Here is a 72,089-nt window from a genome sequence, read left to right as displayed (position 1 = left end):
TTATAGACATTAGAACAAAAGATGTTTAAGGAACAAGAAGGAATGGGGAATGATGTATATTTAGTCAAATGGAAGAATAACAATGGTAACAAGAAAAAGAAAATAAGGAAAATAAGAAAATAAGTTTATTTTATCTAACAAATAAATTTTAAATAAGGAAAAGACAACCATTGGTGTCTGGTAAAAGAATATAAGCACTGAAATTTATTTTATGGACTGCTATTTCTCTATGAGAAAATATTCTAGGAAATTAACCGGCAAATCAAGAAAAGAAATATGTAAAAAAAATTAATTATGTAATATTATTGACTGATGGAATGATAGAATTCTTCATGTTCACATGAAGATACATCGATTACTCATTACTTCATAGAAAACATCATGACAGAATAACAGATAGTTGCCCAATTTTATTGTTTTGGTAGGGCTAATTGACAAATATCAGTCTGGGATAACGATTGTTTAAGCCAAAGTTATAAAAATAAAATAAAATAAATAAAATAATGGGATAGAAAGATTTTCATTAATTAAGATAAATAAATATGTTCTAAAAAAAGGTTTATAAATTTTCTCATTAACTAATGACAGAAGTAATTGTCTTCCAAAAATAAAAATAGAGAAATGCACCCAAAATGAACTTTTTAACTCAAAAGTCAATAAAACAATTCAATGTTTAATGTCACTTTCATGTTATTGAAATTCAGCAGTCACAGAATAATTCCCCAACATTTTTTGCTTCTTCATATTTTTTTATCAGGCATCTAATAAATAAATAACTTGTGTTCCTGTGTTAGGAAACACACTTCAATTATCCTTGTTGTAGCGGGTCGGATCTTGGGTCTCGGTCTTCTCGTTCCTATCCGGGTAGTCCGATGTGAGGGGGGTGTGCCTGCAAAGACACTCCAACGCTCAAGTAAGTGCTAGGCGTAATAAATGCGGTAGTTGAAAAGTTGGGTACGTACCTCGAAGGGGGTCTATTTATAGTGTTTCTTGTTGGGCCGTGATTAGGGACTGGGCCCCGGATAATTAGGGGGTTAAACCGAAATATTATGTAAATTAATCTCTCTGTAATCATCCTAGTGAAAATTTGTGTCTGGACCGAGAAAACCGACCTGTTCCCTTTCATGAGTAGTCAGCGTGCTCGGGGTTATCGGTTGGTTCGGTCTCGGGTGTACGCGCTCGGCCTATTCGGTCACATACTCGTACGTTCGGACTGTTCGGTCACCATACGGTATACAGCCCCCGTAGCGTCGAGGATATCAGGGACGAAGACGTTAAAAACGTGCAAAGCAGTGGTTCTTGATGTAGGAGATTAAGTATTGATGCCGACCGCTAATGATTGTGTGCGTATTTCGTGTGGTTGGTGTCGTGCTTCCTCGAGGGCAGTCAGGCTCTTCGGTTAGAGCTAATGCCGGTTTATGGAGATTCGCCGACTCGTCGACTGGGTGAGGCGTATGTGTGGACTTCCCCATAGATGGGGCAGAGGCTAAGATTTCAGCCGAAGGGGAACCAGAATAAGACTTTAAAGGGGTCCTCGAATAGGATCTTGGTTAGGCCGATTTTGGGTCGAGCGTTGGCCGAGTTGTTGAGTGGGAGTTTGGGCCGAGTGTTGGCCGAATGCTTGAGTGACTGGGCTTTGTGTTGAAGCCTGCGCTGAATTAAACCGAGACCCGGATTTTGCCGAGGCCTTGGATGAGTGGATCCTTTACCAATCTTGATTTGGCCGAGATTGGGTCGAGGCCTTGGATCGGTGGGTTTCGTGCCGAGGCCTGTGCTGGATTGAGCCCAGGCCCGGCTTTTTCTGAGGCCTTGGATGGGTAGACTCGAGGTCGAGATTCTTGGTAAATGAAACATATGCCGAGGCTGTATGCAAATAAAACTTAGGCCGATGCCTTAAGAGGTCGGTGCTTGTGGGGAGATGTTCTTGGGCGCGACCTGCCACGTTAGCCCTAACGGTTACCAATTCAACGGTCAGAAGATCTGGACCGTTGGATGATGTAGATCGAACGGTCGTGGCTCGGGGGCGTCTTTTCACCTCCCCCCATTTACCTTGCCTATAAATAGGGGGTTGGGTGTGAAAATTTACGCGCTGTAAATTTTCCGAGCTCTCTCGAGATCAGATTCTTCCGAACAAACCGAGCAAGGTAAAATTTTGTACTATTTTATTTTGGCAATAAATGGATAAAGGCTACGTTTCGACTAGGAGTTGGACGTCTTCAGAGGAGTCGGGCGCTTCGTCAAATAAAGAGGGGTCGGCTTCTAGTGAAATATCCAGGTTACCGCCACTGCAATGTGAGGTGGTCTTTCCTTCCGACCACCCTGAACCGGAGGACAGCGGGGATGATGTGATCGAGGTGTCGCCCCCGACCACATTGGCCGTGGCCTTGGCACGGGCAACCGAGGTGGATGACCGAGGTCTAGGTCGCCTCGGTCAGCCGACACCACAAGCTGTGTTGCAAATTGACGCGAGCGGGGACGAACTGGAAGTGGTCGATGATGCGTGAGGTAAGGACGTTGTCGGTCCAAGCACTCGGGCAAAGGCTCGGATCGACTACGGAACCGTGGAATTGCCTGGTTACGAATGGGTCGATGGGGAGGTAATGGAACTAGGTGAGGAGATTGATGTTCCTCCACTTTGCTCCATGCTTAGGACCGAATCTCTTGAGGTAGACCTTGGATCAAAGCTTGAAAACTCCTTGAAGAAATCTTCAATGGAGGTGATGCCTTAGAAGGAGGTTCGGTTACTTCCTTTGGATGAAGAAGCTTAAGGAACCTAAGCTAAGGTTTGAAGAACTTTGGAGAGAACTTAGGAGAGAAAGTTCCTCACGGTTTTGGACTCTTGAATTTGAGAGAAAAATCTGAAGATTGATTCTCATTTATGTCAAAAGTGTCTACAAAAGAGGTATTTACAAATATATAGAAAAGAGGTGGCTTCTAGGAGAAGCTAACCTTAACCATGGTTCACTAGGAACCATGGTAAGGTTTACTTAACTCCTATGGTTTTAGCAAGCTTGCAAGGGAAGCTAACCTTGACCATGGTTCACTTAGGAACCATGGTAAGGTAAGCTTACCTTACTTGAGTTTAGAAGCTTGCAAGGCAAGCTTCAAAAACTCAAGAAGGAACTACTAATGAATTCGGCCATGAAGAGAGCTAGGCGGCCTTGCACTTATTTTGCTCCTTGATTTAATTTGCAAAATCTTGATTTGGTGTAGTTAGGTTCATCATATGATGATGAGACCTAGCTACATCAAATCTATGAAAAATTAGGAGCAAAATGAGTCCAATATCAAAAATTTAGCCTAGGCCCAATTCTGGCCCAATTACTAGTCATACCTCAAGCTTTGCTAAATGTACCCCCTTTTCCCTACTGAAAAAATACAAAATGAATGTGTCAACTGGGGAGGTTAAATGGAGCTAAACTCTCCAAGTAACCTACCTTAAAAACAATATACATACAATAGGAAAAAGCAAATAAAGTGCCTCTCAAATACAAAGGCAAAAATAACCTACACAATAGACTATGTATAAACTGTACAATATGAACAAATAGAACTAGGCCTTCTCTTCATGATAGAGCATTCCAAGTGAAGATTATCTTGGGCCTAACAAGCCCATTAGTCTTCTCAAGATCCAGCTCTTCCTGTATCCTCCTAGCCATAGCTCTGGTCACTGGGCCCTTGGCCCATGGTCTATCAGGAGGTCGGCGTTTATTTTTCAAAACTAACCGACCAAGGATTGCTAGACACATTCGTGTCTTTGGAGGACTGCTTTGGGAGTGGGGAGGACCAGTTTCCACTACTTGCCGAGGCATGCGAGGATGACGGGCCGGAGACTGATTTTGTGTTTTTGGAGCCGGGGGACGAGGAGGACGACTACTTTTATGCCTATATGTGCTGGTTCACAGACCTCGGCATCCAATTACCCTTCGACGATTTTCAAATGGGGGTTCTTCGAGTGCTCAACGTGGCCCCGACTCAGTTGCATCCGAATGCATGGGCCGCGATGCAGGCATTTCGGAATTTATGTTTGTGCTTGGGTCTCACCCCCCGACCCCTGGCTTTCCTTTATTATTATACCTGTCGGCCGAGCAAGCCAGTGAAGTGGGTCTCATTGTCTCGGGTGCCAAAGCGAGGGTTTCTCCGGGCCTTCACCTCTTCTTACAAAGGGTTTAAGAGTGGGTTCTTCAAGGTCCATTGGGGGTCAGATATGAAGAATTGCTTCTACGACCGAGAAGACACTCCCCTATTTCCCTTTTATTGGACGAAGCACCCGACGCGTTACGAGGCGATGTCCGCATCCAAACTCCCTGCCGAAGACAAGGAGATCGTGGACCTATTAGACCAGTTACCGAAAGGCTTGCCAGTCCGAGGCCTTTTGGAAATTTTTGAAACATCTCATTTTGAGATGGCTTTGCTAGGTATGTGTTTTTAGGTTTCGGTAGTTTAACAGTTTTGAATTGATGTTAAAATTTGCTGTGTTGTAGGATTGATGGCCGGAGGCAAACTAGACGTGACCGCGATGCTCCCCAAGAGGGCGAAGGAGGCGAAGGAGAGCGGGCAGGTGCCGCCGGCAAGGTCGGCCCTCAAGGTGCAACGAGACAAACCTGCTCATGTGCTGATTCCTCTGGCCGACCCCAAGAAAAAGGGTAGCACGTCTCGTGTGCGGGCTGCCGAACAAAGTATGGAGTCGGAAAGGCCGAGCTCCTCCTCCAAGCGCCCGAAGCAATTATCCTTGGAGCAGACAGGGTGTGGGGCCTTCGCCGTTCCCGCTGTTGTCGCGGGGTCAAACTTCTTGGCCTCGGACGTGCAGGTCGAGAATTTGGTCAGTCTCGACCTTACCAACGGAGGAGGACTCCAATACTTGGAGGGGATGTCGACGGAGGCCGAGTACAAGCTTTTTTGTGAGCTTGATGCTCGGACCTCCCTTGTGGCGAAACATGTGATGATGAGGTCGGCAATCTCGGCCGAGAGGCTCCAAGCCTGCCTGAAGGATGCTGAGACTACGGTGAAGGATGCCTTGAGTGCTAACTCCAAGGCAACGAAATCGGCCGAGGAGCTAAAGAAAATGGCCGACGCCTATCACAGGGAGGCTGACGACTTAAAATTGGTCATGCAAAAGATGAAAACCGAAGTTGCCGCTACTGCTACTGAGATCAACCGACTGAAAGAGGCGGCCGTGAAGTTCGAGGCCGAGGCCACCGAGCAGATCCTCTCCCAGCACGACGCCGGCTTCCATCATGCCGTTCGGCAAGCTTATCAATTTTGTGATGTCCCGGCTGACTTTCAATTTGACGTTAGCCGGGACTTCCTGGGTGGTAAGTTTATTAGCTTTGCCGAGTTCCCTCAAGGGGCTCAACCTGATGCTGAAGCTCCCCGACAAGTTGCGTCTAGCCGGGTTCCTGTGCAGTTAACCGAGGAGGAGGACCCGGTTATAGATGTGGTCGGCGACGGGGGTCCAGTGGAGCAGACAGCCGAGTAGAGGTCGGCCTTTATGATTAGCTAGGGTTAGGAATATTATTTTTTGTAACCGGGCCGTTAGCGCCTTTTGTAAGCTCGGCCTTTGGTGTCGGTTTATAGACACTTGTTCCTTTTTGTAAGTAATCATTTTGTTCGGCCGCTATTAATGAAACATTTTAACGCGTTGTTATTAACAAATGTATATTTTAAAATAAATCTTGTATCCTACTGCCCTTCACGTTCGGATTGTGATGCTTTGGGCTAACGTCGAGTGGTCATGCGAGGATGATCGATATCCGAGTGTTCGTCCATCGCGTGCGTAGGGTTTAGCGGGTTGTGCGTTTGGTGTTCAGCCCGAGTACCTCCTTAGCCGAGGGAGGGTGCTTGGGAGGCAAAACTGGGGCTTCCGCGCGAGTTGGAGTGGTCGGCCGAGGATTGCTCGGTGTCGACACAAGCGTTTGGTGTTCGGCCTAGGTACATCCTTAACCGAGGAGGGTACTCAGGAGGGAAACCTAGGGTTCGGGTGCACGTGAATGGTTGGCCGAGGGTGGCTCGCCTTCGGTGTCGGGCTCATAAGCGCGTATGCTCGAGGGTTCGGCCAAGGGTTGCTTGGCTTCGGTACGCAAGCGTGTAGCACTCGACCTAGGTACATCCTTAGCCGAGGAGGGTACTCGGGAGGGAAACCTGTTAGGCTCACGCGCGTGAGTGGTCGGCCGAGTAGCAGCGTCGGTACGCAAGCGTGTAGCGCTCGGGTTAGGTACATCCTTAGCCGAGGAGGGTACTCGGGAGGGAAACCTGTTATGCTCACGCGCGCGTGTGAGTTATCGGCCAAGGATTGCTCGGCATCGGCGTCGATCCTGCAATTATGAACTACGCGTAGGCTCACAGTTATATAGGAAACAGAATAGTAATAAAACGTTTTCGTATTAACTTAAGTGCCTCGTTAAAAACCTTGCCGACCCAAAACCCTCCTTAGGGAAAAAAGAGTCGGTCAAGGAAAAGAGTGCACTATTACATCAACTGTAATACATCTTCAAGTGATGTGCTTCCACTTGGATGCACATGGATTCTTCACTCCTTCTCGGATTCCTTAGATGATTCTTCAAGGATTAGAGACGCCTCAAAGGAGCAAGGTGACCTAGGCTTGCATACAAGCTAAGTCCTAAGAAGGTAAGGTGTCCTAGCTCTACAAGGAGAAGCTCTCAAGGAGGGTAGAGGCTAGGAGCAAAGTGACTTCGGAGGAGAGATTTCTTTGAGAAGAATACTCATTCAATAATGTCCAAAGTGTCTACAAAACTCGGTCATAAGGAAATTTATAGGCTAAATTAGGTTAAGGGTTTAAGTTGGGTTTACCTAGAGTTAAGTAAAACCATGGTATGGTTATCTTAACTCTAGGCGCCAAAATTTGAATTCTAAAATTCAAATTTTGGTGCCAACCGGTCACCCTCCCATGTGCACACATTTGGCATGTAATTAGGAAGCCATTTGAGTTGCATTTCGGATCACACCATGTGCATGTGTTGCACATGGCCGAAATGCACACCAAATGTGCTACTAATTAAATGCTAATGTAATTCCACATGTAACTCTAATTAACCTAAATTCAAATGACCTTCAAATGAAACTCCTATGCTACTAGGCCGAAAATACAAGGCCCAAAAGAAATACATGGCACTAAGGCCCACTCCTATACTAGCCCTAATCTAATTGGGCTTGATTTAAGGCCCAACAAAATAAAGTGGTGGGCTTTCCTTGAGCTTGGGCCCACTCTTCATGCATCCTTCTTGCCATTGCTCTAGTAGTTGGGCCCTTAGCCCATGGGCCTCCTCCATCATCAAGTGTGAGGAGTTCCAAGTTCTTGGGATCGGTTCTCCTGATAAGTACTCCAACTTGTATGCTCCGTTGCTTAGGTTATGTCGGACGCGGTATGGTCCGTCCCAGTTTGGGGCGAGCTTTCCTTGTCTCGGATCCCTCCTCGCCTCACCTGTAGCTCTCCAGACGAGATCTCCTTCTCGGAATTCTCTGGGCTTTACCTTGCTATCGAATCTTCTTTTGTAACGTTGCTTGGTGGCCTCGGCCACGACCAGCGCTCGGTCACGGGTTTCTTCTACCGTGTCTAAGTTTGCTCGGAGCTCGGCTTCGTTGCTTGCTTCATCAAAGTGGGCTCGGTGGAATGATGGTTCTCCGATCTCCACTGGAATCATCGCGTCGGATCCATAGACTAGTCGGAAAGGCGTTTCTTGTGTGGTTGACTGGGGGGTGCATCGATATGCCCATAACACCTCGGGTAGCTGTTCGGCCCATGCTCCCTTCGCTTCACCTAGCTGTTTCTTCAGCTCTGAAAGGATGACCTTGTTGGCTGACTCGGCCTGACCATTCGTTTGCGGGTGTTCGATCGATGTGACCTTGTGCTGCACTCCTAAGCCGGCTAGGAATTCATTTAGTTTTCGGTCTGTAAATTGCAGGCCATTGTCGGTCAGAAGAGTGTGAGGGATACCAAAACGGGTGATAATATTCCTCCATAGAAACTTTTGGACTTGATGAGCCGAGATACACGCCAAGGGCTCGACTTCAATCCTTTTGGTGAACAGGTCAACGGTAACGATGAGAAATTTGCACTGGCCCTTGGCGACTGGGAAGGGTCCGCGTATATCGACACCCCAAGTGGCGAACGGCCAAGCTGGGGGGATGCAATGTAACTGCTCTGCCGGCTGATGGATCAAGTTGCCATGCTTTTGGCACGGCTGGCACTTCTTTATGAACATAGCGCAGTCAGAGTTTATGGTCGGCCAATAATATCCGGCTCGCAAGAGTTTGGATACTGTCGTCCTAGCTCCTGAATACATTTCGCAAATACCCTCATGTACTTCTATCATCACGTAATCAGCCTCGGAGGGGCTTAGGCATTTAAGCAAAGGGGTAGAGAAGCCACGTCTGTACAATTGGTCGGCGATGACGACGTATCTACTGGCTTGAGTTCTCAACCGCTTGGCCTCGGTTGGTTCGGTGGGTGTGATTCCGCTGGTGAGGTATGCCTTCAGTTCATCCCGCCAATCGAGGAGATCGTCATGATTGGTCAGTTCAGCGTCAACATTTGCTACCATTTCAGCCTCAACACTGGGGTGGTGGATCTCTTGCTGGATGATCATTCTCAAGTGGCCCGGTTTCTTGGTTGCGGCCAACCTAGCCAACTAGTCGGCCCGTGTATTGTCTTCGCGGGGGATGTGCTCGACCAACACCTCCTGGAAACTCGCCTTCAATTTTTGATAGGCATGATAGTACTTTATCATGTTGTGGTCCTTTACTTAAAAATTTCCGCCCACCTGCTCGGCCACTACTTTGGAATCGGTACGGCATTTGATTCTTGATGCGCCCATGTCCTCGGCCAGCCTCAATCCCGCCAATAGAGCTTCGTACTCGGCTTGGTTATTTGAAGCTTTGAACCGAAAGCGCAAAGATTACTCTAAAGTTATCCCTCTCGATCCTTTTAAGATTACTCATGCCCCGCTCCCCTGGCTGTTTGAGGATCCGTCTACATGGAGGGTCCACCAATGTTGTTCAAATTGGCCGTGCGGGTGAAGTTCGTTTATGAAGTCGGCCAAGCATTGGGCCTTGATCGGTCCCCTCGGCTTAAAGGTAATGTCAAATTGTGAGAGTTTCATTGACCAGGCCATCATTCTTCCGGCGAGTTCAGGTTTGCTTAGTACCTTAGCGATTAGGCAGTCGGTATGCACGATAACTCGGTGGCTTTGGAAGTAATGATGTAAGCGTCGGGAGACGTGTACTAAACCGAGTGTCACCTTTTCTATCAACTGGTACCGGGTTTCAGAATCCTGTAGTTATCAGCTGACAAAATATATAGGAGCTTGGGTGCCTTCTTTTTCTTGCACCAGAACTGAACTGATCGCTTCTTCGGACACGACCAAGTACACAAGTAGCGGACTCGGAGGATCAGGCTTCGTGAGGGTCGGCGGTGTCGCCAAGGTCGTCTTCAACGTTGCGAAGGCGGCTTTGCATTGTTCATTCCACGAGAAGGTCGAAGCCTTTCGCAAGAGTTTTGTCATCGGGCTAATTTTGTCACCTAGCCGTGGGAGGAATCGGGATAGGGCGACCAACTGTCCTGAAAGGCGCTGCAATTCCTTGAGGTTGTTCGGGCGTCGCATGTCTAACACGGCCTGACATTTGTCTCGGTTCGCTTCTATACCTCTCGCGGATAGAATGAAACCTAGGAATTTGCCTCCCTTGACCCCGAAGGTACACTTTTCAGGGTTGAGTCTCATGTTGTGCTTGCGGAGTTCACCGAAGATTTCGGCTAAGTCGGCTAGGTGTTCGGCCAGAGAGTTGGACTTGACCACCATATCGTCCACATAGATTTCGATGTTTCGGCCGATTTGACCCTGAAACACCTTGTCCATTAGCCTCTGGTAGGTCGCCCCGGCGTTCTTCAACCCAAACGGCATCACCTTATAACAAAAGTTGGCACTCTCGGTTATGAACGCCGTCTTCTCCTCGTCGCCCGGGTGCATCCTTATTTGATTGTAACCAGAATAAGCATCCAAGAAGCTGAAGATTGAATGTCCGTACGCTCCGTCGAATAGTCGGTCGATACAAGGGAGTGGGTAGGCATCCTTGGGGCAGGCCTTATTGAGGTCGGTGTAGTCGGTGCACATTCTCCATTTCCCATTGGCTTTTTTGACTAACACCACGTTGGCTAGCCAAGTCGTGTAAGTGAACTCTGATGAATTTTGCTTGCAACAATTTTTTCACCTTGGCATCGGCTGCCCTCCTCTTCTCGTCACCCATTTTTCTTTTCTTCTGTGCGACCGGCCGAGCGTCTCGACATACGTCTAGTTGGTGACATAGGAATCTAGGGTCTATCCCCGGCATATCCGACGCTTTCCATGCAAACAAGTCTCTGTTGTCTCGAACCGTTCGCTTCACCTGGTTCAAATCGTTTTCGTTCAGCTGAGATCCTACGTGTGTGACCTGCTCAGGTGTCTGTCCGAGTTGGAAAGAAACGAGGTCTTCGGCCGGCTCGATTCGATCCTCCTCACCCAGGCGTGGATCGAGGTCTACGCCCTCTGTCATCTGTCTTATTACATTTACGCCTGCCGACGTTGACAGGGGATCGGATATGGGACGGACCTTTAGGCTAGAGAGGTAACATTCTCTTACTGTCTTCTGCTCGGCGTGAACGGTTATTACTTGTCCATCTTTCGACGGGAACTTCATGCACAGATGAGGGGTCGAGACGATGGCTCGGAGTGCATTAATGGAGGGTCGGCCAAGTAGGACATTGTAGGATGTGTTCGCATGCACAACGATGTAACGGATTTTGATCTCTCGGGAAGACTTTTGGTCGAAACCGAAGCGAGTGTATAAGTCGATGCACCCCCTTGTCATTACTCTTTCCCCGGAAAACCCTACTAACGGTTCGTGATATGGTTCTAGGCTTTCTTCTGGGATTCCTAGTTGCACGAACGTGTTCCAATATAGGATGTCGGCCGAGCTCCCCTAGTCGACCAACGTTTTCTTCACGATGCAGTTGTGCATTTTGACCGAAATCACCATGGGATCGTCTTGTACAGGGTCAACGCCACGGAAATCTCGGTCAGAAAAAGTGATAGGTGGCATCTTTGGCATTCTCGGCTGGTTCACATTGTTCACTGATCGGACAGCTCGGAGGTGTCGCTTTCGTGCTGAGGAGGAGGAACCGCCTCCAGCAAAGCCCCCGGCTATTGTATTGATCACCTTCCGTGATCGGTCATTGTCCTCCCTGGGACGCTGTGATCGATCTTGGCGTTCAACCGAACGGGATCGGCGGCGTCGGTCCCTCGGTGGACGAGTTTCACGAGAATGGTCTCTTTCCCTTGACTGGTGGTCTTGGGAGGTGGTTGTAGACCCCTAAAATTGTCCGGGTCGGAAATAAGACTCGAAGACTCTCAAAGATCAAAGGAAAGTCAGCCAGAAGGACTCCCAGAAGACCATAGGATGACTATCTGTAGGTTTAGAGGTCTTAGAGTAGCCAAAAATAAGAAAGTGGGAGGTTTGGAGCTCAATACGGCCTCCTTGGAGTTCAGTACGGCCGTACTGCACATTTTGTACTACAATACGGCCGTACTGAAACCAATATGGCCGTATTGAAGTTTCTGTATTTCAATACGGCCGTACTGAACTCAATACGGCCGTATTGAAGTACAAAAACTCAATACGGGCCGTATTGACCCCAGGGGCCGTACTGCGCCTCATCCCTATATATAGGACGTCATTTGGACGTCATTGGACACTTTTACACACAGTTTTGACTCCCTTCTTGAGTATTCTGGGGTTTTTGAGCAGTGTTCTTCCCTAGAAATCTCTCTGGGAGCCGATCCGACGAAGTTCTTGAGTTCTGAGCATTTAGCTTGAGAATTCGAACTAGTCGAAGGGAAATCTTTTTGATTTCCATAGTAAAGATTAATTTTTAGGGAAGGAGCGAGCGAGCGTGTAGTGGGAGGGAGCACCAAAAAGCCTCCTAACATCTGTTTAGATATATAAAAGCACGCTTCAAGAGGTTTTCCTTAAAATCCCTTCTTTTATTGCTTTCTGATTGTCGCATATTTAATTTTGTCATCATGTAGATATTTAATTTATAATCGTTTATAATAAATAGGGGTAATTTAGTAATTTTGCACTGTTATTTATGAAATAATCCGTCATAGGGAACCCGAAAGGGGCGTTGTGGGGTGCTAACACCTTCCCCGCACGTAACCGACTCCCTTACCCGACTCTGGTTGTAATGACCAAGGTTGATTTATGAAATCAATTGCCTTATCCCTTTTTCCAATGTTTTGAGTAAAACATTGGTGGCGACTCCAAGAACCCTACCTTTTGCGAAAACCACTAATCCATGGAGGGTCCCGCTTGGGGTTAACATGGATTGGTGAACCATTTTAATAAAATTGTTAGTTCGACAAGGTCTCAGTTTGAGAATAAGTCGTTCTAACAATCCACCACTTTTCAAAACATTAAAAGGAGTCCAACCATCGTCGCGAATGCCAAGATCCGTTTCGGCGGGTGGCGACAGTGGTAAAGCTTTTGAGGTGACCCTGTTTGATGAGGTCCTCAATCTTGTCTTTCAATGCCGAGCATTCTACGATGGAGTGCCCCCTGTTTCGATGGAATCGGCATGCCTTAGCTTTGTCAACTCTAGGAGGGGTATTCTCCCTTTTCAGCATCGCAAGTATTTCTGATGCCAGGGCCTGTTCCATTACTTTGACTCTACTCGCATTGAGAGGAGTATATGCCGTGTAGCGGGGTCCTCTCGGTGGACGAGTATACGGGGGCTCGGCGTTCGTCTTTCTCGCCTGCTCTCGGCCAGACTCTTTTCGGTTATAATTTTCTTCGGCTCTGGTCTGATTCCGTGTCTCCGCAAGTTCCTCCATTTGCATATACTTCTCGGCTCGGCGCCGGAGATCATTCATATCAACCGGCGGCTTCTTACACAAGCTGTTCACGAAAGGTCCAGGCCTTAGAGCGATGGTCAATCGGTCCAATGCCACGGCCGGGTTAAGGTCGCCGATCTCCATAGCAATCCTGTTGAAGCGTTCCATAAAGCTTCTTAAGCTTTCCTTCTTTTCTTGACGGACCCCTGCTAGTGCCAACGAGGTCGTCCTGTACGGTTTACTCGTCGCGAACTGGAGAGTGAATTGAGATGACAGCTCACTAAATGAGTCGATGGAAGAGCTCGGCAACTTCGTGAACCAGCTCAGGGCTCGGCCTTTTAACGACGTAGGGAATATTCGGCACAAAGCCGAATCGTCTTGGGTGGAGAGAGTTGCTTGCGTCAAGAAGACGTTTAGGTGTTCATCAGGGTCGGCGGATCCGTCGTACTTTTCGATTGGAAGACTCTTCCAATGATCCAGTAGAGTTGCTTCCATTATCCTTCGCGAGAAAGGGTGTCTTAAGGAGTGAACGTTGGTGTTTGCCTTGTTGCCAATTAGAGAGGTAACTGGTGTTCGGGTCACATGGTCGGTTGGGGCATGGTATGCCGACTCTTCTTGGAGAGTAGGAGTTGACGGCATGCATGTTTGATTCAGACCCTTGAGCTCGGCATTTTGTCGACGCAGCTCGGCTAGCTCTCGGGCATCGGCCTCCCTTTGCCTTCGAATGGCTTCCATTTCTTCGCGGAGCGCGCGCATGTCATCCTGGAGGTCGGGCTGAGCTCGGTCAGTGTTCGACTGGGTCTCTCGTATCACAGGTTCCGACTGGGTCTGAGGCATTCCATACGGATATCGTTCTTGGTTGTTCATGGTGGGATTGCTCTCGAGATTAGGGATCCGTTGGGTTGTTGTTGATTGTCCTTTGCGCGTTACTACCATGCCTTAGTCTCAGTTGTAGAGTTTAAAAGGGATAAAAATATCTCTTCGGCCCCACGATGGGCGCCAAATGTTCCTGTGTTAGGAAACACACTTCAATTATCCTTGTTGTAGCGGGTCGAATCTTGGGTCTCGGTCTTCTCGTTCCTATCCGAGTAGTCCGATGTGAGAGGGGTGTGCCTGCAAAGACACTCCAACGCTCAAGTAAGTGCTCGGCGTAATAAATGCGATAGTTGAAAAGTTGGGTACGTACCTCGAAGGGGGTCTATTTATAGTGTTTCTTGTTGAGCCGTGATTAGGGACTGGGCCCCGGATAATTAGGGGGTTAAACCGAAATATTATGTAAATTAATCTCTCCGTAATCATCCTAGTGAAAATCTGTGTCTGGGCCGAGCAAACTGACCTATTCCCTTTCATGAGTAGTCGGCGTGCTCGGGGTTATCAGTTGGTTCAGTCTCGGGTGTACGCGCTCGGCCTATTCGGTCACATACTCGTACGTTCGGACTGTTCAGTCACCATACGGTATAACTTGTATATTAAATCGATACACAAGAAAAATGAGAAAGAGCATTAAGAACTAAAACACATTCATTTCACAATTATTTTGTCTAACAAGACAAAGACAACGTTTTATGTGGATACACTAGAAGATTGAAAAAAGACGAAAAGGATCAGATGGCTAACAATAAGTCCATTAGTGAAAGAGCAAAATGTTGGCAATTAAAATAAATTTAGTAGCAGAACATAAAAATAAGTACATCAAAGAAACTACACAATCAAATTGGCTCCAGAGACAGAAGCAAGTTTCACGATTTTAAAGCTCATGGATTCTCGCTGAATAAGAAATCAGTTACATGATCCAACGGGGTAGGCATCATATCCAATTTCTCCATCCAGCAACGTCAACTCATTCTGCTCCTGTATCATAGTCTTGCATTAAATTATGAAATAAATACAAAGGGTATTTTCTGTCACCACAAAAGTTGTTTATATATATATATATATATATATATATATAAATTCTTTGGGAGATAAATTTTACTAAGAAAGCAGAACATATCATTAGATCAATATCTAATCCGGTCAATCAAAGAAAACCTCTACCATAACCTCAATCAGTTTATTAGTCTGATACATTAGTGATGCTTCCAATTCAACACAACATATAAAACATGTGTAATTAAAAACACCTGATATCATCTCCTTAGGCACTAGTTTGTCTAAATTACATTTTCTTATTAAATCATCCAAGTTTTGGAAACACGCTTTTACATACAACCCTTCATTCAAGTGAAAATAAAAAGACAATAAAGGTCTCCATAACTTGAGAAAAGAGAGGGGTAACTATAATTTAGACAAATTGGTGGGAGTAATTCCGACCAATAATAAGTGTTGTCCTAGATTGTTTTCCATAGACCAATAAAAGGCAATAAATACATGAGAGAATAGTGATTTTACAAAAGTAACTTTGTGATTAATCTTCTTTACTATTATAGATGCAACATAATAACCACTTTCAAAAGAATATTTTGATGGATAGAAACGGCTAATAGGTAATCAATACTACATTGAAAACCTACATGACACTTGTTTTGCAACTTTGTTTTTTCAAATGTGACACTTATAATGGGATAGAGAGTTCTATTTTTAAAATAATCGATATTTATAACCACAGAATCTGTGTCTATAACTGCAGCATTTATAATGATTAATCCCTCAATTCGTCATGTACTGTTGTTAACTTAATTGATATTTTTTGCCTTAAATTTCCAAGATTTGCATAATTAATTCATTCCAATAGCAGTAACAGCTTAATTCAGAAATGAGTTGCACAGTTAAAATTCCTTTCTTTCTAATACAAGCCAGAGCAAAATAAGGAAGGGGTTAAACAAGACTCAACATAAAATCTTCTTTACTATTTATAAACTGCATAAACCTTCAGATTTTCCATTGCAAATGAAGAGGCACCAAGTGTATTAAAATAAGCTGCGAAATGGCATCACTTAGTAAAAAAATATATGGAATTTTTGAATTATTTCCGAAAGGTAGATTTTAGATAATACAATTAGGCTGAGAAACCAAAGCTACTCAAACATCAAAAAGCAACAGTCAAATTCAAATCTGTTACAATCAAATGCAATTCATTAGTTTCATGATATCATTCCAACCAGAAATGCATCTAAAAGAAAACAGGGGGGAGAAACATGTTGGTTTCTAAGATCTGAAAAAATGTTTCTTTCTAAGAACTGAACAAACAAAAGTAGGCTATTTAATCATACCCTTTTGACCATTGCACCCATTAGGTCATCCAAGGTACTAAAAGTGTTCTGCATAAATCCATCTTGGGACTTCATTTGCTCCAAAATGTAGGCCTCATTTGACTTCAGTCGAATGTCTGAAGACATCTTCTCAATTTCAGTGCACCGGGTGATTGACGGGGTTGCCCCATTCAGGTTGCCAACCAAAGATGCATCAATTCTATTGCTACAATTTGTATTATTCTGGTTTAAACCATGGCCCATGGAACTTGTCACTCCACTGGAAGAAGCATGTGAGTTCCCAGGGTTGAAGGGACGATTCATGCTTTGGTTATAGTCCAACCTTTCTTCCCATCTTTGTTGGGATGCATAGCTTGAAGGCTGTACAATATTCCCAATCAAGCCTTCTTGGCACCGCAGTTCATTTCTGGCATCGTCCAAAGAAACAGGAATTGTCATTCTGGAAGAAAAATCAGCCGAACTGTTACCGATATGAGTAGTTGAGTTGGAAACATTTATGCTAGTGGGGGGCAGTTGGTCATTGCCAAAAGCATCACACAGTGGCAAAGAATTGGCAGGAAATTTAGACAAATGAGCTGCACTCTGCCAGTTTTCATTACACCGATTATAATCCAACAAATTAGAAGAGCCACACACGCCCATGTCAAAAGGTTCTGCACTTAAAGAAGCCGCTCTAACAGAAGGCTGATTTTTAAATGCTCCTGGGCTATGTGTTTGCTGTGGATTTCCTTGTAGCATTATACGATTATTTGAGACGCATGGTAGAGAATTGTTTGAACCATTAACAGTAGCCCTGCTATCTGGGAAGCTGGAAGCAACTGTAAATCCACTTGAATCAACTTGGTTTAACGGCGATATTCCAGTTGCACAGTTGCTTTGCTTGGATTGGTTAAGCTCAATTGATGTTGGAATGCCCTGTAATAAACCTGAGCTTTGGTTTGCAGGAAACATGGACGGCGGAATATTCCCTAGCGTGTTTAAGGAGCTGTTAATGTTTTGAGACTGAACAGGCCGGATAAGCGCAGAAGAACTAATTCCTCTCATGTTCAAGCCAGCTGGGGAATTCAGCCTACTAAAAATACCACTAGATGCATATGACGGTAATGTTGAGTTCGAGATCCTTCCAGTTCCAGATGAGGTGCAAAAATCTCCATATCCATCTATTGAACCCATACGTAGGTAAGAATCGCTACCACCCAATGCAGCAACCATGTTAGCTTGCTGAGCTGCCTTCTTCAGATAGAGTCGATACTTCTGCAATACATAATGACAGCAAGCTTAGGGATATGATACAAATGCAAATAAAATGTAAAAAAAACTACTGAACATCTCTGCTTAAATAATAGTCAGAAACTAAAGTTGATACAGCAACAAACCTACGCTCAGTGTTTGAAATTTTGGTTTGAAGTCTTAAAAAGTTTCATTAGTCATTAGTAACAAGCCATTTTTTAATTTAATCTATCCTATTTTATTGAGAGAAATTTTTACAAAATATCTAATATATTATACTAGGCACATTATTCAAGTGTATGTCAAGTTCTTAACACTTTGATAGCTGACATTGCTATACACTTTCCCAGAGTTATTAATTCAATTTACAAACTCTTTTCATAATATTCCATCAAAAAAATAATCATTTGCTCACAAGATTTTCATTCCATGGTTTGTCAAAGACCGAATAGAATAATTACGATAACTAGAAAACCAAGTATTTGTACCTGAAGATGGCTTGCCACATTTTCCCTTGTAAGCCCTTCAACATTCATCAGGTCAAGTATTTTCTTAGGAACAGCCTCTGCAATAAAAGGTGGATAAACATGGGATTAGGAATAATAGTACTCATTTCAAAAAAATAAAATTACATTGCACCGATAAAAAAAATTAAGAGCGTTATATTTTAAAAACTGCAAACTCACTATCTAGGCCCAGTTGATTAACTGCAGCAACAAATTTCCTATGCAGCTCAACAGACCAAACTACACGAGGTTTCTTCTGTGCTGAGGGGTCCTCCTCATCTCCATTCCCTTCCCCATCTTCTTCTTCATCCTCACTTTGGTCCTTTCTTCTTTTACCGAGCCTTTTATTTTGGTCAGCACTGTTTTCTGATCTCAGGCCTTGACTACCTTCCCCAGCAATATTAGGAGCTTTCTCCTCATTGGAACTCTTATTCTGATCCTTGCCATCAGAATTCTTTCTTCGGATTACATGTTGCCATATGTTCTTTAACTCTTCCATTCGAACAGGTTTCAGCAAATAGTCACACGCCCCATGTGTAACACCCTTCATCACCAGCTTTGTATCACTGTGTGCTGACAACACTTGAACATCATAAATAGTAATTTAAGTCAGCAAACCAACTCAACACAATACTGGGAGATTAAATCAACTAATTTTAGTCAAGTTCAGTTTTTGTACAACAATAATTAATTCTTGCAAAGACTAAATCACTCCTTAATTTTGGAGAAAAAATGAACATTATTCACACAAATTGAATTTTTATTGAGATTACCCTGATCAATTATACAACAAAAATTTAGATTATGGATAAGTAAAGCTCAGGTCAAATGCATGTCAAGACAAAAAGTATATGAACTTACTTATGACAGGTAGGTCCATTTCAAGTCCCACCAACTCAAGAAGCTTAAATCCATCCATGTCAGGCATGTTCACATCACTGATAACAAGGTCAAACTTATTTCTGTTTTCCCTCAACATCTTCAGAGCCTCAGCTGCCTGATTAGTTGTAGTAACTGCAACAACAACCACAAATCAGATATGAGATTTGGCAAAGTAAGAGGCATCCTAAACAATGAAAATAGATCAATTTACCCCATAACCAAAGCCAACCAAATCATAAAACAAATTATAATTTGTACCAAAGGCTTCAACTTTAGAAGAAGCAAGAATTTGCAAATCTTGCCCAAAAAACCAATTTTTGAATTGAAATTAGAAGGTAAGATCAATAAATACAACCCCCAAACACAGTATCCATGCACAATGCATCTAAAACATTAAAGTAACTGGAATTATACGGTCAATTCACCACAAGTATAATCTTTTACAAGCCATGCCTACCAACATGGTCCAAAGTTTAGCACAGGCGATTTTTTACTGAAACAAAAGAAATAAAAAGAAACGAACCCTGATACTGGCATTTGCGAAGGAGATTCTCCAACACCTTGAGGCAAATTGGATCGTCATCCACAGCAAGAACACGCATACCCACGGGAAAAGGATCGTTACCCCCATCTTCATTCCCCAAATGGCCCCTTTGGTTCTCCACAGCCATATCGAGCCAGCAAAGCAGAACCAACACACCCAGATTAGAAAACAAGGCTCTTGCTCAGAGATCAAACATCAAACACCAAAAAGCTCCAATTTTGAAAGCGAGAACTTTGTTCTCAAGGCCTCTCTTTCACCAAAGCAAAAAGGGCAAGCGAGAAAGGGGAAAAAATACGAACTAGAACAAGGTTATGAAACCTGTACAAAATAGACAGTGATGGATTTGAAGCCAGCAAAACAAAAACATAAATCTTTTAGTATAATTTAGTGAAATCTCTCTCTCCTTCTCTCTCTCTCTCTGTCTGCTCTGTTATTTGTCCTTCACTTTTTCTACCAAAGAAACAGGGAAAAAAGCCTTTGACTTTAATTATTTGTTAATCGCTGATGCAAAATACAATACAATAATGCAGCTTGCTTCCACCCTCTCTAGTTTTTTATATATCACATTCGCTAATTTCTCTCTCCTCTTCACGCCAATGCCAGTGTGACATGTTTCCAATTACACCCTTTTGGGCACTGATATGGTAACGCTCATGTGCCCAACTGATCAATGTGATGCCTCCACCAAAGTCCCTATGCCCCACTCAACCAAAAACTAGCGACATGATTTTCTCAGATGATTTCAAAATCATGCCTATGATCAATGTGTCCTATTATTGAGAAAAATATGTTTCAATTCCTTTTGTAATTAATGAGGTTTAATGGAGTTTAAATTTAAGATTAATTACCCAAAATAAGTAATTATAGTCAACTCAGGAAACTACGCTGTCAAGAACTTTAGAAAATCTCAAGAAGAATCTGGATATTATGGTAATGTGCCATTATTGCTTCTCATTAAATGTATATACCATTCAAGTTTTCTGTACACGGAATATGAGGAATAATTTCTTTTAAAATGAATTTTTTTTGAATCATGTAATTTTAGACTATTTATTTATTTCTCTTTTTTTTTTTTCAATTAGAAGGATGAGTTTTCGTGGTTCAATTAGATAATTAGTTAATGTGGTTTGTCAGCTAGGATGGGGTGCTGGCACGGTTGTGTCTCCTGAAGTGCAAGTTAGTGGCTAGACCCACACAGGTGGAAAGTTCTTGGTCAGTCACATATTTATTCTTTTGGCATATGCTCTTTCAGAAATTATTAAACAAATACTAATGATGATGATGAATGTGTAATTACACCCATTTATTATTAATAATTAGTATTTTTTAATTACCTATTAAAGTAAAAGTAAAACTCATGCCCTTGTCGGTTGTTATGCAATATTCCAATTTCAAAGTGCTGATCACAGAGTTAATGACTCAGCAATTACCAATTTGTTAATTCATAGAGCTCTTAAATCTTACTCCCTCAGTTCCAGGAGTTTTATTTATAGAATAAGAAGTTTTATAGAACTAGAGCCTTCACTATACAATTTGGTTCAATTTTAGCTTAAAATTCATTTCAATCAAATAAAAAGTTAAGTATGATTTAAATATATTATAAACAAATTCAAAAAAAGATAAAAATTTTGTAGTTTAATTTGATTTGAATTGATTTTCCTGAGTTTAAAACAATGCTATTTAAAAATTAACTAAATATTTGTTTAAAATTTTGTTTAAAAATAAAATAAAAAATATACAAAATTTTACTTTTTTGCTCACTCAATAAATATAACACCAACTTTTATCTTATTATTTGAGTGGAAATAATTTTTTAATATAATTTTAGTTGTCTTATTAAATATATTTTTTTGTCGCTCAAAAAAATTAAATGTAATTTAATTTGATTCAATTTAAATGTATTATGAAATCAAGCAAATATATAATATTATATTATTTATTCAAACCCATGCTCATTCATTCTCTATGAGAAGCAAATGTTGTGGCACATATTTTGACCGGTTGGAGCTCGCATTTTTTTGAATTAGGATCAGACATGGTTCGCTCCTCCTAATGATATTCTAGTCGTATATAAGGGAAATTTTCTCACTATTTCTTAAGTTTTGTTGTTTTTTCTTTGCCTTTTATTTTTGTGTGTACCAAAAAAATCGTACGTTGAAAATAAAATTAAAAGTATATAAACTCTAGAACTTTTCGGTCACTCAATAAATTTAGTACTTACTCTTATTATATTAATTTAGTGAAAACATTTTTTAATATAATTTTAATTATTCTATTAAATATGTTTTCACATATATATGGTTTGTTATTTAAACTAAAATTATTTGATTCATAATTTTTCATCCTAAAATTTAGTTTAGTAATTTTTAATTTCATAAAACACCTCAAATATATTACAATGTTTATACTCTAATCAATTCTTATATATTAAATATAAATATTTTTCTTGAATGAGAATGTTTTTAAGATTTTTCTTCATAAAAAGAGTTTTTAGGAATTTTTTGAATTTCTTATCTAATAAATTTTTTATTTATCATAATTATTTATTATTAAATATACAAGTAGATATGATTTATTCTTTTATAAATAGGGAAACTTGAATATTAGGTAATAATGAATAGAATCCTTAATTTTTGTAATTCAAGTTTTCCCTACTTATAAAGCAAAAAAATACATCAAATCATATATTTAGCACTCCCTCAACTTTGAACATATATGTTATATGAGTTGAATTTGTTACAAAAGTCATTAATTCGGGAAACCTCAAGGAATTTAGTAAACATATCTGTCAATTGAATAGGTTGGAGAAGGTCATTGTACTCAACAACAAAAACACATGTTTGTGTCATGGCTGTTCTTAGAATTATATATATATATATATATATATATATATATATATATATATATCAAATAATATATTTAATTAAAATTTATAAATTAAATTTTAATATTTTAAAATAAATTATCAATACATAAAAAATATTATGTTGCATTATAAATTATTTATCATAAATATGCAATATAATTTATTTGTTTAAAACTATCTAGTTATATAAATTTTAAATATAATTTATATATTTAAATATAATATTTATTTGTATATATAATTTATTATAAATTTTGTTATATATAATAAATATTTAACATGTGCATTGGGCACATACTAAAATACTAATTTATAAAGTTTCGATTATAAATTCTCTAGTATTATTAGAGTCATCATATTTAAGGTAAAAAGTGATATAAGTTAGGTCCTCCTTCTAATGTTAATGTTCCAACCCTAAGTCTGGTGACATTATTAAAGTCGACACACTCAAAGGTCACAATGACCAAGGTAAAGAGTAATTTAGGCTAAGCTCTCTTGTCAATGTTCTGATCATAAGTTTGCTAACATTATTTGAGTCAGCCTGTCCAAGTTATTATCCGTAGTCAACATGTCCAAAGTATTATTTGCTTTGACATACATTAGAGGTTTTATCCTTGAAAATTGAAAAGACGTCTTGATGAATTAAAGAGAGAAGGTATTTATAAACTACCTTTGATCTCAATTCCTAAAAAATGTAAAACTTTTACACATATTGAAACAAAAGTAATCTAAAAAAAAACACTCTAAAATGAAACATATATACACAAAAAACTTTTATAACATTACTTAAATCAAGTCACAGAACAAATCAAACTATTCTTATATATGAGTAACGATTCAAGTTAGATTTGTTTCATATTTTCAAATTGCAAACTAAGTTGAGCAGCATGTTTTAAGAATAAATAAATAAATAAAATTGCAAAAAAGATTATCAATTTTCTATTTTTAGAGTCACTTTTTATATTTTGTTTGGGTTTATTTGATTTTGAAAACCTCTTAACTAAATAGTTATTTTAGTCTTGCTATTACATTAGTTTTTGAAACTAAAAAAAAATCATATAAATCTCTACAAGTATAAATTAATAATTATATTAATCCAAACTTTTAAAAGAAATTGTATGACTAAAATAATAATAATGATAATAATAATATATACTTAAAAACAAAATAGTAGTAAGTAATAAATTTAGAGATTTATTTGACTATCTTTTTCTTCGTCAACTCTCATAAGAACTAAAATGACTTTTTACTGATTTTTATTATTTGTAGTTTTCAAAATTTATGACTCCTAATTCTTTATCAATTACAATTTTACTTATTATTTAAATTTTAAATTTTTTAATATTTATGGTTAATATGTATTTAGTATTCAGTAAGAATAAAAGGAGTATCATAAAAAAATTTAAAACTATTTTATGTAAAAAAAAATTATAACTTTTTTTATAAAAAAAATCTTTAAGGAGTTTAAGAAAGGATAATAGGTAATAATTTTCTTCCATTTCTTCTGTGTTAAAAATTAAGGATTTTAAATTGGGTACTTACAAAAGAGACTCTAAAGATTAGGTTAGTTTGTGAATGTCTCAATCTAATGTATATAAAAGTACCTTGTATTTTGGTAATCGTCTTTTGATAATCGTTATCTACATGATTTCATATGTGCATTTATATTGGTTAAAGTTATTTTATTTAATTTCATAGATTGGTTGATTGCTCTCTTTCATTTTATAGATTGACTAATTCGACCTTATAAGTTGACTGATCCAACCACATAGATTGACAATCTTAACCTTATAAGTTCACATTTCCGATCTTAAAAATTTGTCAATCCAACCTTATAGATGGATCACTATAGTATTCATTTATTAAATTTGTCAAGAATAACTAAGTTAATTTGTCATAAGTCATTCTTCCAATCTTGTCAATCTATATAAGATTGACTAATAATATTCGTATATTAGTTGATTATATTATTCAACCTTATATGTTGATTATATTCTTCAACCTTATATTGATTAGTACAAAAACTAACTTATAATTTTTAATGTTATAACCTTTTAGACTTAATTTACTTAGATTTATTGACTAGTAAAATTTTAAAATAAAAGATAAGACTTATATGTCAAGAATGGTTGGAATATCTCAATTTGTAGAGTAGAAGACTAAAAATCCTCGCATCACGATTTCAAATCTGAGTCTTGACACATAATTTAGTTAGTTGGCATAATGTTGAGAACGGTCTATTAATCAAGAAATCTCATATTCAATTATTGTAATGCGAAAATGAGCTATGACAATGCAGAACTATGGACATAATTAGTTTATGGTTCAATGAGCTAGAAATACCCTTGGTAGAAAAAATAAAATAAAATGCTTTAGCTGAGCCACACTCAACTCCATATCACCCATGCTCCTTGTAGGGGGGAAAAAATAAATCTCAAATTATATTTTTAGCCTATTTATTCATTATTAGGATTTAATTTAGTCTCATTATTTTAAATTGCTCAATATAGTTTTCTAATTAATAAAAATGTGCAATTTATTTTATATAAAAAATTTATTATTTCTTTTTTCAAAATAAGTTTGAATTTTCACTTATTAGGTAACTTTTTCTTCATTTTGTGATATTTTTTTCTATTAATTTTCCGTCTTTCATGATCTTACTAAGACAATTAAATTTGTTTTCATTAATCTTATTAAATTTTAATAACCAATGAAGTGATTGATCCATTAATTCAAAAAAAAAAAAAAAAAAAAAAGAGGAAGTTGGCTCATGTAAAAAATTAGTAAGAAAATTTCAAACCAATCTAAAACCGATAAAAGAATATAGGATTATTTTTAGAAAAATTAATTATTATTTACCTATAGTTTTAGTTTAATTTAAAATGATTTTGAGATAAATAAAAATGGTTATTTTAACATTATACAAATTTATATAAAAAAATATATTGATCGATTATTATTCAATTTGGTTATTTTAATTTAGTCTCAATATTTTTAAAATATTCAATTTGATATTCAAATCAACGTATAAATTAATTTTATAATTATCCGTCATTTTAAATTAATGAAATAAAGTATCAAATAATTTTCAAAATTTTTAAAAATTTGCAGATTTGATTTATGTATTAAGAATTTTTATTTCAATAATTAGGTTGTTAAAATTTGATGTAAAAAAATAAGTTATTAAATGAAATAAATTTAAGTAGACTTGTTATTAGTGTTAATAAATTCCTACTCATATATATATATATATATATATATATATATATATATATATATATATAAAGTTCATCTACATCGACTTAATTGATTAGTTGTAATTAGATTTTGAAACCATGAAATTAATCCATCTTGAGAAATAAAATATTGGGGTCGGATTTTTTAGACCGCAAGGCATACATCGACAACACACTCAAAGGCACAAGATGCTTAGTGTCAATTTTAGATTATTTTGTATAACATTATTATTATTGATTTAAAATTGTCGTACTTCTTAAGATGAAGTATAATGTTATGATAATTTTAATAATGTTTGCCGTAATAAACTAAACAAAATATTCACATAATTTTATTCCACATGCGCCTTCAATGAAACTCAATCCATAAAGTTTGCTGCATTTAGCTTAATTTGCAAACAAAACTTTATAGTCAACTTGTATTAATTGAGAGGGACAAACAACAATAAAGTTTTAGCATTGATCACAGGGCATGCACATAGACAATTCTTCCACAAGAACAAAAAAGCAAACACCTGTCTTGGACATGATATTTATTTAACGTGGTTGGTTATATGTATTGAATCTTGTTTCCTTTTGGGGAAGGACAAGATAGGCAATAATTTGGTTTAGATGAATCAGCACTGAGCAATCAAGTAACACAAATGATGCTTTCTAGATACAAAGATGATAACGAAAGGACAAACAAACAATCGCTAGACGTTTACCAACCACGCCACTAAACTGATGATAGATGGAGTGAAGAACCAAAGGCAAAACCTAGAGAGTAGCCACTCAAGTGTGCTCCAATCAATGGTGCATGATTAATGTGAGTACGTGACTTAGATTCAAAATAAAAAGAAAAAGTAAACGTACGTTCCATTCATTACTTTGGCTATTCGAAGAATTTAATATTCATTTCTATATGAGATCAAATATGTGTCTATAGGACCTATGATGGCGTGGATATATCAATTGATTTGCGGTCATTTCAGTTTGTTTGATTAATATTATTGAATTTGATATTAGATATGTAATTGTGTTAAATATTTAAAGAAAGAGAATTTTATTATTATAATAATTATTTTTAGTTTAAATAATAAGATTCTTTATAATTAAAGATATTATAAGTATTTTTATAGAATTATAATCGTTAAATCTTTCTTTCTTTTCTCTCTCTTTTGGCACATGTTCAAATCAAGCATATAATGAATGGTCCAAATTTATCCAGAACAACAATAATCATTATTCATTAAAGTGGGTGGATAATCGTCACATATATGTGTGAGATATCAACAACTAACTTAACCTGTAAACAACTCTTAACACACTTGTAATTCCTTCACTCTTACGAAGCCGAGAATTAGGGAGTTATTTATCCTTGACTCAGACGTACTGAACCGTGTTGAGTTTACGACGAACCTAGATTAACTGAACAACCTAATTAGCTCACCACACTAGATCCAAAACTCATCTAGGAAGAATCCCATTTCATGTTTCTTAGAATCTTGGACAATATGTCAATAATTTATTGAATATCACACACAATCACATGAGTGTATCAACAAGTATCAAGCAAAATTATCTCCTAAAATCAAGCAATGCTATAAATCACTTATATAGGAAGTATTAGGTATCATTCAAACATAATCTCATTTTTAACTTAAACTTTTTTTAACTTAAGTGTCATAGTGTTTTTACAAGTATTTCTACCGTTGCGAACATCAAAACAATTAGGATGTTATCCTAATGTTGAAAAACTTGTAAAATTTGGTAAAAACATAGATTCATTTTTTGTAAAAAAATATGTAAGACATGTAAATTTTATTATATAAAACAAAATTTATATAAGAACTAAAGAAATGATCATATTTTTGTCAAAATTATAGAAAAATTTGTAAAAAGAAAATAAAAGAATAATCACAAAATAAATAAAATAAATTTGCATGAAAAAACTCATAAGAAAAGAACTTAGGCAGTAACACATAAAGTCACATGTTACTTGAGTGAGGCTTGATAAAAACTGAGATGTTACATAGTCACACATATCAACCATAGCCGGTTAAATTCTGAGATATACATATTATGGTCAGTCCAATTGTTTCCTAACTTGTTTAATATGTTTTGGTGTAACGGACAGTGTAACCTATATAGTAAACAATGGAAGGTCGAAATTTAAAGCTACTGTTAGAATAATGCTAATAGTGACTCAATATGAATGTTTAAACATTATGAATCAAGAAACGAGGATACTGTAAAAATTGTTGACGATGCTAGTGGAAAAGAAGATGGATGAGGCAAACATGAAAGTATCAATATTACTTATGTGGTGGCACTATATTTCTCACTTATATTTTTATATTTTTATGTATTTATACTATGTTCCAGTATGTTTAAAAGTCTCACATCGCTTAGGAGTTGAGACTAAAGATAGTTTATAAACACCCCCTCTCCTTAACCTACCAATGCGCCTTTTAAAGGACAAAACTATGATGGCTCAACAAGTGTCATAGCGGACAATACTTCAGATGCGGTCATTCTAACGATGACAACGAACTTACGGTAGGAACATACTATATACTAATTTCGTTTCTATTTATAAGATTTAACTTTAAATACTTGTTTATTTATTTATATAAGACCCAATTTATATTGTCTCACGTATACTAACGTTTATTAATCCAATTCGTATTATAGTTGGTCCTTAAGCGCTCTTAGGAGGAATAACCTTAATATAGTTAAGGTCTTGAAGGAGACTAGTTTTCAATTAAGTTAGTAAATATTCTCTAGTTAATACCATGGTGTCAAAAAAAAAAAATTTAAATATTAGTTATTTTTAGACTAAAATACTCCTATTTAAAGTGTGTTATCGTAATTTGATAAAATGTATTAATTATAAACTTTTTAAAGAACATATACCCTAATTGGTTAGGAGAAATATGAGTATTAATTAGGAGAGAAAAATAGTATAGGATATGCACTTTAATTAATTAGAATATATATGAATATTGATTAGGAAAGAGAAATAATATAAAGGTAATTCTAGAGAAAAAAATATAAGTAGAATAAATTTATTATTATCAACTAAATTAACTATTATTTTTAATCTTGCTAAATTAGGAAATTAGGACATCTCCAATGGAAACAACTCATTTGAGTTGCTTCATGCATTGAAAAATAAAAAAAGTGGTCCTTAGTGTGCCATGTCAGCATTAAGCAACTCAAACACAAATTTACTTCAATGGTAAGAAACTTTAAGAAATTCAACTTTTAGAATTTTTTTTCTAATCATTTATGAACCAAATTTAATTTTTTAAAAAAAAAGATAATTGCACTACAATGAAAGAAAATAAATTATGAGAAAAAATACACAATAAGTAAAATTTAAAAATAAAATAAAACAATAGTAAATATATAAATATTATACAAAATTAATTTTCATCATTATTATTTCTGAAACATTCCCAAATATGTTCAATAAGATATGCTTGAAATCTGGTAAGGAACGGTTACTTGAGGAAACAACTCTCTCTCTTCTTCAAGCAATTCACGTTGCCACGTCAGAGTTCTCCAATGACAAGAAATCGAGACTTGAGTTGCTTCATGGGACAAACAACTCTCATTAGAATTGCTCTTATGTCTTATATAGGAAAAAAGATAATAGTTTGGTTTGAAATGAAGAATCTCATATTGCCACTTCTCTCTAAGTGAATGCCATGGTACCAAAAACAAATATTGTCTCATATATTAATTTTTTTGAACTAAAATATTTTTAATTAAAAAGTATTATCTTAATTTAATAAAATGCATTAATTATAAACTCTTTAAAGAATATATGCTCTATTTGTTTAGGAGATATATGAGATTTAGTTAGGAAAAAATAATATAAAATATACACTCAAATTGGTTAAAAGATATATGAGCATCAATTAAGAAAAAAATAATATAAAAATAATATTTAAAAAATATATAACAATAAGATAAATTTATTATTATCAATTAAATTAATTATATTTTTAATTATAATAAATTAGATAATTAGATATTAGATAATACGTAATATCAGATGTAATAATTTGGTTTGAAACGAAGAATCTCGGATTACCACTTCACTCCAGGTGAATGCTTATTCCATTATAATGGTTAACTCTCATTACTTCTGACTTTTATGGGGAAGTGAACATGGAACAAGCTACTATTAGTTTAAATTCTGCGGTTTGCATTGAATCATTAATGGTTTCAACATAAAAAGGCCGTTATCCCCTGAATTAGAGGCAAACCTACGGTGCTTGATTAGTATTAGTACAATACTTGCCTATCACAATAAGACTAGTTGATCTTTCAATAGAAGGAAAGTACCCTAGGTGCATTCATTATCTACATATGCACTCAAGGGGGAATTGGGGATCCATAGAACTGTTAAAAAGAAATTTCTTTTTCTCATAATGATGAGGGCCTATACATAAACTCAAGTTTGCTAGATAACATCAAGTACATCACGATTACCCCAGGCAAACAACACTTGCGAGTTCTTCATCCAAAAAATGGCCATTTTAACAGGATTTGGATCAACGACTTTGGCTTCCAAATCTTGAGTCTATGAGTGAAAATAGTGCTGATCAAAACCTTCAATCAAACCACCGTTCTGATTTCCTAAGTGCAAAACCTCAAATATCAAATAGATCCAGCTATCTTTTACCAAATCTTAAACATTTGTTACTTTTGAAATCAGAATCGTTGTTGTGTTTGTTATTACTAGGATTTTGAGTGAATTGTTTGTTTGTTTCTCCAGTGATTGTGAGTTTTTCCATGGCATTTAGGAACTTGCGCATGTGCTTGATGTACTCAGGGAAAGCCTCAAGATTGCAATGACCCCCACCCTTAACCCACAAAGGCTCATATTTTTCCTTGGAAAGTTCCCACAATCGTTTTCCATGGGAAATGTCAACGGTTTCATCATTAGTTCCCTGCCCATAAAACACAAGCAGACAAACAAAACTACTATTAGCATGGGAAGTATATTGTTTCATTAAAGACAAGGTGTTTGTATAGAGTACTTAAACCATGAATAGTGACACGACAAAGACCCTAACATCTAATTTTGTTTCAATTACAGTGATGGCTAAAATGCTGGATCTAGTTGGCCTTATCCAATAATATAGTACTTTTGTACAATGGGCTACAGTGATGAAAAAATGTGTTGATATTCCAAAATTTATGTATTGATTTATGCTGTTGGCTTTTAAGCTTTTAAGATATAGAAATAAAAGCACGAACAGCAATAGAATCCCATTAAAGATTCTATTAACTGTTTTCCTTCTAGCGTAACTTAGTATTAAAGAGTTAAATATTAGGTAAACATATTCTACCCACTGCAAATTCTTCTTTCTTAGGAATTAGGACAAAATCTGTAGTAAGGCTCCATCCTGTTTCAAGACAAGAAGAATAGAATCCACACAGGAAAACATGATTAGAGAAGCCTCTCAAATTTACATTGATTTAAAGTTGCAGACTGACATTAGGTATAAGTGTAATAAATCTGTACAGTAGCCTGTAGTATTATCTCTTCATATTCAACATTCTACATATGTTTTAATTTTTTATTTGAATCATAGGTTGCTTTATAACTTGAGCTTAGCATGGAAAATTTGAGTAATACCCTGAATGCAGAACCTAAAAATGATAGTGTATGATACCAAGCGCTGTATCCAGTGTTGGTTATTCAGTTTCAATTCCAGAACTAAAATCTATTGTTGGCACTTTGTGGAGATATTCAAGAAGTATTGTTGGTGTTTACATTCAAGAAGTACTGTTCTGGTAAATTAGAAGAAAACATGTGTTTCCATTGTCCTTTTGTTTATTCAGCTAATGAATTGTTTTTAAGAATATGAACCGATTGACTAAATGTCTTGTAACAAGATCTGAAGACTTTCTGAAAACTGGTGAGAAGTATAAGGTGAAAATAATACTAGTCAAATAAACTACTGTATTATAATTATTTATTTACTGATTAAAGGACAAAGATCAACACTTCTTGAATCGAAACACAAACAGATTCCTAAACACCCACAATTATGTATTCAGATGACATCCTTCTAAGAAAACAAAATTAATGGTGCAACAGTCCAAACCAAATCAGCCTAATATTGTTTGTGAGTGTGCTTTGTCACTTTCCATTACAAGATATTGCAATTTCTTCTGATAATGAGGGTGTTTTAAAGTCAACACAAATCCATCAAAATAACTTCTTTTATTCTTTTCTATTCTTGGTCAGACTCAACCAAGCTTCCATATAAAATACCTTGTTGATAAAGATAGCAAAATTAGAATGGTCAAATACTCTAATTTTATTTAGTAAGGTCATTGATCATGTAAACTTTTTTAATTGAGTCCCTAGGATTTTTCAAACTGTCACAAATTGTCAATTTCTCACTGTTTTAAGTCGCCAAAATATACCTACTTTTTTAGTTCAGGGACCCAGTAATTTTAATTTTCTTTTTAGTTTAGGACCTATTTGAAAATTTCCAAATAGTTCAGGTACTCGACAATTCAACCAATAAGGAATTCTATAACAATCTCTCCATATGCTCCAAAAAGTAAAAGGAACACTCTTTTCATGATAGAAGCTTGAACAAAGAAACTAATGAGCATTTGGAACACCAAAAGAGGCATAATGTAAAAACTAAATAGAGAAATCGATGAGAAGATAACCGTACATGTATAATTAAGACTGGACAGTCAACATGCCTCATTTTCTCTAAGTTCTGAAATTAATAAAGAGATATTTGTTAATACAAAACTGAGCGATAAACATTGCAAGTTTGCTACAGATTAAGAAGTATGAAGAACACTGAGGCAAAACTTACTTTGAATATGTCAAACCAAAATGTCACCTTGACAGGGTACAAGACCCTTATCCCTGAAAGGATGCCACTGTGAATAACAACACCTCTCAAATTCTGTAACTTAGTAGCCAAGTGTACGGTGGGGCCACTACCAACTGATTGACCATACAAAATCAAATCTTCTTGCTTAATTTCGTATTCACTCTTCAAACAATCATACACAGCCTCTATGTCATGATACGTGTTGATCTCAGATGGCTATAAAAGTTAGAGAAATAATCACACATAAGAAATCCAGTTAGATTAGTGGATAGAATGGTTTGAAGAAAAATACAAAATTCAAATGGAATTGATAGTCCATAGTACAGCTTCTTATGTGCAATTAATGTTTTTTCCAATCATAATAGGAGTTTTAACCAGGTAATATGCACTTTCATTTAATGATTTCATTAATAGATATTTTTGCATATCATATAATTTCTGCATATTATCGAGGTAAAACTTTTATTTTGATTAGAGAACAACAACAACACGTAACTGAAACAAAGTTTTGTTTTGTTGTAGTGTATGTTTGTTGTAGTGTGTGTTTGGGAATCCATTCAACACCAATTGAACGGACTTTTTTCACTTTTCAATGCAAAAAAATCAAAGCAAGTAGTGTAGTGTGTTGCTTTTGGGTTGTACCGAAAAACAAACACACCCATTTTTATCTTGTTTCTTTATATCAATCATATTTGAAGATACATACTTACCTTACCAGTAGATGCTCCATATCCTGAATAGTCATAGCTGCATAGTAAGAACAAAAAGTTAGAAGAAAATACGGGTAAAGGAATTAAGATGCAAGGAGAGGAACCTCATGATATTGACGCGGAGGTGAGCCCTGAGTTCAAGGAAGAGGTCATGCATCTGACCGAGGTCAGCGGCATTGCCATGGGAGTAGAGCAAGGTGAACCTCGCATAAGGGTGCTTCCAGAACGTGGCCACGATCTTGTTCCCAACCTTTGTGTCCAACACGTGTGCGACCAGGTTCTTGTCCCCGCTCACCCCCGACAGCGCCACCCTCCCGTCCTCCTCCCGACATACCTCGTACGTCGCCGGCTCCGGCGGGAAAAACGCGAGTTTCGCGGCCACGCTCCCCGTAACATTGCCCATTCAACTCTCCTTCCCAATGCTGTTGTTGCTGTTGCTTCCCCACAATGGCATGCCCATTTTTTTTCTTCTTGTTCTTGTGTGGAGAAATGTGTTTTGCTTTTTTTGAGAGTTTTGTTTGTTTGGGTTGGAATGGTGGGAAGTGGATTTGTGTGGTCAGACGAAAGCGTAGGCGGGAAGTGTGAAGAGTGGTGGGAAATAAATCCGACCCTGGCGGATGAGCTGGAGCTGCTGCTCTTCTATGCCTGGGTTGGACCATTCCTTCTCTTTCCTCCTGATTGTAACTAACTTTTCTCGTTAAAAATTTAAATTAAGTATTGTCAAAGGGTAAATTACTCTTTTAATTTCTTATTTTATTTAATTTAGGTAGTTCTTTAATTTAAAAAAAAAAACAAACAATGTATTTTTTTAATTTAACTTTTTCATATATGAAAAAAAATAAGAAAATGACACTACTCGTATAAAAATTTAACGATGTTATTCTTAATTAGACGAAAAATATTATCGTGACATTATTTAAGAAAGAAAATTTAGAATAAGGATGATAATATGGGTTGGTTTGGGCTGTTTTAACCCGTCTTGCCACCAACATGCCAAAATCAGAATGAGACATTCTGAAAATCTAGATTTGTTCTATCAAGGGATGAATTAGTGGGACGACGAGTCAATTTGTGAAAAGTAAAAGTAAATATTTTATTTGACTTTTTTTTTAATATACCATTATTTTATTTTATTTTCCTAAATAATCTCACCCCCAATTTTATTTATCAAACTAACTCAGCTACTATTTAAGGTGAGAAATGAAAACCGATTTCTCACCCTCTCTTCTTATTTTATATATAACACAGAAATTGGTTGTTAAGAAACCGATTTCTCAACTGGGTTTTTTATTTTTATTTTTTTGTTTTTCAATTTTTGTTAAATTTTTTAATTTTAAAATTATTTTAATAAATTTATAATTAAAATTTAATAAAATAATTAATCTTTTTTGGTTATATATAGAGAGATTAATAAACTAATTAACTCCAAGCGTGTGATTCAGCGATAGGGGGTTGATCCATGCTTAAGCAAGGTCAGGAATTCTGCCTTGTGTATGCAACTGCGTTAAATCTTGGGACCAGCTATCCCACCCTTTTAGGTGTCTCCAATATAGCGAGGAGATTAGTCACTGTTATCGGCGGTGGATACTCCAGGGACGAACAAAAAAAAGATTAATAAACTAATTTATTTTAAATTGAAAAATTAAATATTAATGTTTTTATTAATTTAAATATTTAAATTATATTTAATTAACATAAAAATTTTAATATTTTTAATTAATAAAATAATTAAACTGTTTTTGTTATATATATATATATATATATTAATAATTAATTTAGTTAAAAGTAAAAAATTAAACTTTATAGATTAATAAACTAATTTATTAATAGTCAATTTGTGAAAAGTAAAAATAAATATTTTATTTTATTTTATTATTAATTTAAATTAATATATTTAATGTTTATTTTACAATAATTAACAAATTTAATCAAATGACATATAACATAAATTTGTCTTTTAACTTCAAGTTTACAAACAAAAATAATAAATTATGAATTACTAGTCGCTTTTTATTTTTTCAATCAAAATTATTACTAATAATCCTTCAATAATATAAAATTATAATTGTCCTAAGAATTACAACACACATACTAAGAGCATCTCCAGTGGGAGTTGCTTATAAGCAACCTCCTGTACCATATCATTGTCACATCAATTCTGGTCCATTTTATAGATTGTTTAAATTTTAGCAATCTATAAAGTGGACTAGAGCTGATGTAGCAATGATGTGGCACAGGAGGATTTCTTATAAGCAACCCCATTAGAGATGTTATAATCCTTTAATAATAAGATTTATTATTGTAAAGTGACACACAAGATAAATTACAAAATAAAATCAAAATTAATTGAACAAGTTGACGGACCAACCTGTCTCAGGCTCTCAGCTTACCATTTGACTTGGTGGGCTAGTAAGCTAAGCGGGCTGATGAATTAAAATGTCCACTCTGCCCTACTACTTTTTGACAGGCTGGCGAATTGCAACCCACTTTACCTCCTCTAATTAAGAGATTAAATTAAACATTTTAATAATAAAAAAATTAAATAGAATAAATAAAATAAAATAAGAGATTAAAAGAGTAATTTAGACAAAATAATATTATGGAGAATGTTGTATCATTTAATTAAAATATTTACCAACGAAAACAGATCATTTGGTGAGAAGTTGTTTTAGCCTTACAGCTTAATTAGTAGTTTCAAGTTTGAGTCCTAATATGTTAACTAGTGGTTTCACTCATTTTAAATTAGTTTTACAATTAAAATTTGATAAAAAAATTTAGTTAATTTGCGTATGTTATATACAAAGGTTTTAGTAACTAAGTAAATACTAGGGGTAAAATCATCTTTTTCACTTAAAATGATTTCAGAAAATTCCATAAAAGTTCTCAGTGCACGTTATTGTTAATCTAAATAAACTTATCATAAAAATATCAAGTCAAAATGACTTAAGAATATTTAGATGTAGTTTTTTTTTGTTTAATAAAATCTATTAAATTAGGAGTATTTTAGAAGTTAAAAAATATTAATTTAATTCTATAAAAAAAATACTTTTTAGTCATACAAATTTGAATCTAGTTGAATCGATTAAAATTCATTAATACTTTCAAGTGGAACCATAATATTTTCTTCATAAAAATTAATAACGCGTGTTTTACACGTAAATGACAAATTTAATCGCAATTTTTGTTCACGTGTCATTTTGACCTATGGATTGGTGTTATTTATACCATGTTATAATATATCGATGACTTTTTTTCATCGATTTAATTTCCATGAAGTCAAGTTAGTCGCGTGCATGTTATAATATATTTATTATTTTAACATATAATTATTAGGATAATGTTTAGCGTATTCTTTAATTGACTCTTGTTTCAATTGTTATAATTGAAAATTCACTATTTATGTACAAGGTAAAAAAAAATTAACAACAAGATAAAAGATAGATTTTAAAAGTTGATACTTATTCTATATTGTTGATAAATTTTATGATTTTAAAAATGATATTCATAAGTTACATAAACAATATGTTACATTTAGCAATTATAATTTAATATTTATTTAAATTTATCATTAAAAATCCCCCCTTTTATATAGTTCTTGACAAATACGTGTCTTAAAAATAATATGTTCATGATAGAAAAAAATTGCTTAATTATATATATATATATATATATATATATTAATTTTAAATTATATTTAATATTAAACATAAATTTTAAAAATGTAATTAACTCATCCAATAATTTAAATATAATATAATATTTATTTTATAATTTTAAAAGATAAATAGCTTAATAATTTAAATAGTAAGGTTTATTAGAGTTTATGGTTTACGAAGTTTTTTTTTTTTTTTCATGGATTTAAATAGTATTGATTATGAAGTATATGGATTCTAATTATCATTTAGCCACTTTCCCCCATTTTTAATGCGGTGATCTTGATATTTGTTTTAGCCGATAGCGGTGATTAATCTCCTCGCTATGCTGGAGGCACTTCAAAGAATGAAATAACTAGTTTCAAAATTTAACGCGACTGCATACACAAAGCAGGATTCAAACCCCTAATCTTGCTTTGATTATTTATTTATTTATCTATAATCATTGCTTCGATTTCTTTGCCTTCCAGAATAAGTCCTGTTTTTCTGCTGAATTCCTTGTACACAACAACAGAGAGGTTTTTATTTTTTATTTTTTATTTTATTTTTTATCGTAACGGTCCTACTTAACTAATCGAAAATCCAATCATGAATACGAGGTTCCTCTTAAATAATGACAGTTGCTTTTTAGTGTCCATTAATCGTGACAGTTACTCATAACGTAATAGACAGCTGCTAGCAGCTGTAAAACACATGGAGCAGTACGATTCATGTCCAAGCTACCACATTGTTCCTTCAGTTAGTACGATAATAATGTTTAATCATCTGTTTGGCACTGGTACCATTTCTGGGTAGGAATCTTAAACCAAAATAAAAACTCCAATTACATTATATCATTTTCGATGAGAGATGACTGTGGATTGTTTAATAATAAAGCATTATTTTAATATATCATATGTGATTTTAAGTTATTTAAGTTAAATAGAGTTGTTTATATAACTTTTTTTTATAGATTGTTTAACATTTTTGTGTATACATATATGATAGAGACTATGACATATTAAAAAAAGAGAGAAAATACATTTAATTATTTTTTGAATAGAAACTTACATTAAAATGAAAATTAAATAGTTCAGTAAGAATTAAAGGGTCATTCATGAATCCATTAAAAGAAATAAAATGGATTGCTAATTTAATGAAATTGGAGATGCTATTGTACCAACTTTGGCCGGAACGGGTTTAAAGTGTTAGGTTGCAAGTGGAAGGTCGAGAAAGATAAACGTGATTTCTTCACTTGGGAGCTATTTCTACAGCTATTGTTATGTTAAGAAAGCCACCATTAAAGAATTAAAGAAAGTTATAAAGAAGATAAATATAAACTGAAATATTTTTTTTTATTTCTTATAATAATTTTTAAAAAGAGATACACTTATATAATTTAATTAGGTGTCAATTAATGAATAATCTTTATCCAAATGTTAACATTTTTGTTATTTTAAGAGAATAAAAATAAATATCTAAACTTCATCCAATATATTCTCACTAGTACAAAAATCATTTTAAAATTGAAGTTTTAAGATGATTAAGAGGGGACTAATTTTAAAAATGATATGGTAACATTTTATAAATATTGTTAACACTTTTAAAAGTGATTAAATTTTAATCAATCTTAAATTTTTTTTTAAAATTAGTTAATATTCAACTGATTTTAAAGAATTTCTCTAATATAACTTTTAAGATCAATTATTTAAGAACTGATTTTATATACAATATACAAAATCAATTCTTAAACATTTGATTTTTAAAAAATATATGTTGTTATTATTTTTAAAGTCAGTTTATTTTTAAAATCAGTTATATATGAATCGATTTTGTATGTACAAATCGATTCTTAAATAACTGGTCATAAATATCCTATAACTAATAGGGATGGCAACGAGATGGGTTAGGTATGTTGAGTCAAATGAAGCAATTCCTAGTAAGGTTTTGAATGAGACAAATATAATACATGTTGTTATTTCTAACAAGTGTGTTAGTGTTTCAGAAAAACAGGCAAGTTGAAGAATGGAGAATGTGATTGTGCCAAGAGAAAGGAAGAAAAGCTTCAAGCCAGACGAAAAGACAACAAATACAAGACGAAGCATACTACAAGTCAAAGTCTTGAAGTATCAAATGAAAGGCCAAAACAAAGCCAAATAATAGAAGGAACAAATGACAAAGGAAATTGAGCGTTAACAAATGATAAACGAAATACAACATGTGCGCCAGACGATGAATCAAATATCAGACGAAGGTGTGTCAAGGAACCTAGAGCGCAACAAGAGAACTCAGACGAAGGATGGTCAAAGAGCAGAAAAAAGTCAACAACATAGTACATGAAGGACAACACTGACTAAAAAGTATTCCAGATGGAAACAAAGTATGTCCATCTATAATGTTGACCAGGCCAAAAGAGAGTCAAAGCATTAATGTCAAATGCTCAGACGAAGATCAAGACTTGAGATGCACATGGACTAAAAAACGTAGACGAAGACTGCCACGCAAGCGTTTAAAGAACTCCAAGGACAACTCAGGCATCGTCTACGATCATATAAAAGCTCTCAATATGGTTACTCGAGTAAAAGATGAAAAGAAGATAGAGAAAATCAAGTGCGGAAGCAAAATCATGCATGTGTCAAAAAAAGTACATTACATTTTCAGATAAGGACAATACTCTACAACTACGCGATCGGGAAAGGACAAAAGGTTCCTAGGTCTCTGCTAAACTCAGACATAGCTGCTAACAAAGCAAAGAAAAATTCACGCAATTTCTATGAACAGGAAGTAACATTTAATGCAAGATCTTGAACATTAAATGAAAGATCAAACTAGTCATGAACGACTACATCCGCATTAACGGAAACTTGCAACGGAAAAATTTCACAAGACTATATATAGATCATCACTTCAAACCTTAAAAGGTTGGCTTTTGCAGGAATAAGAAAAGAGTGATATCAAGCCCACGAAGTAATGAAACCAGAGATAGAGCTTATAGAGTCGAATCTACAATGATGTATTTATCTCTGTAGACTAAGGAGTGTCGCCACCGGCCCGAAACGGGGCTTTCGGCATTCGCGAATGATGGTTGGACTCTTTTATTGTTTTGAAAAGTATGGATTGCTAGAATGACTTATTCTCAAACTGAGACCTCGTCAAACGAGCAATTTTATTAAATGATTCACCAATCCATATTAATCCCAAGCGGGACCCTCCATGGATTAGTGGTTTTCGCAAAAGGAGGGTTCTTTGGAGTCACCACCAATGTTTTACTCAAAACATTGGAAAAAGGGATAAGGCAATCGATTCAAAAATCGACTTCGGCCATTACAACCAGAGTCGGGTAAGGGAGTCGGTTGCGCGTGGGGAAGGTGTTAGCACCCCACAGCGCCCCTTTCGGGTTCCCTATGACAGATTATTTCTAAAATAACAGTGTAGAATTACTAAATTACCCCTATTTATTCTAAGCAATTATAAATTAATTATCTACATGATGACAGTTAAATATGCACACAGAAAGCAGTAAAAAGAAGGATTTTGAAGAAGAAACCTTTGAAGCGTGCTTTTTATATATTTCGTAAAACTGGGAAGCTTTTTGGCGTTCCCTCGCTCTACAAGCCCGCTCGCTCCCTTCCTATAAAATTTTAACTATGGAAATCCGGAGGATTTCCCTTCGACTAGGTTCGATCCTCAAGCAAAATGGCTCGGGGCTCAAGAACTTCGTCGGATCAACTCTCCGAGTGATTTCTAGGGCAGAACACTGCTCAAAAACCCCAGAATACTCAAGGAGAGGGTTGAAACTATGTTCAAAAGTGTCAAATGACGTCCAATTGACGTCATATTTATAGGGAATAGGCGCAATACGGGCTATGGAATCAATACGGCCGTATTGAAATTTTTGAACTTCAATACGGCCGTATTGAGTTCAATACGGCCGTATTGAAATTCAGAAATTTCAATACGCCCGTATTAAGTTCACTGCGGCTGCATTGAAGCTTCAATACGGCCGTATTGATTTCAGTACGGCCGTATTGAAGTTTCAGAAACTTTAATACGCCGTATTGAGTTCACTGCAGCCGTGTTGAAGCTTCAATACGGCCGTATTAAGTTTAGTACGGCCGTATTGGGCTTCATTCCCTCCACTTCCTTATTTTAAGCTACTCTAAGACCTCTAAACCTACAGATAGCCATCCTATGGTCTTCTAGGAGTCCTTCTGGCTGACTTTCCTTCGATCTTTGAGGGTCTTCGAGTTTTATTTCCGACCCGGACAATTTTAGGGGTCTACAGCTGCCCCCCCTTTACTTAGTCAAACGGTCTTTTTGGTGTATCGATTGACAAGTAAAGGAGTTGACCCAATTGTCCGGGTAATACGCTAACCTTCTGACTTGTAGTGTCTTCCGGTGGAAAATTGTTGAGTAGCCTCTCCAGGTTGAGTATTAGTCGTCGCCTCTCCAGGCTCATGCATACCTCGGTGCTCTCGACAACTGGGTAGCTGAGTACTGCCTCTCCAGGCCTGTGCATACCTCGGTGCTCTCGACAACTGGGCAGCTGAGTATTGCCTCTCCAGGCTTGTGCATACCTCGGTGCTCTCAACACCTGGGTAGCTGAGTATTGCCTCTCAGGCTTATGCATACCTCGGTGCTCTCGACAACTGGGTAGCAGAGTATTGCCTCTCAGGCTTGTGTATACCTCGGTGCTCTCGACAACTGGGTATCTGAGTATTGCCTCTCAGGCTTGTGCATACCTCGGTGCTCTCGACAACTGGGCAGCTGAGTATTGCCTCTCCAGGCTTGTGCATACCTCGGTGCTCTCGACAACTGGGTAGCTGAGTATTGCCTCTCCAGGCTTGTGCATACCTCGGTGCTCTCGACAACTGGGTAGCTGAGTATTGCCTCTCAGGCTTGTGCATACCTCGGTGCTCTCGACAACTGGGTAGCTAAGTATTGCCTCTCCAGGCTTTGCATACCTCGGTGCTCTCGACAACTGGGTAGCTAAGTATTGCCTCTCAGGCTTGTGCATACCTCGGTGCTCTCGACAACTGGGTAGCTAAGTATTGCCTCTCAGGCTTGTGCATACCTCGGTGCTCTCGACAACTGGGTAGCTAAGTATTGCCTCTTAGGCTTTTGAGATGATTTTGTCTCCACAGTCCACGATACTGCTTCGACGGTTTGATTTTGATTTTGGTGCCACTGAGGGCTGGATAACGCAGGGATCCGTCTAGGGGATGTGCAGTCATTCATAGGTTTTTGTGCCCCAACTTGCATTGCTTAGTTGGTACCCATGGGGAATTTCTGTTTCCTTGGGGTGTAGACACAGATGCTCTCCTTGAATTGAGCGATGCCTTATGTTTGGCTGACGTCCTTTGACATTGGTGGAGTATCCCGGTTATCCTTATTCGGGTGACTGTTTTTTGATGATTTTTTTGATTTTTGTTGCCTCTGTGTAGGCTGTTATCCGCTGGGGGATTTTGTCGTTGATTTTGATTAGCCTCTTCTGTTAGGCATATCATCTTGATGTTCAATGATTGGCTGAAAAGCCAAATTCCGCTTGGGGAATTGTTATTGATCTTTTGAATTTTTTCCTTTTTGTAGGAATGCCTCTTGAGTAGGCGACTGGGGATTTGGGGATCTTATGTATCCCAGAGTATTATTTAGGAAGCCTCTACAGGCTTAGACTCACTCAACGCCTGAGTTGGAGAGCTATCTTCCACTGAGGAAGTTTTAAGTCCTTTGACTAGATATACTGCTTGGGTGATCGTGCTTCCATTGGGAATTTTCTCGATCTTGCTTTGATAGCTCTCGCTGGGGATTTGTTCCGTGAGCTTGAGTTGGGGTTTCTCTGGGGAGTATTATTTCTGCGAGCCTCTCCAGGCTCAGTTATTCTGAGAGAGTATTATTTCAGCAAGCCTCTCCAGGCTCAATTATTCTGTATGAGTATTATTTCGGCAAGCCTCTCCAGGCTCAATTATTTTTATACGAGTATTATTTCGGCGAGCCTCTCCAGGCTCAATTATTCTGTAGGAGTATTATTTCGGCAAGCCTCTCCAGGCTCAGTTATTCTGTATAATTATTGTTTTTTGTTCAGCCCGAGAATGCGAGCTGAGACGTCTTTTGGAGAGTATTATTTCGGCAAGCCTCTCCAGGCTTAATTATTTTGTGGGAGTATTTTTTCAGCAAGCCTCTCCGGGCTCAATTATTCTGTGGGAGTATTATTTCGGCAAGCCTCTCCAGGCTCAGTTATTCTGTGGGAGTATTGTTTTGGCAAGCCTCTCCAGGCTCAGTTATTCTGTATGAGTATTGTTTCGGCAAGCCTCTCCAGGCTCAGTTATTCTGCGGGAGTATTATTTCAGCAAGCCTCTCCAGGCTCAATTATTCTATACAGTTGGGGGAGTATTATTTCTGCAAGCCTCTCCAGGCTTTAGTTATTCTGAGGAAGTATTATTTCTGCAAGCCTCTCCAGGCTCAATTATTCTGAAAGAGTATTATTTCAGCAAGCCTCTCCAGGCTCAATTATTCTGAGAGTATTATTTCGGCGAGCCTCTCCAGGCTCAGTTATTCTGAAAGATGTGAAATCTTTGTCTTTTTTTGTCGACTTTTGACTTTTTCTGTATGTTTGCCTTTTTTGTCATTTTTTGGCTTTTTCTGTATTTTTGCCTTTTTTGTCATTTTTTTGGCTTTTTCTGTATTTTTGCCTTTTCTGTTGTTTTTCGGCTTTTTCTGTACAGAAATGTCTCAGTTATTATGAGAGAGTATTATTTCGGCGAGCCTCTCCAGGCTCAATTATTTTGAGAGAGTATTATTTCGGCGAGCCTCTCCAGGCTCAGTTATTTTGAGAGAGTATTCTTTCGGCAAGCCTCTCCAGGCTCAGTTATTCTGTATGACGCTGTTGATTTTCTGAATCTTTGCATTTTGTTTGCTGCTGTCATACACAAGCAATTTTTTCTATTTTTTCTATTTTATGCAATTGCCTCATGACGAGGTCTTTGAAAATTTCTTTATGGCCAATACGGCCGCATCCATTTCAGTACGCCCATGTTTGAGTTAAAAATTTGTTCATAACCCCAATTTTGGTACGGGTGTACTGAACATGGTACGGGCGCATTGTTTTTTCTGAAGTTTATATATTTTTGTTTTTCTTGTTTGTTTTTTCAATAAACAGAGAATAAGTGATCTTCCAGTACACCTATCATCTGTATGCATGTATGCGGTATGATGCACCTAATTCTATTTGACTCTTTTTTCAAAAGAATTAACCGATGCGTTTTTGGATTTTGCCATTCCTCTTAGACGGGCTGTGCGCTGCCGACTTCTGCAACCGAGGAATGATGCGTATTATATTTGAGATTTGGTGTCATCAACCAAATGATCCTTCCCTTTCTTTAGAAGATGTGTCAACCCTCCTATTGACCACTATATCTCCATGTTTCCACTAGATTATTCAAAAATCGTTGGGTCAAGAGAGAAAAGAAGGAAAGGGTATATTTTTCAAAAGTTTGTGTTTTAGAGGGGATTATTTTATTTTTTGAAAAATGGATTTTGTAAGAATGGCTGGCCATGGTAGGCTTATGTGTTTAGGCTTGTTCGATTAAACACTTATGAGGTTAAGCACATCTTTGTTATTAATGATTGTGTTTTGACAACTTGGATAGCTTTTCTTGAGCCCCTTGTTGAATTCAATTGATGGTACCATCATGGATTTATTCTGTTTTTCGATTGCCCTAACTTTTGCCTAAAACACCCATTTGTGATGTCTTAGTGGGCTTTTGTTTTTGTTCATTATTTTGTAACCCTAATTTTTGCCTAGGTCACCCTTTTGTGGGATTCCTAGCGGGTCTTTTGCTCTTATTTTTGTGCAGCCCCCTTTTTGGGTTTCCTGCCGAGTTTTTTGTTTTTTAGGATTTTTGTCCTGAATGGATTTCTTTTATCCATGACGGCACTTATTGAGGCCAAGAAAAGGTGCTCCAAGTCGTTATGCACATTTCCACATAAAAATGATGCGGGTTTATTATTATCAAGATGATTTTAACCTCATTCATGTTTATTCAAACAGGGTTAAATAACGTGGTTTAGATTTTTATTGCGAGCAAGAAAAGAAGCAATAAAGAAATAATGAAGAATGATTTTATTATAATCATAATGGAAACATGTGCCCTATCGAGGCTCGGGGGTCGGGCTGTCCCCGAGGAGTGATCTCTAATAGTCACTGAATTTACACATCCCTATTAGAAGGAAAAGGACACTTGATGACGACAGCTGGCCTTGACGTTTGTGAACCAGCCTTCTTAAAGATCTGGCTTAAAGAACGTCGAGAAGGATCTTGATTCCTCTTCGTCCTTTGATCTTTGCTAGGGTTGTATCCTAACCCTTGTTTCCCCGGATTGTCCTTGATAATAGGTAGCTCCGGGATCCCTTGGGAGTCCTTGCCTAATCCTTGTCCTGGCAAGTATCCGTTCTTTGTGAGCATATGAGCTACCTTCTTCATTTCTCGGGGAAATATCTCAACATTGGCGATTTCCAATGCTTGGAAGGCGGTTTCCAAAGCTTCCTCTGCTGCATCCACATAAGGTATGTTGGATGGCTTACTGATGAGTATGTCATCTTCAGCTTGCACGGTCACCAGTTTGTCACCCACGATGAACTCGACTTTCTGGTGGAGCGTAGAGGGTACAGCTTTCGCATCATGAATCCAAGGTCGGCCGAGGAGACAGCTGTATGCAGGAGTAATGTCCATTATTTGAAATTCGACGTTAAAGATAGTGGGTCCGATTTGGATTGGAAGACTAACTTCTCCCACCACTTCTCTTTTAGAGCCATCGAAGGCTCGAACGATCATGTTGCTCGGGCGCATTTGGACTCCCTTGATTGCCAATTGCTTGAGCGTTCTTTTTGGCATCACATTCAAGGAAGATCCATTATCTACCAAGACTTTAGCGATGTGATACTCCTTGCACTTTACAGAGATGTGCAAGGGCTTGTTATGATTCGGTCCCCCAGCGGGGATTTCTTCATCGGTGAAAGTGAGGTGATCACTAGCCGTGATGTGACTAACAATCCCCTCAAACTTGTCTTGGGAGATAGTGTGCGACACATATGCCTCGTTCAAGACTTTCGACAGAGCTTGCCGATGCGGTTCGGAACATAGGATCAACGACAACAGAGTGATCTTTGCTGGCGTCTTATGAAGTTGATCCACGATGGAGTACTCGCTCTGTCGGATATATTTTAACAGCTCGTCTGTCTCCTCCTCGGATTCTTTTTCCTCGGTTTTCTTTTCTTCTTTTTCTTTATTCTTGGGGGCTTTATCGTGCAGATCTTCGGGAGTGTAGATCCTGCCACTCCTAGTCATGCCCCCAAGTCCAGCGATATTGGAGATATCACTGTCGGCAGAAGTATGGATGTCGTATATCCATGGCACAGCCTTATTTGGTTCGTAGGGAAAAGGCCTTGGAGCGATGATCCTTAATGGCGTTGGACCTTTCCCTTCGTCTGTCTTGATTACCAACAACGGAGTTGACGTGCGCTCGCTTGGCGCGGTTGTTGGCTTACACTTAATAACAAATGGCGTGCGATCCATCTTGAACATACGCATCGATTATTTCTTTCTTTTTATTAATGTTTATTAATGAATTACTAGGAGGGATGTATGAAATGAATGACTCCTAGATCCCTCCATGATCTATATGCATGATATGAGATGATGATGTTGAATATGCATGCATTGTGTTTATTGAACTAAGCATTATCATGTTTTCGGGATATTCCTAAGATGATGCATGATATTGCTTGGTTTGGATAAATACGTATTTTTTCTTTTTGAGTATTTTGTATTTTTGTATATTTTGGGTGAAAAGGGAAACTACCTATATGAATGCAATGGAGGCAGATGTTAACACCATGTACTAGAAAATCTTTATTTCTATTTATTCTTATTTTTTATTGTAAACAAGAATGTTGTATGTTTAAAAGGTGCAAATATATGCTCATACAATGTCACATAAAAAATGCACACACAATTCACTCATCCACGAACAGTCACGAGCGAATCACGAGGTAGGGGTATCCTGCAGAAATGGTGCATATTCAAGGTGGTTCTAACTGTTCTCACCAGTCCAAGGCCCCCAAGGTGCCCCCATTATAGGGACCCAATTCCTCTCATCGTAGGTCGATGGAAAGCTCCAACGCAAGCTCCAACGCACCGTCGGACTCAAGTTCATGGTTATCACCTTGAGTGATGTTTTCCGACAACGGTCTACGGGCACCTATAGACCCATTCGACAACCGGCCGTACTAACATCCACTCCCTATGGTTAATCACTCATGCCCCCGGGTATAGAGGGAACTGTTGTGTGCAAAGGTTTGTGTGCAGTTTGTATTTCAAACAATTGCGGAATTTAAACATACAACAGTTATTTAAAGCCATATAATAAATCATGTTATCATACAAGCAAGGGGTAACGAAGTAATTTTTAACTATTATTTGTTAAAAACAATCTGTCACTAAATGGGACTGACTCTCTAAACTTCCCCAGTGGAGTCGCCATCTGTCGCCACCGGCCCGAAACGGGGCTTTCGGCATTCGCGAATGATGGTTGGACTCTTTTATTGTTTTGAAAAGTATGGATTGCTAGAATGACTTATTCTCAAACTGAGACCTCGTCAAACGAGCAATTTTATTAAATGATTCACCAATCCATATTAATCCCAAGCGGGACCCTCCATGGATTAGTGGTTTTCGCAAAAGGAGGGTTCTTTGGAGTCGCCACCAATGTTTTACTCAAAACATTGGAAAAAGGGATAAGGCAATCGATTCAAAAATCGACTTCGGCCATTACAACCAGAGTCGGGTAAGGGAGTCGGTTGCGCGTGGGGAAGGTGTTAGCACCCCACAGCGCCCCTTTCGGGTTCCCTATGACAGATTATTTCTAAAATAACAGTGTAGAATTACTAAATTACCCCTATTTATTCTAAGCAATTATAAATTAATTATCTACATGATGACAGTTAAATATGCACACAGAAAGCAGTAAAAAGAAGGATTTTGAAGAAGAAACCTTTGAAGCGTGCTTTCTATATATTTCGTAAAACTGGGAAGCTTTTTGGCGTTCCCTCGCTCTACAAGCCCGCTCGCTCCCTTCCTATAAAATTTTAACTATGGAAATCCGGAGGATTTCCCTTCGACTAGGTTCGATCCTCAAGCAAAATGGCTCGGGGCTCAAGAACTTCGTCGGATCAACTCTCCGAGTGATTTCTAGGGCAGAACACTGCTCAAAAACCCCAGAATACTCAAGGAGAGGGTTGAAACTATGTTCAAAAGTGTCAAATGACGTCCAATTGACGTCATATTTATAGGGAATAGGCGCAATACGGGCTATGGAGTCAATACGGCCGTATTGAAATTTTTGAACTTCAATACGGCCGTATTGAGTTCAATACGGCCGTATTGAAATTCAAAAATTTCAATACGCCCGTATTAAGTTCACTGCGGCTGCATTGAAGCTTCAATACGGCCGTATTGATTTCAGTACGGCCGTATTGAAGTTTCAGAAACTTTAATACGCCGTATTGAGTTCACTGCGGCCGTGTTGAAGCTTCAATACGGCCGTATTAAGTCTAGTACGGCCGTATTGGGCTTCATTCCCTCCACTTCCTTATTTTAAGCTACTCTAAGACCTCTAAACCTACAGATAGCCATCCTATGGTCTTCTAGGAGTCCTTCTGGCTGACTTTCCTTCGATCTTTGAGGGTCTTCGAGTTTTATTTCCGACCCGGACAATTTTAGGGGTCTACAAGGAGTTTTAAGTGTAACTTAGGAACATGAACCTTAGTGAGTGTAGTCATATTTGTATCCTCTTTGTGAGAGTAAACCACACACTCAATCCTTATAAAACTAAGGCCGCATACCTTAGTGAGTGTAGAAATATTTGTATCCTCTCTATGAGAGTAAACCAAACACTCAAACCGAATCATATATTCATCCTTTGTAAAGCCTGAAGAGGCTAGGTAAAGAATACTTGTAAAGCCTGAAGAGGCTTGCCAAAGAATACTCACTAAGAGCCAGAAGTGGTTGAATAAAGAATACTAGCACTAATGATGAAGTTAGCGAGCCAGGAGTTGGTCGATAATACTCACTGAGAGCCAGAAGTGGCTGAATAAAGAATACTAGCGTCGACGAGTGAAGTTGACGAACCAGGAGTGGTTGAGAATACTTGGGACCAGGAGTAGTCGTGACTTGGGTGGTCTAGAATACTCACTGCTAGCTTAAAGAGGCTGATTAAAGAATACTAGAGCCAATGAGTGAAGTCGTCCGACTAGGAATGGTCGTGACCTGGGTGGTCTATAATACTCACTACGAGCCTGAAGAGGTTGATGAAATAATACTAGCGCTGATGAGTGAAGTTGGTAGGCCAGAAGTGGTCGATAATACTATATGTACTTCATTGAATATCTAACGGAACCCTTCTTTTGAAGGAGACTGGACGTAGCTTAGTTTGAGCGAACCAATATAAAAATCCGTGCACTATCTATTCACACTTCAGACGCAATCGTATCTACTTGCTAAATCAGGTTGAAAACTTCGTCCATTACTTATTCTTCAATGAAACTATCTTTAGACGAAAAACATGCTTTTTTAAATAATAATCTGAAGAAACAATTTTTCTCTTAAGAAACAATTTTCATTTAAGAAATATTCTTCGTGTGAAGAAGATAAAAGCTCAGAAAAAAAGCTTTCAGTTGAACAAATCCTACATAGCTCTTAAGAATTCAAAATAACATTTTTACTGGACGAAGAAGACCTCCTTTGCAAAAACGTTTTAAAATCCCTTTGTTTACATACATACACATATTCAATCCCCCTTCTATGTGTTTTTCCACTAACCTCAATTGGTATCAGAGCTTGACCCCTTGGGTCGAGCAATTAACATTGCAGGGGTAGAAAACGATCCACGGAAGAATGAAGGACAAATAAGAAGTCAAAAAGCAAGGAGGACGAAAAACTGGTATAGGTAAAATAGGTATCAACTCATCTACTTCAATAAAGCATGTTCTATATGTTATAGGAGTAGATCACATCTGATACACTAGGATATTAATATGCTTACCGTCCAGTTTAGTCTAAAACACAATAGAAAAACAAGCATAGTAAATCACTGCGTCTGAATATCCCTGAGAGTGCACTAAGAAATTACTACGTCTGAGAATCTTCGTCCGATGAAGTATCTAAGAAATTTCCCTTGTGTCTGAATACTTAGTCGATGCATTTGGAAATTCAGTCTAGCACATCCATATTAAATGACCTTCATCATTAAACCAGTGCAGTCAGAGACAAACATTCTCCGCATTTAAAGGTTAAAACGTTTAAATTAATAAATGACAAAACTGTCATTTGGGATTTTTATTTGAAAAGACATATCCTTTACCCTAAATTAAATGCAAGTCGCACGTCACTCTGCATGAGGAAGACAAAAGGACGCCACGTCATAATAATAAAATAAAAACAGAAATATTTTTTTTTTCTAGTTTCAAAAACCCTATATCTTCCCTCGTACTCATCAGCCCACTCTTTACACTTCCTACTCTACACACTTCAAACTCTCAAGCTTTCTCTCCGAACTCACAAACCCTAAATATCCTGAAACCTCTTCATTACACTGCAATGGTCGCACAAGTTGGAGATGTCGCAACTGTGATCATCCCTGCTGAAATGCACGAGGCTACTGACTGCGCTCATACCTTCTCCACGGAGGTAAAACCAGTTATGTACTTGGAGCATCACTTCAACATTAGTAAGATGAAGGAATGGGAAATACCCATCTATGAGAACCTGGCGGACTGCGGGATCCTTGGGTATTTCAACGTTAAGGAGGTCGTTTACCCTGGACTGATAAAGATGTTCTACGAGTCCTTGAAGGCTTCTCAAGGATTCTTCGAAGGAACCATATTTGGAGTGACGGTCAGAGTCTCCCCCACCACCATCGCATAGGCCATTGGGTGTGAAAAAGTTGGCAACGTCTACTACAAGGGGTGGGTGTCTAATGTTGGTGGTTTGACCCAAGTGACCAGGGTCATTCACAAAGAAGGTGAAGCACTACAAAAAAATTGCATTTAGTGACCACCAAAATCAGTCGCTAAATTGCTAAAATCGGTCGCTATTTGCCTTAGTGATCGAATTAGCGACCGAATTTAAGTAGTCGCAAAAACCCTAGTCGCAAAGCTATATAGCGACTAAAAAATTTTTGGTCTCTATTTAGCGACCGAAAATTTTGGTTTAGCGACCAAAAATTTTGGTCACTGTTTAGCAACCGAAAATATCGGTTGCAAAATGGTTGCAATGATTTTGGTCGCTGATGTGTATGGGGACTAAATTAGTGACCAAATAAATCGGTCGCTAAATCGGTCACTAAAGATTTATTTTTTATTTTATTAAATTTTATAGACATTGCAAATTTGGTCGCTAAGAAATACTCATATTTGGCCTCTCAAGAATTCTATTTCACAATACTTCACTTTTCAGCATGTTTTGTCCTTAATTACACAATTTTTGGGAAACTTCCCAGAAGGTCACCCATCCCTATATTACTCCAAGTTAAGCACGTTTAACTGTGGAGTTCTTATGAGATAAGCTACAGAAAGGCATATGCATATTGTCAGTATAAGTAGTACAAATTAATTCATTGAAGTCATCCTCAAATATACAATATCATACTTATACTATCTTTGGATCCCTCTCATTTTGGTGTATCCGAACCGTTATAAAATATAATAATATATTTAATAATTATATTATCAATAATAATAATTATATTATATTTAATTAATCTTTATTTATATATACTTACTTTTATAATTAACAATCTACTTATTTCTATTTAAAATTAATATTATGATACAATTTAAATATCTATTATAAATTTAAAAGTTTAAATAATAATTTTTATATTTTAAAATGAGAAGGGTTATAATAACACTGGTATAACTTTTACTAAGTATTACATTGTTCAATAACTTTATATTAAATGTGAATTTTGTAAATCCAACCGTTAAATTGAAAGTTCATATCACTTTATATGTTTATATCAAGTTTTGTTAAAATTGAACAACAACTTGAAGGTAATCAAAGTGCTCATATTTTAATATATTTTGAAATGTATATGTTACGTCAATTTTATTTTACAAGAATGAAGTATCAAATCATCTTGAATTCATATAAAATTTTGTATATATGATCTAAGAGTAAAAAACTTTTAATCTAACGGTTGAATAAAATTCACATTTAATATAAAGTTATTAAGCGATGTAATACTTAGTAAAAGTTATACCTGTGTTATTATAACACTTCTCTTTTAAAATATTATTTTTATAAATTAAATTTTAACATTTTAAATAAATTATTAATTAACTTAATATATTTATTCATCTTAAATCTAAGGTATAAAATTTAAAAAATGTATTTATCCTTGTTTTATTTTCTAATTATCAACCATTAATAAAATACTAATTTAAAATCTTATCAAGTTATATCATAATATTTTCATATCAAGTTTAAAACCAGATATTAGTTATAAAATATGTTAATTTGTGCTGGAATTTTATTTCAACATGAAACTTTAAAATAAATGTGTGAATAAAAAAAACTCCGTTAAAACAGTCACGTATTCTATTTGATAGAGAAAAAAGCAAGGAAACGCATTGTGATGTATTAAAAACTAGGGATGGCAAAGTGGGCCATGGCCCGCGGGCCGGCCCGTTGGGCTGCCAAAAATTGGCGGGCCGGGCCAACTATTTCAACCCGCCAACCTGTCAAGCCCGCCCCGCCAACCCGCCGGGCCAAATAACGGGCCGGCCCGCCACAACCCGCCGGCCCGCATATATATTTTTTTAATTTAATTATTTTTATGTTTATTTTATTTTGATGTAGAAGATGAGGATGAAGATGATTAAGAAAAAAAGTAGAGACAACTTCTTTCAAGAGAGCTTCTAATATTCTTAAAATAAAAATTTAAAGTTAATTAATTGTATTTAAACTTGTTTTGTGGACTATCAAAAAATTTAGTTTATAAATAATTTGTAAGTTTATAATTTGGTTTTGATTTTGGTGTAAATGGACTAATTTCTATTTGATTTTGTTTTAAGTTTGTAATTTGTTTTTATTGAACATATATTATGTACAATATGTATGCATTTTTAATTTCATATGGTTATATTTATTTATTTGTAGCAATTTTTTTTTATTTGACCATAAATTTTTTTTTTCCATTTGTTTTTTATTTTTATTTTTTGTAAGCGGGCCGGCCCGCCAGCCCGCCAACCTGATCTTAGGTGGGGCGGGCCAGCATCTCCAGCCCATTTTACATTGGCGGGCCAGGCCGGCCCGCCCCATTTTTGGCGGGCCAATGGCGGGCCGGGTCAAAACGGGCCGGGCTGGCCCGTTTTGCCATCCCTATTAAAAACTGATCAAAAAGAACCAGCGGGTGGTTTGCCCAATTAGTTAAGGGGGAAGACTTAAGATTTTCTCCACGTAAGTATGTGTGTGGATTCGAGACTGTTAGCAATTTTAGCCTTTTTAAACAAAGGAGGTGTAATTTTAATAAAAAGGAGGTGTATATAATAAGTTAAATACTATGAACATCTATGAGTAAATTAAAATCAAAGGATAATAATTTTTTTAAATTACTAAAAAATATTTCATTTTATAATTGTCTCACAAATTCTTAGTAATTTTTGTATAAGTCAATTGCTTTAAACAATGAAACTAGCACAATTATATCAATTGAATTGAATGATTAAGCCTAACTTTTAAAATAACAATTGAAATAAAATAAGATTCATGAAAATAATTTCAAAATATATTAGGTAAATAATTTTTATATATAATAAAATTAAAGACAAGGATTAAAATAATCAATGGAGTTAATGTAATATTCATTTATAAATATTTAAATAAATTATAAGTAGCAAGGTATTATTTAACTGATGTTTAAAATAAAATATTTTATAATATCTAAATGAATTGATTTTTAAGATAAACTATTATATACATATTTAATTAATATAATTTTAAAATATATATGTATAATTAGATATATTTTAAATAAATATTTTTATATTAAAAATTAATTTATCATTAAACAAAATAAAAATATTTCAAAATATGGTTGTTGTTGAATCAGTTTCCCATGGTGGGATCATATTCATATATAATAATAGAATCATGTCTCCTCAAAGAAGCGATATCTACCTCAAAGTAGTACAAACATAATCGAAGATAGATGGTATAACGTATTTTAAGTAATTGATCTCATGTGTTATTGGTGTATATATTTATATATATAATTTATTTTATAATTTTTATTTATTAAGCTAATGGAACATTAATTATATTTTATCAATTTTAGATTTGTTTGATAAATTTTTATTAATCCTTATATAAGCCAATTATTTTTAATTTAATGGAACTAACGTGTTTATATCAATTGAACCAGATGTTTAAGTCAATTTTGAAAATAATAATGAAAATAAAATAAGATTTATGAAAAGAAGTTTATTTATCTTAACAAAATTGGAAAGCACAATAAATTATGTATTTTCATGTTATCTAATAATGTAATAAAATATTAAGCATGGTAAAAGAGAAATAAATTTCTCAAGAGAAAAATATATAAATTTTCTAGATAAATTATTATTTAAATTAGTATAATTTTTTTTAAAAAAGATTCAATTAAAAAGATTATTATTTAATTTTCTTTTATAGCATTATGTTTCTCATTTTTTAATACATCATGATATATTAATTATCTATTTTAAATTATATAATTTGTATTATTTTAAAAAACAAATTAATTTTATTGGGAGGGTACTGATTTTTATTTCTTATCATTAATATTTTTATCATTATAAAAATTATTATATATTTTTATATTTGCTTTTATTTAAAAGAAATATATTTCTAAATTTTTTAAAAAATTTACAGTTAGCGACCGATTTTAATTTGGTCGCTAAAATTATTATAAATAATATTTTTTTTTATTTTTTTAGAGATCGATTTTAATTTGGTCGCTAAAATTATTATAAATAATAATTTTTTTATATTTTTTTAGCGACCGAAACCGTTCCGTCGCTATTTTAATGAACAATTATTATTTTAGCGACCGATTATTTGCCACTAAAAAATTCGGTCGCTAAATAAAATTTGCAACCAAATCAGATTCAGTCATTGATTATGTCGCTATTAGCGACTGAAAAAAATCGGTCGCTAATTTCGGTGGCTAAATTGTCTTTTTTTTGTAGTGAAGAAGGATCTACAACCTACAACAAGTTTGATGATATGGCTAAGGTCTATCAACAGATTCTGAACAAGTCAATCCTTCACAAGGTGGGCACCAAGGACAGCGTCTCAGACTTGCACAAATTCTGCTTGTTCCAGATGATGTCTGGAACTACCTTCAACCTACCTCAAACGCACCTTCAGCACTAGAGAGGGTGCTTGAAAGATAGCAAGGAGTTCGTGGTTCACACCATGCTCCTAAACAAAATCCTATGGGATCACAGAGTCTACCATACCTTTTTCACCCTTGTAGAAGAGGAGAAGCAGAGGATCATGACAATGGGAAGAAACAAAAGACTACACCCCATTGTCTTCGGCAAGGCGACCCTGGGGAAGATGCCCGTAAGTTACACCATCACCGACCCCACTATGGCCTTAAAAGTAAAGGAGGAGATCGAAGGAGAACCACCGGTGACGCGCTCAACCAGGAAGCATCAACCTTCTCTATCTCCCAAGGAGACTGAACCATTGGCTGTTGCGGCACCAACAGCTAAGAGAAAAATGGTTCTTCAATTAGATGACTTTGCGTCTGATGCTAAGGATAACCAACCCATCGGGAAAGCTTTGAAAAGAAAAGCTTCTCTACCTCCTCTCGCACCACCTCACCCTACAAAGAAAAGGGTCATAAAGCTAGCATCAAAGGTAGTTGCTGAACCTACAACTGAAGTCATCACCCCTTTAGCTCAAACAGAAACTCTTGTGGATGTTCCTTCTCCTTTAGTCACTGTACATTCTCCATTCGTAAGTGACATTTCTATACCATCTTTCCTTTCAATCTTTTGAAAACCTTATCTAATCCTAAGTTTCCTTAAAGGTTGTCTCTGTAAATACTATGGCCTTAAGGAAAAGAAAGACGACAATCAGAGCCGATCGTATGATTCCAGAAGCCTCTTCTTTCTTTTTCAATAAGGCAACCGATGAACCCGCTGATTCCAGAAGGGATGCACCCAGAGACGGATCTATATTCCATCATTTTTCCTGGTGCTGCTAACTTAGAAGGAAAGGCTGAATTGCTTCAAGACGTCTAACTCACCACCAACAAGGACGTGATGAAGAAGAATAAAGTTGGTCTGCGTCCAAAGCCACGTCCATACATCATTGACAGAATAATTAGTGTGCTTTGTGAACTTTACCCTATCAAATGAGGTGGGCACTATGTGTTGCAGAAGCCCACTAAACATGCCCTGGGGTACTACAGACCGGTGTACTCTTGGCTTGAAGAAGGCTCCACCATACTGGACGCTTCAGGAAACCCTCTGCACGTCTCACAAGGGAATTCACACAAGTATGAAGCCATTCTGTCCAACAAGCCAACATAGGGACCAGAGTACTACTACATGGAGCAACCTCCTCCTCCTGCTTCTTTCTCCATGCTTGCACGTCCCCCTGCCTTCGGACTCAAGCAAAAATATCCCCCCTCTTCTCCATAAAAGGCTGAAGATCAGTCTAGACATCTTTTGTCTACGTACTATTTTTTGAAGCACTTCCTAGCACTTACTATCATTGACCCTCACGGTCAAACAATTGAAGAAGAAGCCTCTCCACCCGTGCCGAGAAGAATACCCTGCGCCGGTGTATGAATATGAAGAAGGGGTGTACGAGTGCACACCTTATTGCCTAGACACTCCTTTCTCTCCGTCTGAGGCCTACCTGGCTCTCCCACCAGGTATAATCATTGCTATTCCTCCACCTACCTTCAAGAGGAAAATTTACTGAGGAGGGGTGATCAAGTCCAAATCTGCATGGACTCTACCACAAGGAACTCCTCAACTCATTCTTCCGTTACACCAACAACCATCCTCCTCACCTCCCAAACGTAAAAATAAAACTCCATCCACCACAACCATCTATCTGAGAAAGCCTCCATCCCCTCTACCAAAGGTAGAGTTCATCCAATCACGAAACAAATTCATTCTTGTGCATATAGGTCACTTTCGCCCCCTCTCAGTGTCCGACTTCGCTGCAATTGGCCATTTGTGCCTTTGTATAGATACACCAATACAACTATACTTATCTCCTTCCCTATAAACCAACCAAGATACCCCAATTTTTGTGTACCTTGACCGCATTTGTCCTCGTCTTCCTCCGATTGATCAGAACAAGATGAAGGATCCTGCACTTCATCTCGGACCAATGCCCAAATCATCAAGGGTTGAGGTTCGTCATTTTCTAGGAGTAAGCTTGGCCAAGCCACAGAACCCTGCCAATGCACTGAAGATGATGCTGAAAAGGTATATTAGAACTTCATGCATAAGTGCAGTCAGAAGGCAAGTTCGTCTGGTCTCTCAAACGAAGAAAAGGCAAAGACGCTCATGCTACATGGGTATCGCTGGATGACCCCATGCAAATTGATTCATTTCTCTGACACATCTGTCGCCTTTCTTCTAAAGAAAAGACGCGACCCAGACCTAGACGCTCTCAGCAAGGAGTACTTCATTCATTCCACACTCTTCAACTTGGATCTCTACAAAGATGAATGGAAGGCCGTCACAGACGCACGGTATAAATTACCTATCTATGACTGGTGCGAGGACATTCCCCCATAGAAACCAGGCATGCCTAAGCCTTGGGAAGTTTCTTCTGAAATCACACAGTCTGAATCGTTTGAGCCTATCTTCGCTAAGCCAATTTCAGCTTCTGCCCCTCTTGAAGAACTTCCAGCTGCATCTGAACCTGAATAGCAATATGTCTCCATTGAGACATTCAACAAGTTCAAAGAAGATATTGACAACAAGTTGGACTGCTTGTTCAACTTAATGGCTTCTAAGCTCTCCAAGGATCCACCTCCATCTTCTTGATCATTATGGAAAAACTAGCCTAGCAGCAACTAAGTTAGGGGGAGAATAGTTTGATGTAGTCTATACTTATTTGATTATATAGAGCTTTCTCATTGTATACATTTATAATTAAATTCAATACAATTTACATCTTTCATCCAAAATTGCTGTCTTGGTATATGGAATGCTTTGATCAACGTTTTGATATCTATGCTCTGATAAATATTATGATGTATGATCTTGCTTGGTATCTCGCTTGTCATTTTCTGATATCAAATGACGCTTAGAAATTCATCTATTTCTTTTTGATGATTATAAAGGGGAAGAAATAGAAAAGAATTAATCAAATATGAATCAAAATGACTAAGAAACAATCTAGTAAGGGGGAGAGCATATACTAAAGGGGAGATTCGTAGCACATTAATTGATGGAATCATGCTTTGGAGTGCAAGAGGTGACATACTCAAAGAACCAAGAGGAGTTGGCTAGACATGAAGGTTTGGGCCAGTCAGGGCCCAATGGGCCTGATGGGCCTGGGAAGGCCCAAGTTGAACTTTTCATGGGCCATATTTTGTTATAGCTATTTTCATATGTTTTGTATACATCATGTTAGTATAGGTATCATATATTTTGGTCTTGTATTTTGGACCACATAGAGTAGCATTTTAGGTTTTAGGCTAGTTGGGCCTAGTTTTGGGCTTCATGGGCCTTTGGGCTTTTGGTACCCAATATTGGGCTCATTTTCATTCTTGTAATTTTTCCTTTCCATTGTATTTGTTTGACCAATGTATTTAGGTCATTAGATTAGGAATACACAAGAATTACTTAAATAGGTAAAATAGGTTAAACTAGGTTTAATTTGGAAGTCATTTAAGTTACATTTGAGTCACATGTTTAGCACCATGGGTGGCTGAACATGTGCCACTCAAATTAACCCTAAATAACTCTCAAATCAAACCTAAATGCATCTAGGCACCTAAATTTTCGGACTAGCACATGGGAGCCAAAATTTGAATTCAAATTTCAAGTTTGAATTCAAATTTTGGGCGCCACATGTAGCCTTGGATTTAGGCACCCAAAGTTGCACACTTGGAACCCTACTTAAGTGATTCTTCCACTCTTTGTATTTACTTTTGAGAATAATGAAATTTGAGAGCTTATTCAGCCAAATTTCGTTCAAGAGTCACCATGAGAGAAAGCTTCACCTTAGGAACCCTACTAGGTTTTCCTCCTCTTTGAAGTGAGCTTTCCCTTGCACCTTAAGCTTGGATGCTTCCATCCAAGGCTTAAGCCTCTTCTATATCTGAGATTCTTCCTCCATCTAGTGTTCATCTTTTTGGTTTCCATCTCCTTGAAGAAGATCCGTGCATAAGGAGAGCTAAGGAGAAGAACATTCATCACTCCTCCTTACCATCTCCATCATTTTGATGATGGAATCATGCTTTGGAGTGCAAGAGGTGACATACTCAAAGAACCAAGAGGAGTTGGCTAGACATGAAGGTTTGGGCCAGTCAGGGCCCAATGGGCCTGATGGGCCTGGGAAGGCCCAAGTTGAACTTTTCATGGGCCATATTTTGTTATAGCTATTTTCATATGTTTTGTATACATCATGTTAGTATAGGTATCATATATTTTGGTCTTGTATTTTGGACCACATAGAGTAGCATTTTAGGTTTTAGGCTAGTTGGGCCTAGTTTTGGGCTTCATGGGCCTTTGGGCTTTTGGTACCCAATATTGGGCTCATTTTCATTCTTGTAATTTTTCCTTTCCATTGTATTTGTTTGACCAATGTATTTAGGTCATTAGATTAGGAATACACAAGAATTACTTAAATAGGTAAAATAGGTTAAACTAGGTTTAATTTGGAAGTCATTTAAGTTACATTTGAGTCACATGTTTAGCACCATGGGTGGCTGAACATGTGCCACTCAAATTAACCCTAAATAACTCTCAAATCAAACCTAAATGCATCTAGGCACCTAAATTTTCGGACTAGTGTAGACCCCTAAAATTGTCCGGGTCGGAAATAAAGCTTGAAGACTCTCGAAGACTGAAGGAAGATCAGCCAGAAGGACTCCTGAAAGGCCCTAGGAGGGTTCTCTGTAGGTCTAGAGGTCTTAGGATAGCTCAAAAATAAGGAAGTGGAGGGAATGAAGCCCAATACGGCCGTACTGAACTTAATACGGCCGTATTGAAGCTTCAATACGGCCGTAGTGAACTCAATACGGCGTATTGAAGTTTCTGAAACTTCAATACGGCCGTACTGAAGTCAATACGACCGTATTGACACTTCAATACAACCGCAGCGAACTCAATACGGGCGCATTGAAATTTCTGAATTTCAATACGGCCGTATTGAACTTCAATACGACCGTATTGAAGTTCAAAAATTTCAATACGGCCGTATTGCCCCTGTAGGCCGTATTGCGCCTATTCCCTATAAATATGACGTCAATTGGACGTCATTCCACACTTTTGGAGATAGTTTCAACCCTCTCCTTGAGTATTCTGGGGTTTTTGAGCAGTGTTCTGCCCTAGAAATCACTCGGAGAGTTGATCCGACGAAGTTCTTGAGCCCCGAGCCATTTTGCTTGAGGATCGAACCTAGTCGAGGGGAAATCTTTTTGATTCCCTTAGTTAAAATTTTGTTCTAGGAGAGCGAGGAGCGGGCTTGTAGAGCGAGGGAACGCCAAAACGCTTCCCAGTTCTTTGCAATATATAAAAGCACGCTTCAAAGGTTTCTTCTTAAAATCCTTCCTTTTACTGCTTTCTGTGTACATATTTAATTGTCATCATGTAGATATTTAAAGTATAATCGCTTAGAATAAATAGGGGTAATTTAGTAATTTTACGCTATTATTTTAGAAATAATCTGTCATAGGGAACCCGAAAGGGGCGCTGTGGGGTGCTAACACCTTCCCCACGCGTAACCGACTCCCTTACCCAACTCTGGTTGTAATGACCAAAGTTGATTTATAAAATCAATTGCCTTATCCCTTTTTCCAATGTTTTGAGTAAAACATTGGTGGCGACTCCAAAGAACCCTCCTTTTGCGAAAACCACTAATCCATGGAGGGTCCCGCTTGGGATTAATATGGATTGGTGAGACTTTTAATAAATAAATTGGATAAGATCGACAAGGTCTCAGTTTGAGAACAAGTCGTTCTAATAATCCAATACATTTTCAAAACTAAAATAAAAGCGAGCTCGACCGTCTTCGCGACCGCCGAGGCCCGTTTGGGCCGGGTGGCGACAGATGGCGACTCCACTGGGGAAGCCTCGAGAGTCAGTCCCATTTAGTGACAGATTATTTTTAACAAATAATAGTTAAAAATTACTTTATTACCCCTTGCTTGTATGATAACATGATTTATTATATGGCTTTAAAATAACTGTTGTATGTTTAAATTCCGCAATTGTTTGAAATAAAAACTGCACACAAACCTTTGCACACAACAGTTCCCTCTATACCCGGGGGCATGAGTGATTAACCATAGGGAGTGGATGTTAGTACGGCCGGTTGTCGAATGGGTCTATAGGTGCCCGTAGACCGTTGTCGGAAAACATCACTCAAGGTGATAACCATGAACTTGAGTCCGACGGTGCGTTGGAGCTTTCCATCGACCTACGATGAGAGGAATTGGGTCCCTATAATGGGGGCACCTTGGGGGCCTTGGACTGGTGAGAACAGTTAGAACCTACCTTGAATATGCACCTTTCTGCAGGATACCCCTAGCTCGTGATTCGCTCGTGACTGTTCGTGGATGAGTGAATTGTTTGTGTAAATGCTTATGTGCAATTGTTTGTGCATTAATAAATAACCTCGTGATAAGGTCTAAAAATGATCCCCATGCATAAAAAACCATGACATGAGAGGAAAGACCATGTGTGAAAATATAATAAAAGTAAGGAGCATGTACATCATTACCAATAAGACATCATGCATCCTCATAAAAACATACATTTTTAGGATCACCAATACCTCTTGACATGAGTGAAAGAGACCCATGACTATAGAGATTCTCCGTTGAGGAGAGATCATGAGTCAAGGAGGGTGGTAACACTCTATTTTAAAAAGGCAGCGCCTTAAAAATGGAGGGTTATCAAGCTCATGTCAAGAGCGTATTCATTCCATAAATTAATTAGATTAAATATTCATTTTTAGAAAGTGGCTGGTCATCTCTCTGTCCTCACACGCGCAAAGAAGATCAAGAAAATGGAAGCATTGGAGGAGCAAAACAAGAAGCTCACAACCGAGCTTTCACAGCTTAAAGAGCAAATGGCAGATGATGGAACTCATGCGTCATCACAACATCCATGAATCCCATCATAGTGATCATGGGTCCCATCATGAGGGAGAGGAGGAAGAGCATGAAAAAGATCCTCCAAACGCCGTACCCCTTGGGGCAGGAATTATAATAAAAGAGCCCGAGGTCTCAAAGGAACAATTCCATGCCCTCGAGGATCGGCTAAGGGCTATGGAGGGGCATGATTTTGATGTCAAAGATGCCGCCGATATGTGCTTAGTGAGGGACATTCAATTCCCTCCTAAATTTAAAGTGCCAGATTTTCCGAAGTACGTGGGATCGACTTGCCCCAAAAGTCATCTCACCATGTACTGTCGCAAAATGGCTGCATACGCCACAAATGAAAAGCTCTTGATCCACTGTTTCCAAGAGAGCTTAGCTGAAACCGCGCTCAACTGGTATATGCAGCTAGATGGAAATCTAGTACGCACATGGAGGCAGTTGGCTGACGCCTTTCTCAAGCGCTACAAATACAACATCGACCTAACACCCGATAGGTCAGATCTTCAAGCCTTGAGCAAGAATAATGATGAATCTTTCAAGGCGTACGCCCAACGTTGGAGGGAGTTGGCGGCACAGATAGAGCCCCCGCTGTCGGATAAGGAGACGGTGTCCTTATTCATCAACTCGTTGACTGGTCCCTATTACGATAAAATGATAGGGAACACAACGACACTCTTCTCGGACATCATCACCATTGGAGAAAGGGTGGAACAAGGACTTAAAAGTGGGAAGCTGGCTAAGCCTTCCCAATCATATGAAGCTAAGAAGGCCTTCGGGAAGAAGAAAGAAGGAGGAGTCAACGCTGTAACCATTGCTCCGTCTTCTTCCGCTTCGAAGTCAGGCAAATCGCAATACAACTCTGTGAAGAAGTTTGACAAACTTCCGACCACTTATAGCGATCTCCTGCCGAAGCTAGTGGAGGCGCGTCTCATAGCTTACATTCCACCAAAGGAAGTGAATCCACCCTACCCCGATTGGTACAATCCACAAGACAAATGTCTATACCATTCGGGGGCACAGGGGCATTCAACGGAGAACTGCCGAGCTCTCAAGTATAAGGTCCAAGACCTTATCGATGCTGGGTGGGTCACTTTCGATTCGACGGCGCCCGACGTGAGCAAGAATCCTCTACCGCAGCAGGAGTAGAGAGAAGGGCAAGCCATGATAGGGCCCCTCCACATTTTTTCTCTTAGGGACTCATGATCAGTACCCGAGATCATGAGGACCTTTTCATGTAAATAAAGGGTTTTGTACAGTTTTACACTCATATATCAATAAAAAGGCATTTTTCACACATTATTCTCTCATTTTGTTCTATTCTCTCTCTCTCATTAATATTAATAAACTCTAAACCTAAACAGAACCAATAAATAATTATGTCTGTGATTGCTCGCTCTGATCGGGATCCGAAAGCCGAGGGTGAATGGGTTGAGTTGGACAGTGATGAGGAGACCGTCTCTCCGGATCTGCAAAGACTGCTAGATCAAGAAGCTCGTCTACTCCAACCGAATCAAGAAGAATTGGAGACCGTGAATTTGGGGCAGGGTCAAGAATTGAAAGAGGTCAACATTGGGACCCGTATCAGTGATGGAATAAAAACGCAATTAATTCAATTATTGAGGGAATACAAGGACGTATTTGCATGGTCGTACCATGATATGCCCGGGTTGGACTCCAACATTGTCGAACACAAGTTGCCCTTAAAAGAGGGGTTTCGACCCATTAAGCAAAAGCTTCGACGAATCAAACCCGAATGGTCCTTAAAGATTAAGGAGGAAGTAGAAAAACAATTGGACGCGGGATTCTTGGTTGTATCCCAGTATCCCGAATGGCTGGCTAACATTGTGCCAGTTGTCAAAAAGAATGGGAAGGTTAGAGTGTGTGTTGATTATAGGGATTTGAATCGTGCCAGTCCAAAGGACGATTTTCCCTTGCCACATATTGATACACTCGTGGATCACACCGCCACAAACACACTCTATTCCTTTATGGATGGATACTCGGGGTATAATCAAATCAAGATGAATATAGAAGACCGCGAGAAAACTTCTTTCATTACACCCTGGGGAACTTTCTGCTACAGGGTGATGCCTTTTGGACTTAAAAATGCGGGTGCCACCTACCAACGAGCGATGATGACTCTATTCCACGATATGATCCACAAAGAAATTGAAGTATACGTGGATGACATGATCGCAAAGTCAAAAGACGAAATGGACCACATCCAATATTTGAGAAAATTATTCAATCGGCTTCGTAAGTATCAGCTTAAGCTAAACCTGGCTAAGTGTACTTTCGGAGTTCGGTCGGGTAAGCTTCTTGGGTTCATCGTCAGTGAAAAAGGCATAGAGGTGGACCCCGATAAAGTAAAGGCAATAATGGAAATGCCTCCTCCTAAAACTGAGAAAGAAATTAGAGGATTCCTCGGCAGGGTGAACTACGTCGCAAGGTTCATCGCACAGTTGACTGACACGTGCAAACCAATATTCAAGCTGTTGCGCAAGAATCATTCCGAAACTTGGGATGAGAATTGTCAACGAGCTTTTGACAAGGTCAAACAGTGCTTGGCCAATCCACCAGTATTGGTGCCACCTGTCGAGGGAAGGCCATTAATCCTCTATCTGACAGTGCTTGATGAGTCCATGGGAGCCGTGCTAGGGCAACAGGACGAAACTGGAAAGAAAGAACAAGCCATCTACTACCTGAGCAAAAAGTTCCTTGATTATGAAACCCGCTACACGCCATTAGAAAAGACTTGCTGTGCGTTAGCGTGGGCAACACAAAGGCTCAGGCAGTACATGATAAGGCATACTACTTGGTTGGTTTCCAAAATGGACCCAATTAAGTACGTGTTCGACAAACCAATAATCACTGGGAAGATTGCCCGATAGCAAGTGCAATTATCAGAATTTGACATCATACATGTCACACAAAAAGCCATCAAGGGTAGTACCCTAGCTGATTACCTAGCACACGGGCCGACCAATGATTACCAATCCCTTCAGGATGATTTCCCCGATGAGCATATAATGAGTATACAACATGAAGAACCAAAAGACGATGCGTGGACCATGTATTTTGATGGAGCCTCCAACATGCTTGGACAGGGGATTGGGACAGTGTTAATCTCCCCACAAGGAAAGCATATCCCTCTAACAGCAAGACTCAATTTCGACTGTACAAATAATATGGCCGAATACGAGGCTTGCGCGTTAGGAATCCAAGCGGCTATCAACAATGGTATCCTCAAACTCAAAGTATTTGGAGATTCGGCTTTAGTCATCCATCAGCTACGAGGTGACTGGGAAGTCCGAAATCCTAAACTGATACCATATGTTGAGCATATCAAAGATTTGACACAATTCTTCCAAAGTGTCATCTTTGAATACATTCCAAGGGAGGAGAATCAGTTCGCTGACGCCCTTGCTACACTATCATCGATGTTCGCCTTGGATAAGGAGCATGAAATGCCCATCATCAATATCCGGCGGCACGATAAGCAAGCGTTCTGCCTACTGATAGATGAAGCTGTTGACGATCATCCATGGTTCCATGACATCAAACAATATCTGTCAAAAGGGGAATATCCTGATATGGCCAACGATAATGATAAAAAGCATATCCGAAGAAGGGCCATGGGATTTCTGTTGATTGGAGAAACCCTCTACAAAAAGAATTATGACTCGGTCTTGTTGAGATGTATAGACCAAGTCGAAGCTCAAAATGTAATCAAAGAAATACATGAGGGGGTTTTCGGTACCCATATTCCCGGGCCTGCAATGGCTAAGAAAATCCTCAGAGCAGGATATTATTGGTCGACCATTGAAAGGGATTGTTACCAATACGCCCGGAAATGCCACAAGTGTCAAGCATATGCCGACAACATTCATGTCCCACCAACGCCACTCAATGTTTTGGCTTCACCATGGCCATTCGCAATGTGGGGCATGGATGTTATTGGACCCATCGAGCCAAAAGCATCCAACGGACATAGGTTCATCCTTGTGGCCATTGACTATTTCACCAAATGGGTAGAAGCGGCATCATATGCTCATGTGACCCGAAAGGTGGTAACGTCCTTCATCAGAAAGAATATCATATGCAGATACGGTATTCCCGACAAAATCATCACTGATAATGGATCCAATTTGAACAATAAGATGGTGGAAGAACTGTGCAAAGAGTTCAAAATTCAGCACCATAACTCTTCCCCATATCGACCAAAGATGAATGGGGCAGTCGAGGCAGCCAATAAGAATATCAAGAAGATAGTACAAAAGATGGTTGTCTCATTCAAAGACTGGCATGAGATGCTACCCTTCGCTCTCCATGGTTATAGGACTTCAGTACGTACATCCACAGGAGCTACTCCATTCTCCCTTGTTTATGGAATGGAGGCAGTTCTGCCGGTTGAAGTCGAGATACCGTCTCTGAGAGTAATCATGGAAGCAAAACTTTCCGAGGCAGAATGGGTTCAAAGTCGACACGACCAATTGAACCTTATCGAAGAAAAACGACTGAACGCCATATGTCATGGTCAAGCCTACCAAAGGAAGATCAAAAAGGCTTTTGACAAGAAAGTCCATCCTCGAATCTACCATGAGGGAGAGCTGGTGATGAAGAAATTGCTACCAGCTCAAAAGGACAAAATCGGAAAGTGGGCCCCAAATTACGAAGGACCATATGTGGTGAAGCGAGCCTTCTCCGGAGGAGCATTGATTCTCACAGACATGGACGGAGAAGAACTTCGATACCCAGTCAATGCTGACGTGGTAAAGAAGTACTATGCTTGAAAACGTTGCTTGCATAGGCCCGCTAGGATGAAAACCCAAAAAGGGCGTCCTAGACAAAAGTTAGGGCAAAATAAAAAGCCTGCCAGTACAAGGGTACTAGGCAAAACAAAGGCAAAATTACCCCGTTAGGATACGTCCTAAGCAAAAGTTAGGGGCAAAAGAATAAGATATAAAAACAAAGCAAGCAACGATCACTTGAACCGAAAACCGAAAGGCGGTTCAAGTGATAATCTTCTAGAAGCAAGCGTCTTGCAGTATCTATACTCCTGGCTCAGGCATCTCACCCAAAACGATTAGGGGAGCGAGAAGAGCGACAATTACAGATATAATTGTTTAAGCCAAAAATGTATAGCCTACCTTGGCCAGCCATTCTTCAGAAATTCCTTTTGTAAATCTTTCCGTATAAACATTTGTGAATATCAATAAAATATCCATTTGTTTCTTTTCTCTCTTGACCATGTGATTATGCCTTTGAGTTGGTTTTTCATAAAATTGTACGAAATTCCATTAATAATCGGTCAATAAAAGAAAATTGGAGGGGTTCCTGTAAAATCCATAATCTCCTGCATAAAGGCTCACAAAAATACTCCCTCGCGTCAATGACAGAAAGTCCTCCAAGAAGAAGAGGATAGGGAGAGCCACTCACTTTTCTAAATAAATGAACAAAAATAAAAAATTGTATTGCATTTGTGCATCACACACACATTAGTTGCACATTCAAAGACCTTATCATGAGGCAACTGCATAAAATAGAAAAATAGAAAATTGCTTGTGTATGACAGCAGCAAACAAAATGCAAAGATTCAGAAAATCAACAGCGTCATACAGAATAACTGAGCCTGGAGAGGCTTGCCGAAAGAATACTCTCAAAATAACTGAGCCTGGAGAGGCTTGCCGAAATAATACTCCTTCAGAATAATTGAGCCTGGAGAGGCTTGCCGAAAGAATACTCTCAGAATAACTGAGCCTGGAGAGGCTCGCAGAAATAATACTCCCCAGAGAAACCTCAACTCACGCTCTTGGACTCAAAATCCCCAGCAAGAGCTATCAAAGCAAGATCGACGACATTCCCAATGGAAGCACGATCACCCAAGCAGAATATCCAAGTCAAAGGACTTAAACTTCCTCAGTGAAGATAGCTCTCCAACTCAAGTGTCGAGTGAGGCTAAGCCTGTAGAGGCTTCCTAAATAATACTCTGGGATACATAAGATCCCCAAATCCCCAGTCGCCTACTCAAGAGGCATCCCTGCAGAAGGAGAAAAAATAAAAAAATTAATAATCATTCCCCAAGTGGAATCTGGCTCTCAGCCAATCATTGAACGTCAAGCTGATACGCCTAACAGAAGAGGCTAATCAAAATCAACGACAAAATCCCCCAGTGGATAACAGCCTACACAGAGGCAGCAAAATCAGAAAACCAAAAGAGACACCCGAACAAGGATAACCGGGATACTCCACCAACGTCGAAAGGACGTCAGCCAATCATAAGGCACCGCTCACATCAGAAAGAGCATCTTTGTGTCTGCACCCAAAGGAATCAGAAATTCCCCAGTGGGAACCAACTACGCAATGGAAAGTTGGGACACAAGAACCTATGAGTAACTGCACATCCCCTAGACGGATCCCTGCGTTATCCAGCCCTTAGTGGCACAAAATCAAAAAACAACTGTCGAAGCAGCATCGTGGACTGTGGAGACAAAATCATCACGAATCCCTGGAAAGGAGATATTCACGCTACCCCGTCGTCACAAACACGGAGGTATGCAGCTTCCGGCTCGGGCAATGAGCGAAGCTATCTCTGGAAAAGGGGTACTCACCGCTTACCGTTGTCACAAAGGTACTTAGCTTCCGGCTCAAACGAAGAGTGAAGCTAAGCCTGGAGAGACGGTACTTACAGCTTCCAGCTTGGGCAACAAGCAAAGCAAGGCCTGGAGAGGCAAAACTCACACTGCTCACCGTCGTCACAAAGGTGCTTGGTTTCCGGCTCGAACAAAGAGCGAGACTAGGCCTGGAGAGGCAAAACTCACACTGCTCACCGTCGTCACAAAGGTGCTTGGTTTCCGGCTCGAACAAAGAGCGAGACTAAGCCTGGAGAGGCGAAACTCACACTGCTACCGTCGTCACAAGGGTACTTAGCTTCCGGCTCGAACAAAGAGTGAAGCTAAGCCTGGAGAGGCGGTACTCACAGCTTCCAGCTTGGGCAGCAAGCATAGCAAAACCTGGAGAGGCTACTCGACAATTTTCCACCGGAAGACGCTACAAGTCAGAAGGTCGGCGCATCACCCGGACAATTGGGTCAACTCCTTTACTTGTCAGCCGGTACACCAAAAGGCCGTCCGACTAAGTAAAGGGGGGGCAGCTGTAGACCCCTAAAATTGTCCGGGTCGGAAATAAAGCTTGAAGACTCTCGAAGACTGAAGGAAGATCAGCCAGAAGGACTCCTGGAAGGCCCTAGGAGGGTTCTCTGTAGGTCTAGAGGTCTTAGGATAGCTCAAAAATAAGGAAGTGGAGGGAATGAAGCCCAATACGGCCGTACTGAACTTAATACGGCCGTATTGAAGCTTCAATACGGCCGTAGTGAACTCAATACGGCGTATTGAAGTTTCTGAAACTTCAATACGGCCGTACTGAAGTCAATACGACCGTATTGACACTTCAATACAACCGCAGCGAACTCAATACGGGCGCATTGAAATTTCTGAATTTCAATACGGCCGTATTGAACTTCAATACGACCGTATTGAAGTTCAAAAATTTCAATACGGCCGTATTGCCCCTGTAGGCCGTATTGCGCCTATTCCCTATAAATATGACGTCAATTGGACGTCATTCCACACTTTTGGAGATAGTTTCAACCCTCTCCTTGAGTATTCTGGGGTTTTTGAGCAGTGTTCTGCCCTAGAAATCACTCGGAGAGTTGATCCGACGAAGTTCTTGAGCCCCGAGCCATTTTGCTTGAGGATCGAACCTAGTCGAGGGGAAATCTTTTTGATTCCCTTAGTTAAAATTTTGTTCTAGGAGAGCGAGGAGCGGGCTTGTAGAGCGAGGGAACGCCAAAACGCTTCCCAGTTCTTTGCAATATATAAAAGCACGCTTCAAAGGTTTCTTCTTAAAATCCTTCCTTTTACTGCTTTCTGTGTACATATTTAATTGTCATCATGTAGATATTTAAAGTATAATCGCTTAGAATAAATAGGGGTAATTTAGTAATTTTACGCTATTATTTTAGAAATAATCTGTCATAGGGAACCCGAAAGGGGCGCTGTGGGGTGCTAACACCTTCCCCACGCGTAACCGACTCCCTTACCCAACTCTGGTTGTAATGGCCAAAGTTGATTTATAAAATCAATTGCCTTATCCCTTTTTCCAATGTTTTGAGTAAAACATTGGTGGCGACTCCAAAGAACCCTCCTTTTGCGAAAACCACTAATCCATGGAGGGTCCCGCTTGGGATTAATATGGATTGGTGAGACTTTTAATAAATAAATTGGATAAGATCGACAAGGTCTCAGTTTGAGAACAAGTCGTTCTAATAATCCAATACATTTTCAAAACTAAAATAAAAGCGAGCTCGACCGTCTTCGCGACCGCCGAGGCCCGTTTGGGCCGGTGGCGACAACTAGCACATGGGAGCCAAAATTTGAATTCAAATTTCAAGTTTGAATTCAAATTTTGGGCGCCACATGTAGCCTTGGATTTAGGCACCCAAAGTTGCACACTTGGAACCCTACTTAAGTGATTCTTCCACTCTTTGTATTCACTTTTGAGAATAATGAAATTTGAGAGCTTATTCAGCCAAATTTCGTTCAAGAGTCACCATGAGAGAAAGCTTCACCTTAGGAACCCTACTAGGTTTTCCTCCTCTTTGAAGTGAGCTTTCCCTTGCACCTTAAGCTTGGATGCTTCCATCCAAGGCTTAAGCCTCTTCTATATCTGAGATTCTTCCTCCATCTAGTGTTCATCTTTTTGGTTTCCATCTCCTTGAAGAAGATCCGTGCATAAGGAGAGCTAAGGAGAAGAACATTCATCACTCCTCCTTACCATCTCCATCATTAATAATATGCGAACTTGCTATGAACTGTAAATTACTATGACTTAGTTTTATCTGAAACAATTTGATCAATTATATTTGTCATCATCAAAAAGGGGGAGATTGTTGAGTTAGATGAAGCAATTCCTAGTAAGGTTTTGAATGAGACAAATATAATACATGTTTTTATTTCTAACAAGTATGTTAGTGTTTCAAAAAAATATAAGTAGAGGCAAGTTGAAGAATGGAGAATGTGACTGTGCCAAGAGAAAGGAAGAAAAGCTTCAAGCCAGACAAAAAGATAGCAAATACAAGATGAAGCGTACTATAAGTCGAAGTCTTGAAGTATCAAATGAAAGGCCAAAACAAAGACAAATAATAGGTGGAACAAATGACAGAGGAAATTGAGCGTTAACAAATGATAGAAAGAATACAACATGTGCGCCAAACGACGAATCAAATATCAAACGAAGGTGTGTCAAGGATAACCTAGAGCATAACAAGAGAACTCAGACGAAGGCTGGTCAAAGAGTAGAAGAAAGTCAGCAACGTAGCAAATTAATACCTGTCCTGTCCCCGCCCCCGCCCCGCTTAATAATGTAATTAAAAAATCATTTATATATATATATATATATAAACCAAAATTAGAATTATTTATATGTAAAAATTTATATTATTTTACTTTTTTTATTTTTAAAAAATTTATTCATATTTATTTAAAAAAAAAAGAAAAACAAAGGTAGGAGCAGGGGCAGGGACGGGACGTGAAAACCTAAACCCTGCAGGGGACGAGGATGGGTACCTAGATTTTACCTAGATTCCACCATTGAATCTGCAGTCATGATCATTGTTGGATGTGAAGGTGGGTACCCATATAAAGCTTCAAATGAGGTTAACTTGGTGGCTGTATGAAACTTGGTATTATACCACAATTCTGCCAAAGACAAATACTCAGTCCATTTCTTTGGCATTTCCCCATAAATACAATGCATATAAACTTCTATAGACTTGTTCAAGGCCTCAGTTTGGCCATTAGTTTGTGGATAAAATGTAGTAGACCATAGTAACTTTACCCCATGTTTTTGCATAAGTTCTGACAAGAATTCACTCGTAAATATGGAGTCCCTATCTGAGATGATCTCTGTTGGCCATCCATGTAATTTTATCACATTGTTCATAAAGACTTGTGCCACTTTTTTTGCTCCGAATGGATGAGCCAATGGTAAAAAATGAGCATACTTTGTTAATCTGTCTATTATCACAAAATAATAGTCATATAATTGGATTTAGGAAG

General features: G+C 38.0%; 2 protein-coding genes across 3 annotated transcripts; both read right to left on the bottom strand.

Annotated features, from left to right (window-relative positions):
• Positions 1–14,384: 14,384 nt before the first annotated feature.
• On the bottom strand, positions 14,385–19,852 carry LOC109805134 (two-component response regulator ORR24). Of its 2 annotated transcripts, none has more exons than XM_020367123.3 (6): positions 19,235–19,852; positions 18,691–18,843; positions 18,010–18,411; positions 17,812–17,888; positions 16,094–17,347; positions 14,385–14,726 (listed from the first exon to the last, which is right to left on the bottom strand). In XM_020367123.3, the coding sequence occupies exons 1-6, from the start codon at positions 19,380–19,382 to the stop codon at positions 14,661–14,663; spliced, it is 2,100 nt and encodes a 699-aa protein (XP_020222712.1). In that variant the 5' UTR covers positions 19,383–19,852; the 3' UTR covers positions 14,385–14,660. The 2 variants fall into 2 exon arrangements, with proteins under 2 accessions (XP_020222712.1, XP_020222711.1); XM_020367122.3 differs by having other exon boundaries at positions 14,385–14,732; positions 19,235–19,848.
• A 9,752-nt stretch (positions 19,853–29,604) lies between these two features.
• On the bottom strand, positions 29,605–33,582 carry LOC109805140 (uncharacterized). The gene is made up of 5 exons (XM_020367130.3): positions 33,038–33,582; positions 32,934–32,970; positions 32,203–32,439; positions 32,053–32,100; positions 29,605–30,303 (listed from the first exon to the last, which is right to left on the bottom strand). The coding sequence occupies exons 1-5, from the start codon at positions 33,334–33,336 to the stop codon at positions 30,025–30,027; spliced, it is 900 nt and encodes a 299-aa protein (XP_020222719.1). The 5' UTR covers positions 33,337–33,582; the 3' UTR covers positions 29,605–30,024.
• Between the last annotated feature and the right edge of the window lie 38,507 nt (positions 33,583–72,089).

This window comes from Cajanus cajan, chromosome 2 (assembly GCF_000230855.2).
Source record: "Cajanus cajan strain Asha chromosome 2, NIPB_CcT2T_4, whole genome shotgun sequence".
NCBI lineage: Eukaryota > Viridiplantae > Streptophyta > Magnoliopsida > Fabales > Fabaceae > Cajanus > Cajanus cajan.
The sequence above is the reverse complement of the archived record's forward strand: the minus strand, read 5'-3'. Positions and strand labels throughout refer to the sequence as shown.

Bases quoted from the DNA above. Each gene is read 5' to 3' on its own strand.
- LOC109805134 (XM_020367122.3), bottom strand. From the start codon at position 19,382: ATGGCTGTGGAGAACCAAAGGGGCCATTTGGGGAATGAAGATGGGGGT. The intron at 17,889-18,009 runs GTGAGTTTGCAG...CTTTTATTGCAG, and splicing joins TAATCAACTGGGCCTAGATA to AGGCTGTTCCTAAGAAAATA. The intron at 14,733-16,093 runs GTATGATTAAAT...ACTATGATACAG, and splicing joins TGGGTGCAATGGTCAAAAGG to GAGCAGAATGAGTTGACGTT.
- LOC109805140 (XM_020367130.3), bottom strand. From the start codon at position 33,336: ATGGGCAATGTTACGGGGAGCGTGGCCGCGAAACTCGCGTTTTTCCCG. The intron at 32,101-32,202 runs GTAAGTTTTGCC...TATTAATTTCAG, and splicing joins TTTGGTTTGACATATTCAAA to AACTTAGAGAAAATGAGGCA. The intron at 30,304-32,052 runs GTACGGTTATCT...TTTTATGGGCAG, and splicing joins GTCCAGTCTTAATTATACAT to GGAACTAATGATGAAACCGT.